At 36.1% G+C, this 70,624-nt stretch overlaps 5 protein-coding genes and 1 long non-coding RNA gene across 11 annotated transcripts; 5 read left to right on the top strand and 1 right to left on the bottom strand.

The window, feature by feature from the left end:
* Positions 1 to 36,416: 36,416 nt before the first annotated feature.
* LOC132205724 (uncharacterized) lies at positions 36,417 to 37,689 on the top strand. Its single transcript, XM_059634980.1, has 3 exons — positions 36,417 to 36,663; positions 36,728 to 37,273; positions 37,535 to 37,689. The coding sequence occupies exons 1-3, from the start codon at positions 36,642 to 36,644 to the stop codon at positions 37,687 to 37,689; spliced, it is 723 nt and encodes a 240-aa protein (XP_059490963.1). The 5' UTR covers positions 36,417 to 36,641.
* Positions 37,690 to 40,487: 2,798 nt separating this feature from the next.
* Positions 40,488 to 44,020, top strand: LOC132205629 (galactosylgalactosylxylosylprotein 3-beta-glucuronosyltransferase S). Its single transcript, XM_059634823.1, has 5 exons — positions 40,488 to 40,847; positions 41,402 to 41,603; positions 41,736 to 41,995; positions 42,054 to 42,260; positions 42,347 to 44,020. The coding sequence occupies exons 1-5, from the start codon at positions 40,674 to 40,676 to the stop codon at positions 42,557 to 42,559; spliced, it is 1,056 nt and encodes a 351-aa protein (XP_059490806.1). The 5' UTR covers positions 40,488 to 40,673; the 3' UTR covers positions 42,560 to 44,020.
* A 64-nt stretch (positions 44,021 to 44,084) lies between these two features.
* On the bottom strand, positions 44,085 to 47,079 carry LOC132205594 (eukaryotic translation initiation factor 2D). Of its 2 annotated transcripts, none has more exons than XM_059634735.1 (9): positions 46,899 to 47,079; positions 45,842 to 46,166; positions 45,423 to 45,788; positions 45,220 to 45,377; positions 44,891 to 45,172; positions 44,747 to 44,836; positions 44,479 to 44,695; positions 44,245 to 44,416; positions 44,085 to 44,188 (listed from the first exon to the last, which is right to left on the bottom strand). In XM_059634735.1, the coding sequence occupies exons 1-9, from the start codon at positions 46,952 to 46,954 to the stop codon at positions 44,112 to 44,114; spliced, it is 1,743 nt and encodes a 580-aa protein (XP_059490718.1). In that variant the 5' UTR covers positions 46,955 to 47,079; the 3' UTR covers positions 44,085 to 44,111. The 2 variants fall into 2 exon arrangements, with proteins under 2 accessions (XP_059490718.1, XP_059490719.1); XM_059634736.1 differs by having other exon boundaries at positions 46,553 to 47,042.
* LOC132205595 (N-fatty-acyl-amino acid synthase/hydrolase PM20D1-like) lies at positions 46,641 to 50,309 on the top strand. The gene is made up of 8 exons (XM_059634738.1): positions 46,641 to 46,976; positions 47,596 to 47,946; positions 48,003 to 48,238; positions 48,301 to 48,524; positions 48,582 to 48,777; positions 48,828 to 48,968; positions 49,194 to 49,431; positions 49,483 to 50,309. Exons 2-8 carry the CDS (start codon positions 47,622 to 47,624, stop codon positions 49,719 to 49,721), a joined length of 1,599 nt encoding a protein of 532 aa, XP_059490721.1. The 5' UTR covers positions 46,641 to 46,976; positions 47,596 to 47,621; the 3' UTR covers positions 49,722 to 50,309.
* A 2,181-nt stretch (positions 50,310 to 52,490) lies between these two features.
* Positions 52,491 to 53,551, top strand: LOC132192666 (uncharacterized). Its single transcript, XR_009441358.1, has 2 exons — positions 52,491 to 52,650; positions 53,137 to 53,551. It is a non-coding gene; the product is annotated as an uncharacterized LOC132192666 (long non-coding RNA).
* An 866-nt stretch (positions 53,552 to 54,417) lies between these two features.
* On the top strand, positions 54,418 to 70,377 carry LOC132205596 (probable sodium/potassium/calcium exchanger CG1090). Of its 5 annotated transcripts, none has more exons than XM_059634740.1 (11): positions 54,418 to 54,553; positions 54,859 to 55,824; positions 55,911 to 56,091; positions 64,384 to 64,735; positions 65,337 to 65,437; positions 65,542 to 65,729; positions 66,135 to 66,402; positions 66,455 to 66,680; positions 66,809 to 66,910; positions 67,123 to 67,254; positions 67,527 to 70,377. In XM_059634740.1, the coding sequence occupies exons 4-11, from the start codon at positions 64,390 to 64,392 to the stop codon at positions 67,724 to 67,726; spliced, it is 1,563 nt and encodes a 520-aa protein (XP_059490723.1). In that variant the 5' UTR covers positions 54,418 to 54,553; positions 54,859 to 55,824; positions 55,911 to 56,091; positions 64,384 to 64,389; the 3' UTR covers positions 67,727 to 70,377. The 5 variants fall into 5 exon arrangements, with proteins under 5 accessions (XP_059490723.1, XP_059490722.1, XP_059490725.1 ...); XM_059634739.1 differs by having other exon boundaries at positions 54,859 to 55,975; positions 56,031 to 56,091; XM_059634742.1 differs by lacking the exons at positions 54,418 to 54,553; positions 54,859 to 55,824; positions 55,911 to 56,091 and adding an exon at positions 57,143 to 57,257.
* Positions 70,378 to 70,624: the final 247 nt, after the last annotated feature.

Genomic DNA, 70,624 nt, shown 5'->3' with positions numbered 1-70,624 from the left:
AGGTGATAAAAACCAAATCAATAAAAGGTCTTGAACCAGTCTTAAAATCACATTCAAAGTAATAATGTGTGTAAGCAAATTAAAAACGTCGTTTTTTTTAGGACTCGTTATTGGCATATAATTTAATTACCTAATTAATCTTCACAACAAGATGTGCTTCAATTTCAAATTGTTAACTATTAATTGCCAAAAATTGCACTTATTGTTACAAACACTTGATATGAATATGCCAATAAGGATTTTTAGTCTCATGTATTTTTTAATATTTAAAAATAAAGAAGTATTTTGAACTTTTGTAACAGCTTTTTCAACAATTAATAAAGAAGGCTGGTTTAAGTTTTTTATTGTTTAAAAAAAGGCATAAAAATGAAAAAAAATTAAGCCTGTACTTACACTTCGTTGACGCGAATCTAACATCAGCAGTTTGAAGATCCATTCAAAGATAACCTGCAACAAAAGTAAAATACTTGGTTAATAAATTTCAAAATTTCTTATATTTTTATACATAAAATTTATTTCCAAATTAGGGTAGAATAAACAAAAATTTCCCCTCTCCCCGCACACTGCTAGGTCGATTTCCGCATACACGTGTGTGAATTATTAAGTCCGCTTCACAAGAGCCTGAACTACCTGCGCTCGTCCGTCCGTCCGACTCGGAGGCGGAATGCGAAGAAGAAAATCGATGTTGGCAAGAAGACAATTAATGATCCGTCGTGAAAGCCTTAATATATCTACCTGGCCGCCGTTGCCGCTGCCATTATCGAGGACAACAATGTTATTACAGAAGAAAAATTGTGCTGAATCACCCCGCGCCGCCGCCGCCGCAGCCAGTCAAATATTCATTCCTTTCAACTCTCTCGCGCAACATATATAATGTCTGCGCCGTGTGTGTGCAGAGAGAGGCAACTACACAATCACATCGAAACTCACGCTTTTCCTCTCTAATTTACTCCAAGGAACGGAGCCGCACGGAGCCCGAATTAAAAATTTAACTCGCCGAGCGAACAAGCGAGTAGAAAAGTTGCCGACGCAGAGATCGAAATTCATCAAAATTTCAGAGCCGAGCCGCTCTCGGGACACAATTTTTCGCTTGCAGGCCACGCAAATTCTTCCGAGAGCAGATTTTGCGACACGACGAATACACGGAAAGAGAGCACTTTGGAGAAATTGAATCATTCTGTGCGCGATCGGGACGCGTTGCAAAATTTATGACCGGGAAAATCACGAAAATTTTCCGGTACTGCCATAGTCAGCGAAATAAGGCCCGCGTCCTAAAGGCACACGTGGATTGAATCTCAAAAGACTGCGGAAAGTGGGAGAAAAATATTTTCTATACGAAAAGCTAGTGCTAAGATTTTTGTATCATGGAGAAAGTTTTGTAACATCCTCAAATTCGTTGTTCTGTTTTGAGTTTTTGAAAACATTTTTTTTTTTTTTTTAATTACCATTCATCGCATTAATAAATAATATATTTTGATAGAAACATAAGTTAAAATAATTGAATTATAGACGGTATATTTTATTTTTATTTTTTATGCCAAATAATCTTTATTTATTTTAAAAATAAAAAAATTTATATGATCATAAGCCTGCAAAGTTAAAAATTAAAATAGCAATCAGAATATTTGCTTTTGCTTCAATTTCATTTCACTTCAATTTCAATTAAACGACAAATGTTGCCCATCGAGAAATTTTCACCTGAATTAATTTTCATTTTGTACATTCAATTCAGCAGTATAATATAAAATGTTGTGAAACAATTATTTTCGAAATTGAATAATTTGAATTTAAATCATTCATTTCAAATTAGTCAAATTTTCAAATGTTTATAAAGGAATTTTCAATGATTTTATTATATAAAATATGCACTCTTAATTTTTCCAATGATTAAATTGGGTCTCAGCTCAAGAATTTCCTATTTAATTTTCAAAATCATTTCGTATAAAAATTACTTACAATTAAATTTAACGAGAGAGGGTTGTTTTCCTCATTCATTAAATTATAAGAATGATAAGGGATATAAGAAATTTTAACTGGCACCCTCTTCGAAGGAAAGGAATGGACCGACATCGATTTTCCAGGCATCCGACTTAAAATTCCTTGCGCGTTTGTTTTGGCCGCGATTGAAGGCCCAAACGCAATAAAAACGGCGATCAAGAGTGGGCTGGTTAATTATTGAGAAAGGGCGCCCATTAGGCCGCCGGAGAGAGCAAGTTGGGGGCCAATTAGCGGGGCATTTAATCCGAAGAGCGGCATTCGACTCCCAACAGCTGCTTTTCTTGTTATCTGCCCCGCTAATCCCCTAATGTGCGCGCCAAAAGACCCTCTTTCTCCTTTTCCGCCGCCATTGTTAGCCGGCGGCGGGCTCTGCTTTCGGGCGAGGAAAAATTAAGATGCCACGGCCAGAAGCCGCCCTAGCTTTTCCTCCCTTCGAGCAGCAGACAAAAAAACCCAGCAGACGTAAAGTTCTTTTGGGCTGGCGGTGGTTTTGCGTTTGGCCCTTTTGTTTTAATTAAAAACCCCTTCATGCGCGCACTAGTCAGCACATGTGCGACCGCAGTGCAGCTCTTTCTCTGTGATTCCATTTGAAGCGAAATTGCACCAGTTTTTCGGCACCGCGCGGTTTCGATTAATTAATAATTCGGTGCAGCCGGACCGGGTGGGCGGCCGGATAAACAGACACGTTATTAAATTAGGGACTGGGGTGACCACCGGCAATGCAAATGTTTACTTTGCAGTGGCGTTTTCAATGTGGCGAAAGCTTTTTTTAGAGATGTGCTTGATGCGGGAAAACTTCTGAGTGGATGAGGGTCGTTAGAAAAATAGCTTCCACAAGGGCTTAAAAGCACATTTTTTTTTAATTTTTGCAAAAAAGTAATGGAAAAAATGTAAATATTGAATTTCAAATCATTCCGAGAAATAAGATAATAAAAAAACTTAAACCTTGTATGACCTTAAATTTAACTAGAAAAAAATATTAACCTCCAACTTCTGCAGCGTAATTTTTTTAAATTTCTTTTAGTCTTGACAGTTAATTATTTCATAAATTTATCAATGGGGTCTTTTTTGCTCGCAGAAGTTTTAACAAAATTTTCGCTAGTGATGCCGCCGTTTTGTCCGTTTTCTGCAAACAAATTTTTTCTTAAAAATTGATTTGTATTAATTGCAAATATGAATGAAAAAAGATGACAAAAAAGCCTCAATTATAAAATTTTCTATTTATTTAAAAATTAATGATATTTTTCAATTTGTCAATTTATTCCACTTGTGTTTTGACCTAAAAAAATTACTAAATTTTAAATCACGTAAAACAACTGTTTGCTTGAAATAAGAAAAAATGGCGAGTTTCAACCAAACATGTTCGATTTTTGAGCATTTTCATCAAAATATCTACCACAGCTTTTTGTTATTATTTAAAACAAACAATTATTTGAAAGCACATTTCGTGTTGCTAAAATTGTATACAATTAAATATCAAATCCCGAGTCTACAGCCCCGGTCAAAAGTCATGTGCCGCCTATAAAACTAGGATGGTTTCCGTGCTGATACAATAATTATTAAATTTAATTTTCCGCCACAAACTGCTGCCAGCCATAAAAACGAGAGCGTGCCTCAATTAGCCGCGCCATAAATTTAGCACCATGAGCTTTTGGCGCCGAACTGAAGCACCGCAGAGATGATGGGGTACATCACCGCGGTGCGGCCGAAACGCTCCCAGATTTGCACCCGGATATAAAAATTTGGGCCGGAGTGCGCATGAATAATGAATAAAACGCGCAAACAACAAAGTGGCCGCAAAATAAAACCCGCGCATTTTGAATATAAATTTTGCATTTTGTTTATTATTCAAAAGATAGATATGCATAGCAGTGTGACGCACGCAAATTGAATCTCTGGTTGGGAATCTTGCCGAGTTTCCATTACACTACTTTAATTAAAAGAGTATCGATTCGTTGGCGAAGCGACGAAAAGCCATTATCGCCGCCGCCAACACCGCTCTCAGAGTTTGTAAATTTTCTGCTCGGTGTCGCCTGCTTGCGTGAGTTTTTGTTTTCTCTCTCGCACTTTCGCTCTCAACAGCCCTTGTATGCTCGACCGGAAAATGCCCTGTGAGCAACCAACCAACCCTTCTCTCTTTTGGCACACGTGAAAAAGTTGTTGCCGAGCGCAAGCCTGCTGCTCACTCTCTTTTCGCACCATTTGCAATTTGCTCATAAGTAATTACCCGACGGTTTTTAACCCCACTGCTCTGCTTCCAGCGGCCTTTCAATTTGCCATCGCGCGACGCTAATGGAAACAAACTGCCTCCCTGGCTGCTGAACTGGTGAATTTTTAGCGCTTCCCCCTCTCGATTTTCGCTTAAATATTTGCACCTTGTGTATAATGTGGACAGGAATTTCTAGTTTCACAAGTAAAAGAAAATATTAAAAAATGATAAATAAATAATACGTTAATTGATTGCATAGAAAAAAATTCTCAGTCGAGTTCAGGTTGAGGAAAGGATTGTGATGATGATTCAAAACTTGAAATGATTAAAGACTTTTTAAGTTTATAATTTGATAAACTTTCTAAATTTTTTGTTTTTATATTATTTTCAATAGCTACATTAAAAAATTTAATAATTTTTTTTTTTAATTAAAATCTTATCATTCGATAGGCGGAATTTAGCCAAGGTCAATTTAAAATTAATTTCATATAACCATTTACTCTGAATGATCTATTAATCATTATAAATGTAATGGAAATTATAATATAATTTTTTCCTTTATATTTTTTTTTATCATGTTGCTATGCACATTAAGAACAAGACACAAGTCGGCTAAAATTGCATAATATCATTTTTAATATTCCATTTCCTAACTCCATTGTCCTAAAAAATTACGAAAATTGCCGGAAACAAATTAAATTTTCTTATCTGTCAGCTCAGCCAGTCTGCGTCTCATTAAATTTTCCGGCGCGACGACGAGCCGCTTTTCATCCCCCGGCCCGTGGAATGAGTTTATCGTATTATTTTTCACGAAATTGACACACGCCGAGTGCTGGGCGGCGCGCACCCTTATCTTAATTAAACGGCGGTGGCGGCAAAACTTCATATTCGGGGACGGAGGTCGAGAGCAATAAATATACACGTGCGCGCAAAAGCCGCACACCGCAGCACAAAAGCACCCTGCAGAGGGATGATTGCGAATTTCAAAAGTTGGGTTGGCCCAGCGCATATAGCACCTGGGCTAATCCATAAAAATAACAGAGCCGCGTGAGCCGCAACAATAACGCACCGGCCTTTTTAATATTTCACCTCGCAACGAATTTTCCGGCGTCGGATCGATTTCGCTCCTGAGAGAGACGATTCTGCTGTTTTAACCGCCCCGGTTTATTTTCGCCCTCGGCCCCACCGGTCGCTTTAATGGATAGAAAACAAAGGAGAATTATATAATACATAACTCCCGGTTGGCCCTTTTTGTTGTGCACGATTCGAGATTAATTAACGGTGACACGAGAGCAATTAACGCAGCCTCCGGAGAGTTGGCGGATCGTTATTTTTTTTTCCAGCAGCTTGATTGCTTTCCGATATGAAGACGGATTGTGTTTGTCCAAGGGAAAGTCCATCTTGTTGAAATTTTGATACTCCCTCCGGCCGATGGCTCAAGTGGACTTTTCTTTGTCGACTTAAAAGGTAAGGAACCTGATACTTGGAGTGGCGAAAAGCACTTTGACTGCTTTTGCTCTTGAGGACGGAGGCGTTTTTCGACAAGAAAGTGCTTTGTCAGTCTTGGAATTGCCTTTTCGGCAGGCAAGATTAATCGAATCAGGGGAAAAAGGAACTGCTGGTTGCCGGCGATGGGGCAAATGCATTCGGCTTAATTTATTTTCCGTTTTTTGCCATCCGCAGCTGGAGAGAAGCAAAAGGGGGAAATCGAGCTTCAACTTGGTAAATTCGCAAAAAAAAGTCTTATTGGTGCTTCGGGGACAACTTTGGCCATTAGGGTCAGTTATTGCCATGGCAACCTTTCATGTTGGACGAAAATTTAATGAAATGGTTCAAAATGAGAAGAGATAAGAAAACGAAAAGGTGCATTGAATTTAATCTGCTCTGCCATGAAGTCAATTTTTGTTTAGGAAAAAATATCCTAATCTTTTGACTGCAAACAGTGAATTATCAATTAATTCCGTAAAAATTATATACTATCTAAAAAATTTTATTTTTTAGAACAAAATTATTTCTTCAAAAAATAAGCTATTAATTCTCGAGTCACACTCAAAATCATGATGGAGAAAATTCGCTGCCAGAAAAAGAGAGAACGGGATTTAATTTTTCATATGAAATAATAAAAGACTCGCAGAAATGCCACCTTTAAATTGCGTAAATTAAGGCTGAAAATCAATAATTAAATAGTTGAACTCTTTTTATTTTTAATGTTTCCACGATAAGAATATTTTTAGAAAAATGACTTGTGGATCTAGATTTTCCATATTCTCTAAAAACACAATTTCTCCGAAGCAATTCGCGTCTCTCCGTTCACTTTTATGTATTCAAGAGACTTCGATTGCGCTCTCTCAGATTGAATAAAAAGCAGAATAAAGGAGGAGCAGAACCGAGAAAACTGCTCATTCCCAACTTTATTAGTTTTCTGCTCCTTTTCTCGAGAGATCAATTCGTATCCACATTCACACTGCGCTATGCCATGTTTTTATTGATCATTTAAGTTTACAGAGCTGCAAAAACCAAGTTTGCAACGCTATCACAACATCATCCCCGATGGTTCCAGAGAGCATTGGTAGCAGAGCGCCGCTGGCGCGAGATTGACACTTTTTGCCTGCGCTACAATTCCGCGCCAACTCGCAAAAGAGAGATAAAGTGAGAGCTTCTCTTATACATGGTATTTGTTGAGCATGTCGAGTTGCGTCTTTCGCTCTCGGCGTTGTGTTTTTGCCCAGCAGTGTTTCTCGTTTTCGGCTCACACTCTCGGGAATTGAAAATGCCGCGTTTGTGAGAGTTGCAAATTAATTAATAAATGCCGTCAACAACCGGCAAACTCGTCTTGACAAGCACAAAGAGCGGAATTCCAACGATTGTCCTCTCTCGTTTTACGCTTGCATGCAAAAGAGACTTTGGGGATGTTTTATGTTTGTGATGCTCTCCTGGGGCTGCACAAAGGAAACGCATCGGATGGGGCTTAAAACCTCCAGAAATTTATTTCATACTTCACTACGATCCTGCAAATGAAACGTCAACGCATAATCATTGGAATTCTCTTTTTGTCCTTAAAGATATAAAAAAATTGTCCATAATTATTTTTAAATTACCTGCTAATTAAATGAATAATCCTGTACTTTCTGCAGCAACATAAATTATGCAAAACTTTAAAAATTAGGTGTTTCTAATTATATAATAAAATGCAAATGTCTAGCGTATAAAAATTTGAATTTTTTTTAAATAACTGTTGAGCTGGAAACTAAAACCATTTCCTCAGCATAAAATGTACAAAAATTTAAATTTTTAAGTAAAATAAGTTGAAATAATATTTTTCACTTTTAATTTTGTACTTGTTCAATTTTGATGATAAACCAAAGTTATTTTTTTTTATTTCTTGGCTCTGATGAAACTTTAATTTGTTTTACTAATCCACATAATTTCTCATTTATTTTTTTTCTCAACGCTGCAGTGTTGAATTTCGGAGCTTCAATCAATTCTCATTAAAAGTGATTAAAAGTTTTCCAGAAAATTCGTTACCTCCGTCATTAATGATTAATATCAAAAAGGAATTCCCCCACGGTATTTTTTATTCTTTCCTCGTGCAGCAGCAGCAGGATTGATAAAAAAGCGTACGGCCGCAGGGGGTTTTATCAAAGTGAATAGAATTCAATATCATTGTGAAACGAATTACTCGCGGCAGCGCAGATGTTTCGCTTGATTACGGCAAGCGGAGCTCTCGGATTGCGCGAAATTCCTCAAATTTCACCGGCAGAAAGAAAGAATGAAAATCGAAACAAACGCGAAAATGATTAGAAAAAATTGATCGAATGGAAATGAATTCAATTTGCATCGGACTGGCAAGTTCCATTAATCATTCCGAGCACAAAAACATCTCTGACAAAAAGAAAAGAAAGAACTACTTTCGACTCGGCACATATATAGAGAATTTTTTTGGTATATATTCAAATGGCATTATTTGGTACACGCAAGAGGGAGCGAAAGTATAACCGGCGACGAGAAATACAAATCGAGCAAGCAGGAAAATCGAATGCGAGGCCGCCGAAGACAAATTGGCCGCACCGCCATCATCATCATCATCATCATCGCCGCACGGTTTCTTTTGATATGATTACCTTTTGTGTGCTGCTTGCTTGCTTGCCGGCGAAATATACGCGCGGAGACGGTGGCTAATTTTTCTTTTGCATGCTACGCTACACACATCCATCAAGGCGCACAACTCACAACAACACACCTGCTCTCCATTATCCGCCGGTGAATAATGGTGCAGCTTTTTCTTGCCAGCAGCTCCCAGGACGAACCGACTGCACTGCAGCGAGCGAGCAAGGTGACTGACTAAAACTATAAGCAACTGACTGCAGCCTGAACAGCCCTCCTACCTGCCTGCAGCCTTTCCCTCTACCTGCGCCGCCGACTTCCACCGCAACCTTCACCAGAGAGACGCAATCATTCCATTCAGCCCCTTCCGACGACCGATTTTACCGTGAACGCGGGTCCAATCGATTTGGTTCCAGGAAATCTTGACGAGGAAGACGCCATTGGCTTTTTTAATAATAGAGAGTGAAATAAAGGTTTCATAGCAAGAATTGGCGGTGGGAACAATTAAAAAAAGGTAACGATGAAATTAAATTTGCAAACAAAAGAACTCTAAAATATTCAAACGTTATAATAAAAATGAAATAATGTAAAACAATTTAATTACAAAAATATAATATCATTTCTTACAATCTTTGTGTTTAGTGGAGCAAAATGAAAGAAAATAATTTTTAAAGAAATACCATTGGGCATTAATATTATCTTATTATATTTTATAATTATGTATGCACCATATTTAAAAAAAATTATTTAATAACCTTTAAAGACTTTAATAAATATATTTGTAATTGTTTTAAATAATTTTCTATTTTTTTCTTGCAGCTTGAAAATTGAATTATGAATTCCTCAAAGATAAATTCAGCAACTATTCTTATTGAATGTAAACTTCTTATTCGTGTAAACTTCTGAACACTGCAATATCTGTGATGCAATCTCCCTCGATCTACCTTAAAGGCGCCGCACATCACTTCTACGGCCCCTCACTGTCGGATCGAAATTCGTTCCAACACATGTACCCTCATTTTTCCAGCACATGGCCCTCGCTTTCATTCTTTTTCCGCGCGTTCGGTAATCTTTGTGTGTGTGTGTGTTAGATATGGCTGCCTCCCCTCCGTCTTGAATTTTTTATTGTACTTTATATCTGCTGCGGCTTGAAAGCGAATAAAGCAGCGACCGTGCTGGGATGGGAATCGTCATTATCTCGTCTCGAGGTTGTTGGCGATACCGGCTAATGATAGCAGAAAAAGAGAGACGGAGAAAGAAATGCAGGCAACCAGCGGAGCGCGAGGAGTTTTCCAAACCTCAAAAGTCGATAGAGTGTGTGGGACTTTTTGTGTGTGTGTGCCTTATTATTAAATAATCCACACAGAGAGGAAATTTAATGAGAGAGTTGGCCGAGCCAGCCTCAAGAGTCATCAACGGACACACAGGATTCCTGCGGAGGGCGGAAAAATATATATAAAATAAAAGAGGCAGCCGGTGGCGCGGATGATATTTATCCAAATTACCCGAGAGCGCTCTTTCAGAAAAAAATAACATACGAGAGTTGAAACTGCGGCGCAGCCAAGTGACAAATGAAACTTTCTGCTTGATAAATAGTTGAGCGGCGGTGGCGGCGGCGGGAAAAAATTTAATGATGACTGCGCACAAATTTTCTAGACAGCCCGTCACGAATAAAAAATCGTAATGAGCGTCCGGGACTAGAGAGCAAAAGCAAACAAATGTAGCATTTCTTGGAAACTTTTAGAGGAAAGTCTAAAAATATAATAATATATTTTCGTATACCTCTATATTCATAATTTTGTGTGCAAAAAACGTTTTGCTACTTCAAAATGGAAAAATAAATGAAGATTAATCTTTTAGAAAACCCAATTAAAATTTCAATGAAGTCCCTTGATGTTTAAATAGAAATAAAATAAAGTTATTTTTCTAAACTACTTCAATTCTTGAAATGTTTCCTAACAAAACTAAAGGTTAATCAAAAAAATAATAATAACAAAAATATTTAAAAAAGAGGACAAAACAAGCTTGAAAATACAATTTTCTTTGAAACAACGTTTAAAGTTATTTGTATATATATGAAATTTTTGTATTCAAACAGGGGTTTCCTTTCAAATAATTAATGCTCCGTCATCAAAAGCTACAGATTCCTAATTAAAAAGTTTAATTTATTATATATGAAAGAGAAATTTAATTAGCGTAGTAGCAATTTGTTTGACAGTTTCTCTGTGCACCCGGAACTTGATTGTTGTTTGTTAATTGTTCTTCAGGTGTTGCTATAATTTTTATCTTTTACTATTAATAAAATTTTTTTATAAAGTTATACACACATGATTCAATTATGTTACTAAATTGGTTTTAATTACTCTAATTTAATTGTTTCAAATAATAAACAATTAATGCTTTTATCGGTTTTCATTTCATTTAAAATTTACTCACATTAATCATAAAAAATAGAAATAAGATAATCCAACCCAAAATTTAAAATTCCCAAACTAGACCTTTGTTTTCATGCAGCGAATAATTTCATTAATGTTCGATTAAGTCGTCTGCCAGTCGGAGTTGTTTTCAAGATCGATTACTTCTTCGTTTGCGTCTACGTCCATCTCTCAAGACAGAACTTTGTCCTGAGGAGAGCCACTTTGAAATTCGAGAGCCCTACACTGTTTTTCCCCAAAATACCCAGCATCTTCTCTTCTCTGCGAATGTCGTTCGCAAATCCCCACAGAATCGCCGCTTGCCGGCATTTATTTCGCCGCCGCAAGTTGTACCAAGTTTGAGTTACTGATTGCTGGCTTTGCCGACGACTCGAAACTTTTTCAGGGAGAAGAACGATCGTCCTCGCTCTCCGGCAAATCCCGCGCCCATTTTTCCATTTCCAGCATCCCGGTGAGACAAGGAGGCTCTCGTCTCGTGAAATGTGAAGTGCGCGACGGTCCCTGAAGACGGTGGGTCTCTGATAAAATTGATATATCGCCGCCGCAACCCGCCGCCCCCTTGGCTGCTACAAATTATTTCCACCACCCACGCCCGGATTCGAACGTCTTTTCCGAGCTTAGAATATGCAGATAGAAGGACGCACTCTTCTCTCTCTCCCTACCTGCACCCTAGCTCGTTTTGCAAACTAATTTCGCTGAGAAAGCAAAGTGAGCGGAAGAGAGTCCGCCGCTTTTCGGCAATAAATTAATCATGGCGTTGCCGAGAAACGCGCGTTTCTCAACAAATTTAATTTAATGAGAGATGCCTTTGAAGTGAACGAAAGAGGCAGGAAAATGGCACTTAATTTATGAAATGCAACTTTACTTGAGAGCCCTAAAAGGCATTTCTTGAGATGGTATTGTTGCAACATTAAGTACAAAAAATAAATCAAATTTAAAAATTTTATTTTATCCGCTTATTCTTTCTTATCTTATTTTTTGTAAATGGATCTCCTTAACTTTTCAAGATATAATTTTGATCTTTTGTGCTAAAAGTGGCCAATTTGTCTAATTTTACTGATCCTTTGACGAGATAAATGCAAGCAAAATATTCACATAAGGCGCTGATATTTACTTCATTGCCATTATTATTCTTCTATTTAAAATTATAAATAAATTTCACTTATTTCCCCATAAATTGATCTCAACTTAAAGTATGTTCCCTGTTCCCTGCCTTAAATTTACTTGAATTTATAATAAATAAATCTGGGGTAAATTCAGACAAGTTAATCTCTTAATTTTGTTTTGGCCTTTATTAAATGTAAAATATATTTTTAGTTTGTTTCTTAATAAATTTTTAACTTCATAGGAAAATTTGTTTTCAGCTAGAAATTGTTTGAAATTAAAGTAAATATAACGTAGCACATTTAGATAATTTAGCCACCCTTATGTTGAAACTAATTTTTAAGTTTAAATAAAATTATGCTGCTTGCTTGGCTTAATTTAAAATTAATTATATTTAATGCAAATTCAAGCAAGTGGATGAAAAAGGCAAAATATTTATCAAATAGTAATATAAATATTTAACCTATAATTGAGAAATAAATTTTATTTTATTAAAACTTTATAGTGCCACTAATTACATTAAAATTATAAGTTTAAATAAACAATCGCATAAAATAATAGGTTATATAAAATAAAATAAATTTGGTATGAATAAAAAAACAGTGTCTCCGCAGAATATTATTCTTACTATTCCCTTTAGTCACCGGTGTTAAATCATCATCATGTCTTCGTCGCATAACTTTCGCGTCCTTTCTCGTATTCGTGGCCATAAATACGCACCCGCCCTGCTGGATTTGCCTGTTTTTCCAGCACGTGGGGCGCGTGACGCACGTTCATAAAAAAGAGCAGAGCGAAATGCAAACGAATTGCTGCCCATCAAAAGAAAGCCCCACGCGTCTTTTCACCGGTCGTGGCTTTTTCCCCGCGTGTTTGTGTTTATTCAAACCAACTTCTGCCAGTTTTTGTTTATATTCTCGCCAGTGGCTGTTGCTATAGAGAAATTAGCTTTTCCGCATGCGATGAAGAAGGAATTATAATCCAGCATCCATATTCAACAGAGGGCGCAAAATTTTCGGGCGCTGCACGTCAAGCGGGCCGAAAAGCCGCCGCGCCGCCGAGGCTTAACTTGTCTCTTTTGTGGCTCGGAATTTTCGTCGGGCTACATGAATTTTCAATCAAGCCGCCGCTTTTACTATACATATCCATCTCGATACATACAATTTCAGCGCCCCGGCAACGTGCAGATTTATGGCGAAAGTGAAAGCTGCTTTTCAACCCCCCTCACTTTATATTATATGCGTTGCTTTTCATCAAACTCGAATCAAGTCAAAGTAGATAAAGGACTCACGCTGGAGTTTGGCTGCCGGAAGCCTGAATTGAAATTGGAAGTAGATCATTAGGACAGAGTCAATATCTTTTGATGCACAAAAGTTTCGATGCAATTTAAATGATTAAAATGAACATTTTAAATCAATTGGTGAACCTTTACACCAAAACTTAAATTGCAAAATTTTAAAATAAATTTTAATATTTAAAAAAATTAATGTAACCAAACGTGGTCTTTGAAATGTACCTGATTACTTTTACAAATCTTTCATAATTACTGAAATCCTCTGAATAAAAGTGAATTTACTTAAATTTGTTTTAATTAAAATCATTTTTCTCTTTCTTCTCATTTTTAATATTAAATTTACTTTTCTCTAAATCACTCCAATGGATCTATGCTAAAAGACCCATATGTTTTTTGCCCATTTCCAAGCTTGCCTTTTGTGCGTTTTACTTTACGAGTAAACAAGTGCTCGTAAATTTCTCCCTCTGTATATTCGCATTTATGCATTGTGCGTATATCTCTCACGCTTTGGCGAGTTCTCAAAAATTCTGCCGGCGTGTTGTGCCTGCTCGCTGCTGACGAGAGAGTGCTCGTGTTTTTCGCGTACATGGTACATATAAATCTACGCACTCACTCAGCGGAAGGACCCGCTGCAGAGAGAGATGAAACAAAAACCGCCACCGACCGACCGGGGGTGGCCAGCACCTCCTCCTCTCCACCTACCTTTTGTCAGGCCGAGCTGCTGCTGCTGGTTGCGGCTGACAATGCTTTTCTCATTTTGCGAAATGCTGCTGGTGCTGTCGACATGAAGAAGAGGATCCAAGTCTGCCCAACTGTCTCCCTGCGAACAGATATGAGCAGAAAGGGCATTATTAGTTTGTGTCTCCTTTGGATGCAGATATGAAATTTCCACTCTCGTCCCTCACCAAATATACAAAATAACATTACGTTCTGGACAGGAGTAAAATATTATACTGTAAAATGAATTTTTTTTTTATGAAACCCAATCATTGTTTTGGAGAATTTATGTAATTCTTTTTACAGAAAAAAAATGGGAATTATATTCGCTGAAGTATTATTAGGAAGTTGATTAAAAATTATGGATTATGGCACAATTAAGAGGAAATGAAAAATTAAGTAAATAAAAACGGTAAAAAAAATAAAATTTTTGACTGAAGGATTTTTATTTAAAAAGGCCTTTATTATTTTGAAAATCGGTGCTGAATAATTTCAAAATGAAACTACTATTTGATATTCAATAATCAAGTTTATAAGTATATTGCAGAGGTTAAAAATTTATAGTTTTTTGTTTCAGATATTTCATCAAGATTTTTCCTTCCACTCATTTACCAGAGTAAGAAGGAACATAAAAAGAAAATCCACCCAGGAAATTTTAGCTCTTTTGATCTGGAGCTGAAATTGTCAGCCTGCAAAGGTATTCGAGCTCTCTCGCTAAAATTTTATGAGTGCCGCACGTCGAATTTCCCTTTAAAATGTAATCCGACAAAAAGCAGCTTCCGACCTTATTCGTTTCGTTTTGCATAAGCGGCTCTCTCGCTCAATCAGTCCTTTTCACTTTGCACGCTGAATTTATGGGCAGTGATCAAGACGCCGGGTCTTGAGTCGTAGAGTAATGGGCGGAGAAAAGTGTTGAAATTTGATCCGAGCAGCAGGAGGCCTGCCACCGCGCTATCAGGTTGTAAAAACGCTGCGATTTTTCATTGACACCCGAGAGTAAGAGAAGAAAAAGAAGCAAAGGGAGAAAAACTACAGGGATTTGGCGGCGAATTTCTTCCTTTATTACTGCTACGGACCAAAGGCATTTGCAAAATGGCACAAAATATATATCTAAAAGCTGCGGAGAAGAAATTTATGAAATGTATGAGCACGCAGAAGGCGGAGTTGAGAAACGGACGTCAAAGAAAAAAAGCAGGGAGAAAGAGGTTCTGCAAATGGCAGGGCTATTTGCCGCGCTAGCTCGCGTTTTTCCTGAGTGAGTGAATTCGTCATAAGACAAATGGCACTTCATTTTCCCTCGTCGTCGTCGCTCGCTTCCTCCTTCCCTCCCTCGAGGAAGCTCTTTTTTTCCATAAAAAATTGTGTGTGTATGATGAGCCGTTACATGACAAGGAGAACATGCGAGCAGCGCTCACCTAAAACGATCAGACATGGGAATAGAAAAAGTAGCAGAGCGGAACTCTGCGCTCGCTGCCTTACAAACATTACATTCCGTCAGGGCGTGAAATAAATTTTCTTTCTTTCGCACGGCCCGTGAGCGAGGCATTATCTCGTGTCGTCGGCCGCCATCCTAATTCAATCGGCATCTATCAACCTCGTTCATGAATCAAACTCACAATCTTTTTCGATTTTCCTCGGGGGGCATTTCAATTTAGATAAACTCGCAAATAGTCGTGCCGATAGATTCTTGCTTGGTGAACAGTGAGATGGGAATAATATCGGTTTGCAAAAACGGTGGTGGGTACGAATGGCAGCAGGATGGAGAAGGACTAACAACTGAATAATTTACGAGTAGGCAACCCTCCTGCACAGATGTTGCAAGGGTTGTATAACTTTTCAAGTGGCGTTCCGAAATCAACAAACTTTGTCATGGGAAAGGAACTTTGTACAAATTATTTGTATAGGATTTCGTATGGAGAAAATGTTTAGTTTGCAACATAATTAAATTTATTACATTCTAGTGGAAATTGCTGCAAATATAATTTCCGGATGCAATTTAATTTTGGTCACATCTGCAGGACCGATTTGAAGACACAGTTAAGGAGTTCTAAACATATAGACAAATTAAAATCTTACAACAAGGGAAGATTATTTTTTTCCAATTCACAGATTGTTGTAATGTAAAAACTTGTTTGTCTATGATGCCAGCAAGAAATCTTAAAAAAGCATCAAATTTATTTGTGTTTTGAAAAGTATTAATTACAAGAGTTGTTATAATATTTTGTCTGAAATTTTTAATAATGATAACCTGTATAAATAAAATATAAAATAATATAAATTTTTATCCTAAATAGATGCAGAAAAACCAAAAATTTTTGTGTTTATTTCACCAATTGTAGCAAAATATTTTTTATCATATCTTTAATGGATTTACGTTCATTAAAAAATATTTTGAAATTTTGAGATGATTACAGAATAATTAAAAGTGAAAAACGATCCATTAGTATCTCTATTCAAATCTGGGGTTGTGGCGGTCCTGATTTGACTTGTAATTAGTCCAACCGTGCGAGTACTTTCCAGAACAACCCTCGAGCGCCTCTTCAACAAAAGAGCAGCTAGACGAAAATCGCATTTTCGAAACGAGTCTCGTTCCTAATATTGTTATAACGCCTCGTCAGTTTGAGAGAAAGAGCGCGTTTTCAAAGCCCACTTTGTGCGAGAGGCACGCACAATGCGTGCTCTGTTATGCCCCTGACTATGTAACTTGGACGAGTGCAGTAATGTGTGTGTGGGCGCACTCGAACTCTCTCTCTCTCTTGCCGACTCTCGCTCGAAGCCAAAATTGAAGCACTTTGCACAACACAAGAAGCTGCCGCCGCGATTTCTGCTTTGAAGTTGGCTGCAAAGCAAGACACACAAGTCCCGCGAGCTACAAGAGAGGGCGGGGAAATATCCGAAGGGCTCGCAAAAAGGCGGCTCGCGAAGAATGCCGCTGCGCGAAATTCTTCGCCTCCGATGAAAATGAGCACTTTACAGCCACTTGCCCTCCTAGCAGCCAACTTTTGTTACTTTTCCACCGAGAGCAAGATCGATGTCATCACACAAGTCGGAGAGAGTGGCTGGAGCGAAAATAAGAACAAACTGCAGCCTTTTCACTTGAGTGACGAATAAGCAAGACTTGTGGCAGAAAATTGGTGCTTTTGGCAAAGGGGCTGCTCGTTTTGAGAGAAAACAGAGGCTGATGATGACAAGAATGATTCTATATTTTTCCTGTATTTTGCTCCGGGCAAAAATGGAGATGAAAATCCCTTGACAAATATATATGGGAAGGAATTTTTGGGCATTGAATTATTGCCAGTGCAGGTATATTGGAGATTTTGGATAGATGTTTCCCGTTATATAATTTTAATTTATAATTATCCTTTAACTCTCAGAATTTTTGAATAATTATAGGGCTAAAATTATTTATCTCAAAAAAGCGTTTTAATGTTAATAATTATCAATAATCAAAGTATTAATAATCTGTCAAATGCTAAATTTGTGGATTAAAATAATAAAAATTTAATGAATGGCTGAACAAACGACTTCCAGACAAATCAGGCTAATAAAGATAGACGTTAAAATTTTTAATGAGGATCGGCACGAGTAAGTTAATTAACGAAGCGATTAAAGGATTCAAACCGTCAAATGAGAAAAGAAAGTGGCAAATCCTCTTTTAAAGGCTTATTCTCCAGGGCGGGCGAAATCCTGCACGCGAAATGAAAATTACCACCCACAATTGTCGGGGGTTGGGGAGGCGAGCAAGATTTAATAACTCGTCGCCCACAGCAGGTCGGCGGACGCACCGAAACCCAATTCCACACCCTAAATTAACTTTTCGCACCATTCACACCCGTTAACAATAACCGGCATGCCAGGGCCATTATCTCTGTCGAGGAACTTTTTTCGCCCCATAAATATCGCTCGAAAGAGCTTTGGCAGCTAAAAAGAAAGAAGGAAAGAACTTTTATCCCTTCATATATGAGAGAGAGAAGCAACAATGGCTGCAGCAAGAAAGGCCGAGGGGTTAATTTCTGGACCAACCACCGGGCGGCGGCGGCGTTTTTGCCTCCAAGATTTACACAATGAAGGGCGCGGGATTAAGAGTGGTGCCGGATTACGGTGGTGCTGAGGGCTCAGCAGTTTCGGGGCTGTATGTAGTGCGTGCGACGGACAAGGATTGATTGTCTCAATTTACAAGGAGCTCTGCACGTGTGCGGCCGCCCAATACTACTCTCTTTCTCGGTGACACTTCTGCTTCTCGCTCTCACCGTTGTTTGCCCGATTCGGCCCCGAGGTGGAAAATGGATCGCTCGGGCGAATATAACAAAGGGCGAATTTCGGTGACAGTGACAAATTCGGCAAAAAACCGACACGCGGGCGTGCGTTCATTTTTTAGCAAGGCAAATCGGGAGAAGGCGCCGCTTAATGACCGCGCCGGTTCACTCCCGGTGCACTTTTCTTCCTTTCTTTCTGCCCCTGCGCTGCTGGATAAATAGATTCGGGACGGAATTAATGAACGCCTCTCCCCATGAATGATTCAGAGGCTTTTAGCAGCGTTGCCCTTATGGATTTATGGAATCTATCTCGTCCTTCCGAGCCGGCAAAATAAGAGATACTCATTTGAAATTCTAAAATGGATCAGCATACGAAATATGCAAAAATAAGTAAGGGAAATTTATGAATACTTGAAATAAAATTTAGTATAGATTTAGCAAAAATTTTAAATTATTTGCTAAAATTAAAAAAAAAATTAAAACAAAATTTGGCCTTTAAAACTTTGAGCTAATCCAATTGCTTATCAAATTTTATAATTGATCTTATATTCGTTTATTATGAGACAGATAAATTAAATAAGCCAATTTTCGGCAGAATTCTATTAAAAATTTCACCTGTGAACTTTGCAACAATCTACTTTCACTTGCTGCTCTAAAGGTCGAATTCCAGTGGAAGCAAACGCAACAAAACTAATAAAATTTCGGCACGCCAAAACTTTTCCGCGTTCTACGACGGCATTTCGCTTCCAGGCAACCGCGCGCCCCTCTGTTTAAACTTTCCAAAGCGTTATACATACCGCTGCTCTTTCGAAAATTAAAAAGTTTTTCGCTTCCTCCCTTTTGTGCATTTGCAGAGAGACTTCCCTCGCAGATTTTAGGGCTGCGGCCATGTCATACAAGAATATTACTTTCTCTCCTGCGACCACTTAAAAGAGGGTTTGATATTTCCAATGCAACACAAAAATAAAGCTTAACAAGGTACATATAATTTATTTTTAAATATTTCCAAACCTAAATTAAATACAAAATATAGCATATCATTGCATTTTTATTTTTTTGGAAAACAAGAGAAGCTTGAAGATAACGTGAGGGGCATTTTCAAAATTATGTAAATTATTGCTTGAATAAACTTTAAAATAACTTTAAATTTATATTAAAATTAAATTTCATAAATCTGTAAATATATTATTAATATAAACAAAATTCCAAATGTTACATATAATAAATATATTAATATTTTAAGATATATACTTATTTGTTTTTAAATCATAAACTGTTTGAAGATAATTATTTGTGTTGCTAGTCAACGCATGCAGTACATAATTTTTGAAACCAAGGATATACCTTCAAATTCCAAAGCGCAGGTCCACTGGTGTTGAAACCAGATCATCAAAGCAGGTGATTAGGAAGCACCGGTCTAACGTTTCTCCAGGCTCGTCAGCCCTAAGCGTCCAGTTGCAAATTTCAATTATTATTCGGCGCAAATCACCTCTTTTCATAATTACAGACCAATGCGAATTATTAACCCTCGAGAGTGCATGTCCGTCCGGCGTAGTCAAACACAAAAGCGCGTGAATTTTTTTATATTTTGAATAAAAACGAGTGTGGCGAGGAAAACTCACAGCTTCCGGCACCATTAATAACCGAGTGTGGCGAAAAAAAAAATGAAAAAGTGACCGGCGGTGGCGGCGTTGCCGGACGAGGGCGAGCTTTTGAATAAATAAATGAGTGGCCGCGCTGAGTTTGAGAATTATTTTGTAATTATGGCGTAATTGCCTGCTGGTCGGCCATGTTGGTCGAGTGAGCGACCAGAGCTGAAAAGCAGCTGACAGATCCGTGCGTTCATCATTGTGGCACCTTTTATTTGGCTGCCATCAAATAAACTGATTTACAATGTATAAATATAATAATCACAAATTTGAAAACATTTGGATTTGATTTATCTGAAATATATGAAATAATCATTAAATAAATACCTTTGATTTTTTTTTATCTTCCTAACTTTCTTAAATAAATACAAGATATGATAAATACTTGTATAGTCCCGTAAGTCTTTGCTCTGGAATATTTTAATAGAAAATAACTTTTTTTACCTTCAGCGCTTTTCAGCATTTATAAATTTTTATTATAATAGACGTAGGCTTCTTCAAAATTATGAAATTTTTGTTTTAAAAACCATCATCATCAAAAAAAATTGCAGAGAACATAAAAATTCAAAAGTAAGAAGGACTTTTTCTAACTTTTGCTAGGCCCCTAATCATAATTTCAGTTTGTTTCAAGCACGAAATTTACAAATATTTTTTAATTCATTCAATCAAGACTAACACCATCTGATAATCTAAATTAACCATTTTCGATTGTTCAAATTCACGAATAATTTTTTTTTCATTTCTGGATTGAAATAATTTTAAATTTCCAAATTAAGGTGGCGCGGGAAAATTGCTGACCGGCCGAACAAATGGCCCGGACCTGGCTGGTGCTTGATTATGAGCTGTGACTCATCACTTTCGGGGTTTGAAAAAGAGTGGAGCCGCGGCTGGGAAGAGCTGGCTGGAGAAGTGAGCGTGTAATCACCGTCATGCAAGAAGCGTTCGTTTTTGTGGCCTTCAACCTGCTTTTGTTGTACCTTTTTGGACACACAAAGGCTGATGATGATGATGGCGACCGACTCTCGCGGCTGCAACACACATCCGCCTGTTTTCTCTCAGTCGGCAAAATCACGCGCTTTGTTTTTTTCGAACGCGCACCCCCGGCCAGATTAATTCCGCCGCACTTGCTTCTGCTTCTTCTTACTCTGCTGGTGCGGTTTTATTATGAAAATGTGCGCTGGCTGCTCGGGATATAAAACAATGGCAGCGCTCGGAAAATCGGGAAACTGCATGCTGAAATTCTCCCCATTGTGTTCGCCACCGAGCTGGTGTCAGCTGCCGTCGCCAACGTGCACTTGGGCTTTTCTTTTTCTCTTACTTTTTTACATACTCTTTTAGATTTATCGTCGCGGCTGCTGCCTCGGAAGATTTTATGCGCTGCCAGCCAGAAATATATATCTACGAACGGTCGCGCTGCTCATTGGGACGTTATGTACCCACCGAATGTCTTGGTTGCGGCCGCGTGCTCCGATGACTTTGTGATTTAGTCCACCGCCGTCGTTCTCAGGCGAAATTCAATTTTCCTAATGCTGGTTCGGAGAGACGTTATTTGAAATATGGATGCTTATGTGCCTATATAAAGGACACGACTTGAATTTTTAAAAGAAATGCAGTTTGGTTATGAATAAAAAGAATCCAATTGAGATCGTAAATCTTATTTTGCAGCCGGGTATCCTTATATTCAGGTCAGCTGAATTTTTATTTGTTTCAACTCTCTTGTGATTTTTTTATTTAAAAAAAATGCAATACAGTCACATTTGATGAGATTGAAAATTGAGGACAGAGTTGTTTTAATGAAATATTTAAGGTTACTGAATTTTTAAAATTAAATAATTTTAAAACAGTGATTTGTCTAAAAAATTATATTATTTTTAGATCTAGGCTTTTATGCAATGTATTAAAGTCCAAAATAGAAACAGTATTAAATACAATTTTTTTTTTTAATTAATTGTTGTGTTTTACAATTATTTCAAATAAAAAAATTTTACAATCTTTGATTTTACGGGGTGTACGTTTAAAAAATCATGTATTAGAAATTTACTTCAATTATTGGGCCTGGTATTAATTTCTTATAACACTCCCGCCCCACATTATCTTGATTTAAATTTTATTATGCAAATTTTCTCCGTTTCCAGAATTTATAGAATATTGTTCTCCTGCAGACATATATAAGTCCTAACGTTTGGAATTTTCAATTAAGCAAATAGCTCTCGTTTTGAACAGTCGAAAAGAGCACTTCTTGTCAATCGGCACATTCCCTTTTTATTATATAATTCGTCGTGGCTGCTGCCGACTGCCGTGGAATTCCATAAATCTGCGCACACACATACACAGCCGTGCTGCGGTTTTGCTCTTGTGGCACCCTCGTACCGAGGGAGAGGAGATAAATTTGCCAACCCATCGATCGACGGTCCTAAGCCAGGAAATTAATTTCATCTCAAAGAGCACCCAAAGGAATATCAATTACCCTTCTTGCAGTGATAAAAAATATATAAATAAGACCTGATAAGGTGGAAAATCTCTCTGAATTGATATACAGAATTAATATAGAAAATTGAAAGCTCCGACCGACCAAAATGGACTGGCATGAAAGTGACAATAAGGCCGGAAAATTCCGGCTGAGGGTTTATGAAAAGAGTCCGGCACCCTTTTCACCGCAGAAAATGTATCAAAACTCATATTTTCTCCAGTGTGAGGATATATATTTTCGTGGTTTATTTCTCCTTCCATCTCTCGGTCTATACGTAAGAAAAGCTTTGAGCGGCGCAAAAGGGATTTCGCAAAACGCCTGCTCTTTTTTTTCCAGCCGTTCCGTACTGCCAACAGAAAAAAGAGCGAGCGAGTCCATTTATATGAAATATCTGGAGGATTCAAAGAAAATGCAGTGTGTGTTGTGACGTGGATGGAGATCAAGAGCGCGCTGGCTGGGTGCAAAGCGAGAGAGACCCGGGTCGATATTCCCAGCCCGGACTGCATTATTAATGAAATAAGGATTTGCCCAACCGTACATGCAGCTGATCTACGACCGCATTTGCATTCCGTGTGTAATTCAGTGCCTGCGCTGAAATGCACCGAGTATGGCTTGCTCTGTACTCTGTACCTTTACAACGCTGCACTCTGTGAATTTGCAATTGAAATTCCCACCGTGTCTCTCGGCAAACAAATTTATGTTGTTCCGGAGGAATGCCAGCAGATTTCAGTTCGACTTTTAACACGTTGGACGCGCAAATCAAATTGCTCAATGTTACACGAACGCTCCAATTATGGCAACGCCTGCGAAATTTGAATCTGCAAATGCACAGCGTGGTACATGCGCTTCGCTCCACTTCCGCTCGTTTGCAACGCTCTCGGACAATGCCAGCGCCCAAGGGGAAAATCGATTTTGCGCTCTTTTCCTTCGGGATGGAAGTTGCCTCAAATCAGAAAATGCATGAATGTTTAAAAAATTCCTTCGTCAAAATTTCTTTGCACTTCAAAATCACTTAAATTTTCACCTAAATATAATTTTTATTTTCATAAATATCTCAGTTGACTTTTGAATTAAAAAGAAAGTTTTTAAATATCTGTCAACTTTTTTCATTTACAAAGAATTAGTTAAACCATTAAAAATGCGCTCATATCAATTGCAAAAATGTTAGATTAAAACTGGCTTCAATTCCCTCAACACAAATTTCTGATTTATAGTGAGATCAGGTTGTGTTTCATCATTTGTCCTGTGGGAATTTCAGTCTACATGATTGATATGGCAATCCTGTACCTCCATTTGCAATACTTAAATTGTGGTAACTCACAATACATTACATATTATAAGAATTAGAAAAAAAATCGAAAAAAATCAAGGGCTTAATTTTAAAATTACAGAGAAAAATTGCCAAATCAGCTACAATCACAATTAATAAAAAAAAAATGAAAATAAAATTATCTTTTTACGTTTATTCTTGATTAGTTTGATTTCATTTTATTGTATTGGGATTTTTATGTGAAACAAAGTGTTCGTTGGCACCGGACGCATCAAACACTATAATTTTCCAAGTCCAGCTACTGCTTGAGAGTGAAATTCCACGGAAAAAATTACGAGCTGCTAATAGAGGCAATTTCAGGTAAATTCCTCCGTGAGATTTCCAGGCGGATAGCGCGAGGTATGGCCACAGCTCTTTCTCTCTCGCAGGTGCCAGAGAGCGCGGGCACTTTACGCGAAGAAGGAGCAGGGCCATAAATATATTTCGAACCCACACGCGGCTCAGCGGCGGCGTGTGTGTTTGTTCGAATGAGTTATGTGCTGAGATAGGCATCACATGTCAAATTAGTGTGGAAAATTGCACGCGTCTTGTGTGTCTGTGTCATTAGAACTGGTTGAAAAAGAAGGCGGTGGATGCGGCTCACCAACAAACTGTTTTATATAGCAAAAGAGCTTTTCCAATAATCTAATTTTAAGGCGTAAACAATGGGTTTTTAAAGCATGAACAGTATACTTGGTTTAAAATTTGTAATCTAACAATAAGAAAAAAAAATATAACAGGAATTCTAATTGTAAGTAAAATTACAAAAAATACAAAATGCATTTCCACTAGAAAAAAACGACAAAAAAAATTAAAGACTATTTCAATGGCTTTATTTTTCTGTTTTTGTGATTAAATTAAAATAACTTGTTGGAAAATAAAATATGAGTGCCGCATATTCTCCATTAATTTTTCACTGCAAAGGCCCAGTTAATAATTTAACTTGTTTTATCATAATTATAATCAGTCAAAGAAATAACTATCATTTTCTCTAATCTTATTTATATTTCTCTTCCTACTCCAAATCGACAATTCTGGGTAGGCATGGATCTGTGTGAAGGAATTTTCTGCGAAAGCCTATGACGAGGTGTTAACTGGCAAATAAAACAAAGAGGATCTCTTCGTTGTAAGTGTGTATAAAGAGGCTCGAATGGTAAACGCAACAAAGGGTGATGAAAAGAAAAGAGAATTCCACTTGAGACAAAGGCGTATAAAATGTTTTCGGTGCGCGTCTCAAAAATTATGCAAAAAGCGCGCCAACTTATTTCGTCTGCCCAAAATGATATCTTCGGCCGCCCGCAAGTACACTTCTGGCCTTTTAGAGCTCATCCCCGCAAATTTCGTGTGGTAAAATAAAAAGAGGGAAGAGAAGGCAACTCCGACGCACATTCAACCCCTTGTTCAAGAACTGTGTGTTTTGTTATTCGCTCGGGGCGGTTCAACGAAAATTGTGTGTTTTTTTCAGTCATTTATTTTTGGTCCAAAACTTTTGTGAATTTTATATGTTTGCACAGTCATGGTACCGATGTTGAATAATAATTATCCAGCCTTATATGCCAACATATCTTGCATTTATTTTCGCGATGCTCCGTCCGAGATAACGAGCTCTTTGCAAATCCAGGCAAAGTTAATCTTTTGAACCTCGTCGGGTCTAGACGAACACCGCCTTCATGCTTTTCCATAATGTTTCATGCTGTTTGTTTGAAGTGGTAGGATTAAAAAGGACAGAAGGGCGAAAATGTTCCGAATAATGAAAGAAACGAGAATTCTGCTTAATTAGTCGTGACGTTGCGTTGCTAGGTGGACGAATAAATATTCAAACGTGCAGGCACACACGAGTTTCTTCTTTCACGCATATGTACAAACATATACATATGGCATGAGCAAGAGAGAGAAATAAATAAAGGAGGGAAGAAGTGCAGAGTCATCCAATTTGGGTTTATGGCTTTTTTTGTTTGTGGTGCAGTTAGTTATATCTCATGTGTGCTTTGTCCGCGTTATAGGAATAAAATTCTCTCGGATTTTTTCACGGGAATAAAATTCAAAAATAAAAAATTTCAATAATATATCTTTCAAGAAAATCAATACTTTAACTCATAATCCCTGTTAAATATTTTCTAAAAATATAAAAATTAAAATGGTATTAATAGGAAATTTTTTGCAGGACGCGGTGGAAGCGGGAAATTTGAATTTAATATTTCTTTTCCTACCTGCAAAATGCTGTTGAGAGTGGAGGAAGTCCGTTCGTGGAGGCGGTGGTGCGCGGCCCCCGACGGCCAACCGAGCAATGCCGGTCGGCGGGCGTCGGAGGCAGCCGGAGTGGCGCTGACTGCGCCGCCGCCGACCTTCCCTTCGTAATGGAGAACACCTTCCTTTTTGCCAGCGTAATCCGCCGCTTCTGCTGCCGCAAGCGCCGCGCGTCTGCAACAACGGAGAACTATAATGTGATGAGGAAAAGGAGCGAAATAAGGCCCGGGCAGGTCCACCCATTATCAGAGATCTAACCTGTTGGTTATGACGGGTTATGAGAAGTTATGGTTTTCATATAACCATGGAGTCGCCAAGATCCACTTAGGTGGTGCACAAAATTTTATCTGTCTGTTCTTTTGATATTGAAAAAAAATTTAATTTTATACTGAACATAATATTATGATAATTTTATACTATATTAATCAACTTTTTGTTTATCAAGTAATTACAACGTTATTCATAAATAAGTTCAATAACTTCTACAATCCACAAAAAATTTCTTGATGTATATTCGGTATATTAAGATTTGAGCATGACATTCTGAGAGAAGCATAATTATATCTTCAGAAAATTTTGAAATATAATAAGAGATTGAAATTATTTACGCTAAAATTTTTAGCATTGCCATTTTAATAAATACTTTTATTAATTTTTATAAAATATATTCATAAAATAACAAAAATAATTTAAAACTTTATTTACATAAATTTTATTTGTTTTACTAAAAAATCAGTAACATAAATACAAAAATAACCTAAATTATAATATTAATAAATCTATTTTCATGATGATTCTATTTCCATGTCACCGATTCATTACACAGGTCATTCAGATTCGATGGAATACCTTATTCAAAATTAATGTCCATTTCTATGCTACCCACCACTCGATTGGGCCACGCGGGTTGCATATTTCTGATATTTTGGAGAGCTGCGAAACGCAATTTTCCGAATCAGCCCATGAATTTCAAGCTACGCCAGCAGCTGCGCGGACTCGCCCTTACCCTCTTTCATACTCCTCCGTGTTCAATTCGGTGGTGTGTCTCTTTTTATGTATGTATGTGGGGCAAAACGTGCTCACACTCGGGTGGTGCGAGATCACTGCATGCACCGTCGATGTGTCTGGCTGTCTGGGTAATGGCGAATATGCATAATTCCGCTCTGCCAGCGATCACGATCGGTCCCCGCGGGGCCGTCTCGACCGAGGGGGCCCACAAGTGTGCGCAATGACACTTCAAACTGTTTCATATTAATTAAATTGGCCCGAGAAGTTTGTCGAAAGTGGCCAACTTTGAAACTGTTTTGCAAGCCTGAGGGTGAAATTTGCACACATAATACAATTTCAGACTTTCACTTGGTATTCGGTTAACTTTTATCTTAAGTTAGTTGAAACATCAAAATGCTATATAAATAGTTTTTTTTTTTAATTAAAAATTTTTACAAAAAAAGTTATTCCTTTTATTTTTTATTGGCCTTTCATTTTAATGAAATGGAACTTCTCTATAGGAATCAATGAATGTGATGATTTTTGAGGAAACTAATTAAGCTTTTGTTGAAGTTGACAGAGTCTGTTAATTGAATGTATGGTCGGTTCTGCAGGGAATCGGGCCTAGCTAGAGGCGGCTCTATTCGCAATGTATATAGAGATGACGCTGAACTTTGCAAAAGCACAGCCCCGACGCATCCATAAGCCCGGCCGATATTGAATGGAAGCAATTTGGTCCGAAAGGTAAATAAGCTCGGGGGTATTGGGGTTTGGATTAGGACGCCTCGTTTGTTCCTAGAAATGGAGATCCCTACGAGCAAAATACCTGGCTAATTTGCCGCAGAATGGCCAGCACCGAACCAAATACAAATTATCTGCCAAAGTTCTGATTTCAATTACTGGTTGAGAAGGATTCTCTGCTTGACTTCTGGATTCCAATTTAGAGCTTAATTTGGCCTCCCTAAATTAGGGGATTGATGCATCAAAAGGGAAAGTGCTTCAGTATAATCGCAGATTCTTCACTAAAACAGATTGAAAATTTAAAAATACTGATACCATAAAAATTTTTAACTAAAGACGAACCCATATTTAACTTACTTTTGAAACTAAAAGTGTAGCAAATTTTTTTGGAAGAAAAAATCTGCTAGTTTTGAGATCTCTTTCAACTTAAAAATTTAGCCTGGTTGAGAGAAGAAGAATTATCAGTTCAAAAAAGTTATGTAAGTGAAACGTCTGGGCCGAAATGTTTTTCTTTTTCTTTTCGCGTTTATTTAATTTTAAATTGCATATTTCGTGCGTTAAATTTAAACTCCAAATCTGTGGCCACTAATCGCAATCAAAGCAAAAACTACTTTGAAATACAAAAAATCCACAAGCCACTTTGTAAACCTACCTTTGTGTATTATTTAATTAACAAACTATCTCTCTTTTTCAGAGAAGCTAAAAAGCAAAAGCGTTTCACTTTTTTCCTCGTTAACGCAACAGCGTTAGATATTTCGCTTGTAAAATGAGAGGATAATGGTGGCGGAAATTTGCAAAAAGCAAATGGGCAGATTTTGCACGAAAAAATCAGCCCGTGAAGAGAAAAAAAGAACAGCATCGTCAGCAGCTAATAGAAGGCGAAAAACGCCGACAATGTCGCCTCGCGCACGTACATAATGGAACCGCACATACGCACACACACACAAATTTTATACACAGTCGTTCGTTGGCAAGGTAAGAAAAGGCAAAAAAAAGCAGAGAGTGGCGCAGATGGAGGAATATAATGTGCCATAACGAGACGACGAGAAACACCACTCGCGCTCGATAAAAAAAATGTACATAAAAAGGGGAAATATTCATGGTGCGAGCTTTTCATGCGCGTTAAGTGAATGTGTATGCGTGCTTTTTTTGTTGACGAAAGAGAGCGCGGCAAAAATTTAATATTATTGCTCTGGCGCGTCACATTGATTAATGCTCACGAGAGAGGGAGGAAGAGCGAAAAGCGGCAGGTAAACGAAGCAGCACGGAGGAAATGAGCTTTGTCAGTCGAGCTTTAAGCACACGCATTTACATAATGCACAACTTCAGAGCAGCACAGAAGTAATTAAGGGCGATCCGCGATACAATTTCGGTAGAAATAATTATGTTTGAGCTCACTCCGAACGAATAAAACTGTGTTGTATGATGTTTATTTTTTGCAAATTGTGGTTTTAACCACTGGTTGGAACGAATTTTTTTTATAGGTACTTCAATTAATTTTAGATGTATGTTTTCTTTTCTTAGGCATAGTTGGAAAATGGGTGGAGAGGTCACATAAATTTTATAAGCGATCAATTTACTCACTTGTTACAACTGGTTGTAACTAACTGTGCTGGAACTCTAAGGTTGAATTTTAAGAAAGGTTGGAAGTGTATAATTTATGATTAGCAGTATTAGAATTTTGGAAAATAATTCTTTTTGAAAATGTAGCTTGCAATCATATTTAGTTCTGAGAACGATAGAGTTTATTAGAAATTTGGCAAAAATGACTCCAAGTAATTCCGTGTTTTTTATTTATTTTAATTTTTTGTCCTGATGTATAATAAGTGATTATGTAACAAAGAATGAACTCAGAATAAATAAATTAAAACAGATAACCGTGTATTTAATATTTTTAAATACATGTCCAAAATATATTGCTTTGAAGGTACAATTTTTTTTAGCGTTGAAATCACTCAAATTCTCATGCTTTAATTTAGATTTGCCCTGAGGTTATTTTAAACATGTGCACTTCCCTTTCATTCTGATGTATTTTCACGTTCACGTATTATTGTTTTATATTACAGGCACTCTTGGTTTTCACCACAGGCATTGGAATTCTTCTGTGGACGAACATTTTTCCGCTTGATCAAACCAAATTATAGCACGTTTGCGACGCAATGAAAACAAATTGTTAATTAAAAGTATACTTTATGATCTCTAAAATAAACAGCAAAACCGAATTTCCAAAAATGAATACAGGAAAAATGTGAAGTTTGAAAAATTCCTCAACACAAATTCTACACTTAGTTTTAAAAATCCGAAATTTTTTGCATGACTTCCATTTAAATTTTCATTTTTCATTTAACCTCAATTCAATTTGAATCGTTATTATAATTTAGAGAAATCAGAGAAAAATTGTCATTTTTTTCAATAACAATAAATATTGAAAATTAGCATATCCGCTGTGCCTATAAGTAAACATCTATCGGCAAAATATTCACAGTTAATTCACGGAGATATTTTGCTGATGTTGCAATATTGTTCCGCATGAATTAGTAAAAAAATAAAAATCTGCTCCTGGTGTGGCTGTTTTGCATTTTACACAAGCACTTTGTTCATTTCAAATCCACTCAGCGAAAATATGTCATGGTGAACAAAAAGAGCGCAGCAACCCTCAACGCACGCGTATAATGTTTTGCGCAAACAGAAAATGATATCAACGCGAACTTTACAAAGGCCATTGTGCAGCGATTTTATAATGTGTACGCTCTCGGCTTTATGATTGCTGTAATGAGCATTATGCGAGTACGGTAGCGCAGAGGAGTTGGTTGTCCGCTAGAAATGATTTTATTCCAAGCTGTTGCGGGAATCCCCGCATTGTGGGCAGCGTCAGTGACGCAAATCAGCCTTTTGTGCGAATCATAATTACATCTGCGCAATGGCCTCTTTCTTTCCAACAACGGCGTGCACGGATTCGGCTCCGACTTGCGTCTCAAAAGGCGGATTTTGCTCGCAGTATTTCTCCCCGCTGCGAAAATGGGAAGCTACAAAATTGCAAGTCATTTTGACATAATCTCCACTCAACGCTCAAGAATTTTTCTTATTAATCATTCCAAGTTTAATTGTTTATTTAACTTATTTCTTGAATTATTGCCTTTTGAAAATTCATCTAATAGTAAGTTGCATGAGGAATTGAAACTATTTAAAGTATTTATTTTGCATCTTTCATTCAATTACTCTGGATATTTTAAATTGCATCAGAAGAAGGTCAAAACACATTGAATGTTTATTTACAAGTAAGTAATCTAAAGGTCATTACATAATTATAATTTATTTATTAAGACTGAAAAAATTAGTTGCACAGTTAATTTTTTAGTTGCAAAATTAAGGAAATGGCAAAATTTAAAGCTGTAATATGATGACCGTTACTGGAGGATTATAATTTATAATAATAATTAAAAAAAAGATATAAATTAAATAAATAATAATAATAAAATAAATAAAATGAAATTATTTTTTAAAATGAATGACCTATCAGGAAGGCAATTAGATTTTGTTTTTAATAATATAAATTATAATAATATCTATTTCACATCACAATTTATTAAATTTTTACCTCTTCAGCAGTTTTTAAGATAAAAATTTAAAATTATGACAGAAAACAGAGCGATAATAATGACCGAAAATTTCATTTTGGCATTTTCCTCGGGAGAAGCAAATAAATATTTTCATTGCCATATTTCATCATTAAAAATTGCATAATAATCCCCTCATTTTTTTAAACTCTCGAGTTGGAAAAACGCGCCTAACAGGGGAGAGAGCAAAGCGCAGGTGTTCGCAGCGTGCTTTACACTCTGCTGAAAATTCGAAAAGATTGATGTCTGCGCCGAGCTCTCGCAACTGAAGAGCCCGTCGCTTAATCAAGATTAGCGTCAGCTGGGAAAAAATTGATGTAATATACATTAATAGGTAGTGAGTGCAACGGCAGAGCGGCGCACAGTAGCACTTCCCGCTAATTACAGTCTTCTTAATTCTGCCTTTGAATGGGCGGAAGTTGAGGTCCGAAACGCGGAGCACAAAAAGAAACGAGAATTCGACTGCACAAAAGCCACAACGTGAAAAGAATTGGGTGAAAAGAATATTATATTATACGTTGAGCGTCAATTTGGGGCTTTTCTTTCGTTGTAATTATGTGTCTCTGCATGCTTTCGTGTCCGTAAAAGCGAAAGGAATGGATCGTGTTTTTTTTTGTGCGTTTGATCCCAGAGGGTTGCCAGCGTGAAGGCAGATGTTTTTCTATTGTATATAATATAAGGTTTAAAATTATAATTATTGCAATGCCTGCGAGGAAAACTTATCATAAAAATCAAAGGATTTGTTTAATTTTTATTAATTTTATTAAAAATCTTTTTTTTTAGTCAATATTTTTTTAAGCATTAATTTTGAATTTTTATGGTTCAATTCCAGCAGAGATATTTGAGCTAATAAAAGAAACTTGAGCAGAAAAGCAAGAGGAAATATTCTCATTTTACCAATTTGAAAAAAAAAAGGATACAAAACGCTTCTGGCTCTGCAGATGTAAATGTAAATCAATCCGAGGCGAACAGCTCATTTTTTCGATGCGGTTGCAAGTAATCTCTACGGCCTAATTGAAAATGAGCCACACCGTCGGGAAATGGAAATTTCAAACACACATGAATGTTTTTTTTTTTAAGACAAATCAATATTACGATTGGAATCGACGCGTTCAAATAAGCTTTGCTCGCGTCTCTGTTTCATTAATTAGGTGTAGTGAAAAGCAGCAACGACAAAGCCAACCGATTGGAAAGCAATGGCGTCGCATTATTTAAGCTCAATTGGTCGGCCGCGTCTGCCGATCAACGCGCAAAAAGCGGTATGGCGTCACTTTTTTAGTCTATGGTCAAAATTAAATTTTTAACTCAATTCATCAATTCCAATAAAAAAATAAATATAACAATCAAATAAATTAAATGAGAAAAAATTAAATTACTTTGCTTGATTTTTTTAGAGGCGGTAAAATTAAACCAGTTAAAAATTATAGATCAATTTGTGCACTGAAATTTTGGATTTCGCATTGAACTTCTTTAAAACTTAAAAATTCGTTGTTTATAATTAACAAATTATGTATTTTAAAGCAACTTTATCTAATATCTTGGCACAAATTGTTTAACCATTAATTTTTAAGAATTATTTATTTAAGACATTTCTTTTGTAAAAATTGTTGGAGAAATTCAGAACTAAAAATTTTCACTTCCACCATTTGTTAAGTTTTAAAAACTTTCATAGCACAAAAAAGTCGGTGTAAATGATTTTGAGACATTCGGAAATTTAATTTCAGCCTTTCTTAATATTCTGAGAAGCACTCACCTCTTTTTCCAGTGACCCATAAAAGCATGCCAAGTGTCAAACGCAGGCCGAGGCAAAGCCAAGCCAAGAGCAACGCGCGCTCGAGATAACCGAACTTTTTCCGCAGCTGTTGCAGACTAGTTTGATTCAAACTTGCACATTCGCTTTTTTACCCTAAACAATCCCTCCACTTTTTAAACGCGCACCCTTCACCCCTTTGCGTCGCGGAAAGGGGGTTGATGTTGTTGACTGGGTTGGGTGAGAGCGAGCGAGCGTCGAGCGGCGGGGCTTTTGTGCACATAATGTATACCATCGAAATCGCTGCTGTGCGATTTATTCAGGTCTTTCAACTCTCAAGAGCGGCATTAAAAAATGACAAAAAATTCGAGAAAATTTTCTACTTCATCTGCTGCTTTTCTCCCACCGAGTTGCAACACAAAAGGGGCGCATCCCTCTCTCTCGCTTTGAGGCCAGCAACTTGCACGGCCTGATGCAGACGCTCTGTAATTATGCTGACGAGGTGCTAGGTACACACGCTCTCCGTACATTATAATTCACAAAGAGCACTTTACTTTGCTCAGCTCACTCACACACACGTACTCGCTCTTTGGATATACATACGTCGCTCTGGCTTTGCGACGTTCTCTACTCACTCGCCAATGCATATCATCACCTGAATACACAAACTAGAGTCCGCAAGATATAAAATTAAAATGAACTAAACAAAACAAAAACAAATTCACAATTTATCAATTTGGGAAAAAAATTATGCCAAAATTTTTATTCTGTAAAAAACTTAACGCCATTAAAGAAATAAGAAATGATCCTTTTTGTAAAACTTTTTTGTGTACAAATACAAAAAAAAATTGAAGTTCATCAAAAAAATAATAAAATTTAGGAAATTTATTAAGAATAAGATATCATTGTAATTTTTTTATCAATATTATAAAATATTCTGTTATTACAATGGAAATAATTTGTGCATAAGTAAAAAAAATATGAAATGCTTTCTCACATTTTACAATTATTAAAATAGGAAATTGTTTTTCACCCTCCATTGATCACCCTCAGCTGGCTTTATGTTTCAAACATTGATTTTTACTATTATATATTTAAACCTCCCACAGTACACTGCCATATTTAATACTCTTATTAAAGGTCGGATGCGCACGTCAGCCAGAATTATGGTTTGCGAATTTAGCATCACAAGCCAAATCCCTAATTCACATGGTCCACGTGGGAGTACTAACACTTTTTAGGATTTTCAGCACTCTCTGTTCATCGACTCCTGCGTGGTTCTGTGGCTACACACAAACCAAATCAAATTCAAACTAAAACCAACCGGCTGACTTGCTCTACCTAAATTGACAACATAAAAATTGATGAATTGTTATTTTACTTACAAAAATGAATAAATGCAAAAAGCTAAGATAATAATTTTGAAAATCAATTTTTTGACCAGATTTCTAAATAAACAGGAGGATAGAAATTAGAATTTTTAAAAGACCCAAAAAAAGGTTGTTATTAAAAAAAATTATTTATGTTTAAGAAAACTTTCAGACAACGTGTGTCCTATCAGTAAAGCCAGCTTGAGTTATTCAGACAAATAATTAATAAACTTTATTATATTAATTTTGAATTTATTTTTTATTAATTACTTCCAAGCAGCAGATTTAAACTATTACAAAAAAGTATTTATATACGAAAGGTATGAAAGATGTAAATTCCTCCAAAATTTTGGAAAATCTTTCTTTAAAATATTTTTTTTTTTTTTCACTGGATTGGGATTTTACTCGTTTGCTATTTCTTTTGATAAAAAAATCTCTACGGGCAACCAGATCTCTGGTACTGCCGAGGCCAAATTTCTGAACGCGTTGTTTTTTCCACTTAACACGATCAAAACGCCAGAGCAGAGAACGCACACTCGGTGCTGCTAACAGAGATAGTGCTCCGAAAAGTGTGACACGCCACTGCGAGAGTTCAAAAGTGCGGCAATCTGTATAAATCACACCTCGAGGGCTGTCAGCAACAAAGCCGTGAGAATTTCGATCGCGCAATTTCCGCCGCAAACACAGCGAAAGGGCGAAACAGAGCGAGCAGCACATTTTTTTTTTCATCCGCACAGATCTGGAGCGAATTCGGCGCGCTCATGATGTTTCATCTGAAAAAGCGGCCGCCTGCTGGATGGGTGAAACCCCCTTTTGTTGTTGCCGTTCTTAAAAAAAAGGGAAAAAAATGCTCACTCGGTCGCGATCGCGAGTCCCCCTTTTTGCAGCGAGTGCTGCTTGTGATGGGAAATCAATGAGTCTCGCTGATTTTTGTTATTTCAATGTGGGGCGCATTTTTATTTTCCATCCTCCACCCGTTCTGCGGGAGAGAATGTGACGATGACGATAATGCCTGCCAGCAGCCGCCATCGATCTGCTTTATCAAATTTTGTTATACCGCACGCGCGTTGCAAACGAAATGATGCGAGCAAAAAGAAAAAAAAAAGCATGAGTTGAGCGAAATACAAGCACCGATGAAGCATTTTTAATAACATTTCAACGAAAACATAAAAAAAAAAACAAGATAAAAAGATTTAAATTCCGTTGCAAATAAAAAAAGTATTTAAATCGAAACACAAAAATATTTTTTTAAGGGAATTTTTAAATGAATACTGTTCTAGTTATTACCAAAATTAAAATTGAAACATTTAAAATGGGATCCTGTTTTTTTTTTAGTTAGATATGTAAAAAAAATTCAAATTTCAATGTCAACCATAAAAATCTAAATATAAAAATTCGCACCCCTAAACTTAGAACCAGGGGCTCATCAGAGTCTCATCTTTTTAATAGCCAAACAAATTTGTATTACAAAGGAAGTTGTTCATGATTGCAAAATATTTGAATTATAGGTTAAAACGGCCAATATTTATATTCTGGGTACTATACTAATATGGACTAATCACTACAAGCTTCTAATTTTTAGCGCGAAAACGTGATACTTGGTTAAAATTATGAAGAGATCAAATGTTTCAATCACCAGGATTGACTTTGGTGATGAAATTTGGAATTCTATCAAATTCATAGGAATAAAAAAAATGACCGTTGTTCCCTCTTTAAAAAAAGTTATTTTCCTCAAATATACTCTTGATGTTTATTGAAAAGACTAAACAATTGCAAAAATATATTTTAAACTTACAGATCAATAGTAAATTCAATAAAGTTGGTGTAAATATAATAAACGATTTTAAAATAATTTTACTTTAAATTCTCTTTCAGCAAATATCTGAATAATAAATATATAAAAATTTCACTGGTGTTGTCCTGTTTGAAGTTTGTCTTTTGGTTTGCGTTGAGTGTAGCTTTTGGTCGGAAACGCCTAATATTTGCTGTAGTGGGTCAACTATTGGGTGAAACGCATCGCTCCTTATCTATCTATACAGATGAGCTTATACAATAAACACGGCGTGTGTGTACTTAAAAGGCGTCTATATAGGCAGCTAGCGATAATTCAGACCCTATGGGCAGTCGATAGGGCCGAATTCAGTCGAGCGGCAGAGCAGAAAGGTGACGCTTCACAATCAAGTGCAACGATTTAGAAATAAAAAATAGGAAAGGTATGTCAGAACCTTCAGTGCGTAAACACTCCATCAAAAACTTTTGGTCTCATTAATTATAATACTTTACCGGAGAACGTCCATCTTACGTTAGTCATCAGAAAAAAACAATGCACTGCAGGCATAAGGATTGGAACATTTCAAATTGCTACAGTTTAAGTATTTGAACCAGAAATGCTCAGAAAAACTGCAGATGGTGAGTTGAAAATAAAAAATTTTCAATCAAAAATAAAAGATTTAATGAATTTTTCATTTTTCAGTAGAGTGCCAATACATGATTGAGGGTGACAAAATGCCAGACAAAAAGCCACCCCTCCTGATTTACTACCTCATTTTAATCATCCTCGTCACAGCATTGCTGTTGCTTAGTCTACCTTATGAAATAATAACAATTCCAATTGAAATTTCTAAAGAAGAGGAATTCGAATCCTGCGATCAAATGCTCTTTGCTGCAAAAATGATCAACCTTTCGGACGCATTGGAAATTTTGAGCGAGAGAAATGAGAGCCGGCGTTCCTATTTCATGATTGAATCTTCCCACACCGGAATGGTGGGCTCAAGACAAGCGTGCGCCGTCGAGTCGGTGGCCAAGAACAACCCGGACGCGGACGTTTATCTGCTCGTTGTCCGTCCGCCTCGAGAGATGAGCGCGGTGACCAACGAGCAGCTGCACATGGTCATGCGCCACTATCAAAACGTTCGAGTGCTCTCTTTGGACTTGGACGCTTTTTTGAAAGGGTCTTTTCTGGAGCGATGGTACCAGTCAGAAAAATATGAACCCTTTCAATTTTGGGAAGATCTTTTGGGTTTGTTGAGTGTCTTTAAATACGGTGGGACCTATTTAGATCTAGATATTGTGATTGCAAAAGATCTCAGTGAACTTGGTGAAAACTTTTTAAGCAAATCTACTAACAAATCTTTAGTAGTGTTTAGTTCTTCTAAAAGAAACTCAATAATTGAGACTATTATTACTTCAATGGTGAAAGAAAAATATTTTGTTTGGAAATCGAATTTCAGTGAATTTAATATCTTGCCAGATGATTTCTTCTACCCTTTAAAAAATTCAGGGAAAATAATTGAAGATTTACCAAGTGGAATTTACGGCTTTTATGTGCACGACATCAAGGATCAAATTGTTATTGTTGGTTCTGATCAAATAATGAGCAAAATTGCAAAAATACATTGTCCTAGAGCTTACTGGAGTTCATACAGAACGTTTTGAATTTAATTATTTGTAGACGTTAATTGAAGTATTTAATCATAGCGCGCAATGAACGAGAGAATATATATTTTGTATAAAAAAAAATTAATTTTTCGACAATAAAATTTATCGCTTTCACTTTCATACATAAACCTGTTTTTTATTTCAAAATACCACAAGATTTAGTCATTTTTAGAGAATTAGCAAAATTATTAATTTTAAATTAAATTCACTGCAAAAGTTTGTAACGAGTGTGTTTTGCAAGTGGTTGTGATGAACAAAATTTATTAAAAAGGCCCACAAAGAGAGAAATAATCAACTCCCACGTTTAAAAAAAGTTTGTTAAACGATTAAAAAGCATTGGTTTGTTGAAAAAAAAGATAAGGCTTCCAAGGCAAGCACTGTCCCCCTTCATTCCTTTGCTTGATTTGTGTGCGAAAGCAGGTGAGTTCATGTTTGTCTTTGTTACAAAAGAGCGTTTCAAATTTATTTTGATTTTATGTATCAATTTTTGCAATGATTCAAATTGATTTTTTTCCTCTTAATTAATACATTTATGTTTGATTTTTTTTTCTTAATTTTTTAGAGAAACTTTGCCCAGCAGAAATAGAATCTGGACGAATGATGGAATTGTTTAAATACAAAATGAACTTCGCATTCAGCTCACAAGCAGAAGTCATAGTTTTCATTTTATTAATCCTGGCGATCTTTTCGTACATGACTTTGTATTTCATCTATATTGGCGACTTTTCGTATTTGATGACTGACCCGCTAGGGCTCTCTTGGGTTTCAGATTCTTTACCCAACATACATTTGAAATGACTCCACAGAAAATTTATTTTATATGAACATGCATAGATTAGGAAGAAAAATTCAATCAGAGTCCAGTTTTGTAATTAAAATTAATTTGAATAGCTGGTTTGCCCTATAAAATTGAAGCCTAATATTCGTCATTTTTTTTGGTGGGGGTGGGGGTACTTACGTTCACCGACCATCTTACAAAAAGGTGTAAACTTTTGGAGATAATGTTAAAATTTGAAATTAAAATTTTTATTCTTTATCGATAAGAAAATTTGTATTTCCTGATACTCTGATCAATTTCCATAAAAAAATTTCATAAATCATGTGTGTTGCTTGTAATATATTTTTTTTAGTATTGTATTTGTGCATAACGCGTTCAATAAAAAAAAACTGCAGAAAATGCTTTTTATACCTCATTTCATCCAATCTAATTTGTATAGCAACTCTTAAAACAAACCGTTTTTACGGCCGGTTATGCTGCCGGAAAAATTGACCAGTTTCCCATGGTCTGATTTGAATAATATAGTACCTATAACACAGGACGCGTCGATTGCAAACTGGCTGCAGAGGAATTTTTCACGCTCGTTTATTTTTAAAAATCCGCCGATGTAATAAATGATTGTGCGCAGAGCTTGTCGCAAAAAATGACCCATGCGGAAACCTGATTTCGCAGCGCAGAGCTCGTCTCTCTGCACTCGCTCAATGCTCATTTATTTATATTTTACTCTTTTTGCAAATTGTGTATTGGCAGTTTGTGCTTGCAGGGTCTCTATATGCGTCCGTCCGGGGTGAGCTTAGCGGGTCTGCAACTGACAAATCCCACAATTCATTGCACCCGAATCTCATTTATTTGCTAAATGGAGAGAGGAGACGGCTCTCGTTCAGCCACCAATCTCTCTTTCAAACAGTTTAATTTTGTAATTTGAAATGTAAGTCACGTTGATTTATCATTTATGTAGGCATTAAATTAATATATTATATAATATATCATATCCAACTCATGAATCTTTCACAGAAACAATTGAAATTGAAAGTAAATAAAAAATTGTTAAATTTACCTTTGTTAAATGCAGTTAAATGCTAAATATATATTCTGATATTGGTTTTGTCAAATTTTTATATAATATTAATTTGATGACACGTGCAGTTTTATTAATTGAATGAATTAATGTTTAAGTTTTTCTTCTTTATTTCTCGTCATAAATATTAAATTGTATAGCGTATTTTGTTTCTTTTGCTCCAAATAAGTAGGATCTTTTAAAGAAATTAATTTTAATTTATGTTAAATTGCCAAAAAACATTACAATAAATTAAAATATATAAAACCTCTTACCATCAAGCGGTAAAAATGAAACTATGACGGCATAATTCAGAAGCAAGAAAAGGGTTGAAATAATATCATTTATAAGGGGTATCCCTAAAAATATTTCAACAATAGGACTTTTGACTTTTACGAGTTTGCTGTTTACATTGAATTGACTGCATTATTACCACCGATTACCACAGACTGTGATTATTACCATTCCATTTAAGTAGATACTTATAAAGACCGAGTTTCAGGTATGGACGACGGGACATCTCTTGGTGAAATTCAAAATCAAAAGCGAGATACACAATAAATAAGTATATTATAAGAAATAAGATTTGTGTTGAATAAGTCCAACTGATTTCTACGTCATTTTAGTTTTAGCAGTGAAATCTAACTCTTGTAAATAATATATCAATTTTTCTTATATTACATTTTAAATTGAAAAAAATAGAAGAAAATTTTCAATAATTTTCAAGCTAAATTAATATAATTATGAATGGAAAATTTTCTCATAAGTTTAAATTTTATAATTCATTCTAATTATTTTCAATTGGTGCAAAATAGAAAAGCGTGACAGATTGAGTTCTTTGTGAAATATACCGAATGGAATGAACAAAGTTCGTATTATGTACTTACCGAGGTGGATTCGAACACGTTCTGCTCTGCGAAGCGAGCGGCGAGGCGAGAAACTAGCAGCTTCAGGAGGGGGGCGTGGCCGGCAGATTTTTGGTGAACTCGGTGCTGGGTTGGTGTGCAGGGGTTGCAGGCCGAGGTCTTGAGTTGTCGCGTGCCGTGCCGTGAGTGCCGCAGTCATGCGACCCTAAGGCGACGCCCTTTGATCTCGGCGAAACATGCAAGAGGGTTGAGGGAGAAAGCGCAGATTTAGGCCGGGGCAATGCGGCGTCTGCAGAACGTCTGTCTCACCGTGGTGGTGACCGCCCTGGTCGTCTCGTACGCCGCCTGGAGCTCGCTGACCGCCTCCACGGCGTTCAATGTGGCCTCCACCGCCTCCAGGCCGCACGCCGACGACCTCCGCGAGCACTCAACCGTCTGCAGCGTCTCTAAACAGGTGAATTTTGATTCCGTACCTGAACGTGCCAGACAAAAGAAACATGTCCACCTGTAAGGGAAAACCAGGGAGGAAAGGGGAATATTTATCCCTGCGGAGGTGGAAGGGAGGGTTAATGTGCTCAAATTCATGTGGGAGAGGAGGGCAAAGGTTATTTAATTTAAGACTTTAATTTTAATTATACAAACTTTAAAATGGGGTCACTTCTCCTTTAAAAATTTATTTTCAGGGAGAATTAATTTAGAATTTAACTATATAATTGAAATTTTATTTACATTTTTTTCTAGATTAGATTGCATAATATAAATTAATTTAAATTTAATAAAACATTCACAATACATAACAGGCAAGAATTAAAATTAATTTTAAAGTTAAAATATGTAAAAAAAATAAAAAAATAATTAACAGGGAAATACTAATAATCAGTCAATTTGTTCAGCGCTGAGCTATTTTTAGTCTTATTGAGGGAACTTAATTTTATCTCTCCTTATTATTTTTAAAGGCATGCAATTTTTCTTCACCAACCAGATAATTAATTGCTTCCTCATTTATAGGACCAGAGATCATTCATAACCAGCAACAATGACTCGGCACCGACTATTTTCTTCATTACGCCTACATACCCTAGGAGAGAGCAATTTGCCGAGCTCACAAGACTTGGCCAAACTCTGATGCATGTTCCCAATCTACATTGGATTGTGGCCGACGACTATGCAGAGTGCAACCCTCACCTCACCCAAATCTTCCAGAAATTTGGTAAAAAGAATATAATTTTTTGAATCTACAATAAACTGGAATTTGTTTATTTTTTTATTGATTATTAAATTCTAAATAAGTTTATTAAAAAAAATCAAAATAATTAATTTTACTCTTTTTTTTCTTATTCAGGGCTGCCGTTTACGCACATTTCCAGCCCAATGCCCAGCATTTACCGCAAACGACATTTTGTCCCTCGAGGAGTATCGAACAGACGAGCTGCCCTCAAGTGGATCAAGGCCAACGCCAACAGCGGCGTCTTTTACTTTGGGGACGATGACAACACTTTTGATTTAAGACTCTTCTCCGAAATTCGCAACACTAAGATTGTATCCATGTTTCCTGTTGGATTGATTGGCGAATTCGGAGTCAGTGCACCAATCATCGACGATGTAATTTAATTTTTAATTTTTATGATATCTTAAAATCACACTAATTAATAAAAAATAGGGCAAAGTGGTCGGCTTTTTTGATTCGTGGCCTGCAGACAGAAAGTTCCCTGTTGACATGGCAGGTTTTGCAGTCTCTGTCGAGTACCTTCTGCAACACCCGAACGCAACCATGCCTTACAAGGCCGGCCACGAGGAAGACCAGTTTCTCAAGAGTTTAGACCTGAAGATGGATGATATTGAGCCAAAGGCCAATAATTGTACAGAGGTATGAACGAAAAATTGTAATTAACAAAATCTATTTTTGACTAATGAGGCTATTTTTGTGACCTTTCACTATTTTGTGTTTTCCAGTTGCTTGTCTGGCACACGCAAACAGTTAAGAAGGCGAAGCACAACCTGAAGGTCCCCAGCAGCATTTTCTCTAATCTGCATACCTTACTGGAAAAACTAGTTTCCATTGGAGTGGTCCAGATGGGTGGCGAGATTTCTGGTAAGGAGGTTTACATGGTGGTCGACGGACACAAGAACCAGGTCACCAAACGACATGTCGCTGGTCTTTCGTAGTTAATTAAGATACTCCAGGCTGTGATTAACGAGATATTATGTAGAAGGGAAATCTGAACGTTCTTAAAATTTTTATTACAAGCATAACTAAATACGCTTTTAGTTCCATTTTTATTGGAATGACCGACAATTTTTGCAGCTAAAACGAGCCTTGGTTGTGCTTTAGTATTTTTAACTTCATTCTGGCACAAATAAATTTTCATGTACATTTTTAAACTTATTGGAAAGAAATGGAACGGTGGCCAAGGGGTGCTCTTTAGAAGTACAGTACAATTACTATTCAAGATGAGATTAGGGTTAGTGATATTAACATGATATTAAAAACCAATTTGCGTAAGCATAGTGAGAATCGGTGGAGTGCTTAAATTTTTGAAGGAAATTTTAGCTTAACATTGTCGGTTCTATTTAAGCAGAACTGTTGAAAAGATTTAAATAGTCTGTTTGATTAAATTAACACGAGATAGTAATATGATTTGAATATTATTTCTAGCGATAGTATTAACGAAGCTCAGCTCAATCTTCTATATAAGAAAAATGATAGGTCATAATAACTGTAGATGTACCTGGTAGTCTTTATTTATCAACCAACTGTATTTAAATGCCGATCTATATTTAGAGAAATCCACCGCACAAATTAATTATTATAATGGGTACATCCTATGTTACAATCGAAACCAATCAATAATTACTTATGGATATTAACCTTTTGCATAATTCTATTGTTTTTGTTAAAGATTTGAAATTTTTAAAAATTTTAACCATATTAACGGTATCTCTTTTGCTTTTGCTTAAATGTCGATGTAATATCAACAATTCACAATAATTATACCCTGACATTGCCAATTCATTTTGCCAAAGAGGTGTCAAAACCAACTACATTGACGAAAACTGCAAATATTTATAGGAGAATTAAAGGTAAAAGAACTTGACATTAATATTCTATTGAATTTTAGGAATGCAACGATTTTTTGTTTAATCAGCCAAGATTATTTAATAGGGTGAAATTGCTTGCGGCAGTCTGAAATGAATCTCATTTAATCCAAAGCTGCTGTCATGAAACCCAATTTTTTTGCTGAATAGCATCTTGCCAAAACGACTTTTTCTTTATTGCAAAATGATTTGCACAATTTAATTTATTAAAAAACAAAAAATATAAGATCTGTTTTTATTACACAGCAGTATAGCTTTTAGGCAGTAGACGATGCTTAAAAAAAACCTTGTCCACAAAATATGTGATTGAGAAAATTAATTATACTGGTGGAAAAATTTCTTGTAACAAAATCATATTATCGATTATAATTGTGCATAGAACATTCAAAATTCATTACACAATGAAACACGAATTCCAAAATATTTGAACAAGAAAATTTTCATCCAGGGTAACTTCCAAAAAACTTTTTACTGTTAAAAAATATATTTCTCCCCATTTGTAGCCGTGCAATCAATAAATCTCACGAAAAATCCAAAAAATTGCAAATATTTGATTGTTTTCAATAAACCCCTACAACAAATGAAAAACTTATGATTCTTTTTTTATAAAGAGAAGTTTTATTTATTTTTTGTTTTTCTTCTTCTTGGCAGCTGCGGCTTCCAGTCCTCGTAGGTAGCGCAAAGGAATCTTGTATTCCTCTGTGTTAAAACATTTTGATGAAGATAAGAACTGTAAATTAACCAAAAAATTTTACCTTGCAGTAATTTTGCCACAAAGTCCACTTGGTTTCCTTGAACAAGCAATTCTCGGCTCTTCTTTCCAGGCACTTCACTAATACTTGTGCTTGCTGCCACTCCATGTTGGCATTTCCTAGCAAAGTCTTGAATATCAATTCCAAAAAGCTCCAAGTTGTTGATTAGGGTGACCTTTGGAAAGAATTTTTTGTATTCTAAGACGGATTGAAAAATTAAATTACAAATAATCACACCTTTTTGTTCCCTGATCTTGTGCTAACCCGCATGTCAATTGGTTCGAGTTTCACTGGTTTCGGTTGCGTAAGAGGCCCTGTTGCTGTTAGGTGATAAGTCTGGGTCATCCTTGAAAGGCACTTTTGCATCACTTCTTCCCATGTTATATTCACAGTATCTGATCCACCTGCAGCTCCTAACAAAGCGTCATGCAGCGTTGCATTCAAAGTGACAAATCTGCAAAAAAAATAATAATTATATTGTTGAAAGTAATTGCAATATTCAAACCTAGGGTTGTCAGGATTTTGTAAATTATTTTGTTTGACATATTCCGTAACATTATTCCTAACAGTCTGGGCAGTCAGCATGTCACCTTTTCTGAAATTTGTTTATTTAGAATTTTGTTTTTGCTTTCAATAATTTTTTCCTTACTTGCAGTTACAGTTTTTAAAGATTGGAGCAACATTTGCTGTGATTTTGTAGAGCTCCTGAATATGCGGAGATTCCTTTTCCTTCTTCTCTTCCACTTTGGGCTCTTCGAAATCATCTTCGCGCAGGTGAAATTTTTTCAAAGCTTCGTGCTCCAAATTTACCTCAACAATTGACTCAACTCCTTTGACTTGCTCCTTAATCGTGACCAAACCCTCTTGCGTCATGGCTTTGAGGAAAGCTCCCAGTTTTTTGTAAGAAGACTTTTTTACGTCTAGAGTGTACCTGGAGGAAATTTTTAATATATATTTAAATGCGTCTCAATTTCTTACCTCGAAGGGCACGCAGGAATCATATGCACTCGGAAAAAGTTGCTTGTGAGCAAAGGCAGGGGCGTTTTTTTGGCAGAGTTTTTCCACGATTTTAGGAAGCAATAGCGAAGAAGCTCATCCATGAACTCTGGCCCGGCTTGGGCGTCCTCATCTGAAATCTGATTCCGTCAAAAAATATAGACAGCAGCAGAAAAAATATTTACTTTCGTCTCTTCCAATTTTTCCTCTAGAACATTGAGATTTTCAGTCTCTTCAACAGGGTCCTCAATGTTTACTTCCGCACCATTTTCCTCTGCTTTAATCTCATCGGGAACCTCAATCTCATCATTTTCTCCCTCTTTTTCATCAGTCGGAGGCCCCAAGGAAGGTGCAGTCGGTCGAGCTCCTGGCCCAAACCAAAGGTGGTCTCCTTCGACGTGCAAAATAAAAACTCCCTTTCCTTGACTGGGAAATTGCCTCATGTCCTGACTACTTCTGGCCGCCTTTCCAACAGCTATGGCCGCCCTGTTAGAGTTGGTGTTGACGGCCACCGGTTGGCCTAATTGCAAATTTTGGCCAAAGTCGCTTTCCTATTGAAAATAATTCAGTAAAATAATTTATTTTGAGAATTTTTTTTAAATACTTTGTGATTAACAACACCAGCCAACATGAGGTCAGCTCCTTTTCGCAGAAAGTCGATGACCGGGTCCCAAACCGTGAAGTGATACAATAGGCTGGGGTGCTTCCAAAGCAGAAATACAGTCGGATAATGGGCTTTTTCCACCTCGAAGAAGAGGGGCACGGGGGCCGGGTCGGATTCGTTTTGCACGCAGAAGACATTGGCGTAGGTGCTGCTGTGTGTCAGCAATTTCACTGCACTGACGGACGCTTTGCTCGGCAAAAGGGTCTGAAGGTGTTCTTCAGTTAGCTGAGGAAAGCACTTGAGGACATCAGCTTTTAATTTTTTCCTGTAATAATCAAGTTTTTAATAATAGGCAAATATATTTAAAAACAAATTAATCCAAATTGCAATAAAAAAAATAATAAATGGGGTTTTTCAAATTTGCAACTAAAATTTATCCTTACAAAATTTTTAATAATAACAAAAAACCTTTTGAAAAACATAAAATTTATAATTATTTTAAATATATTTTATTTTTTAACAATAATTTTATAAATATATAATGGAAACTACAGTTTATTAAAAAGAAAAAATATTTTTATGAAAAAAATAATCAGCTATTTAAAAAAAATTTATAATTGACTTCGACAGAGATTTTATATTTACAATAGTTTCAAATTTTCAAAACTGTGTACGTCTTGAAAAAAAACCTGGATTATTATTTTACGCAACCCTCGGTTGTATATTCGCCTGCACATTAGACTACCCGCCACGCGCACGGGGACTCGAGCTGAGGACGAGTCGCGGTAGGGGTACCCGCGATCAATATCGGTCAATCGGCCGGAGTCATCGTTGTTTCAGTCGACCCAGCGCATTCCTCCTCGTCCTCAGCTCGCGCCCGAATGGCCGACCTCGCTGGTCCGCGGTCGGCGGCCGAGTGGCCCTCAGGTTCGGCATCAGCCGTCAGGAGCCGCCGGTGAGGCGGGTCATTGAACTCCGGACCGCGGTCCGGACAGATAAGCGCGAAGAAGATAGGACAGAGTTCTCCCCAGAGCCGATCACCTCTCTTTCAACACACCTGTCCGAGCCCTTGAGCGCCGAGTTGGATTTAACTTTGAACGGCTTGAGGAACATCTTGGTCTGCACTGGCCCGACGGTGAGTCCTCAAGACGCAGGGTCTGCACGCCCGAAAGCCGGTGTCCAAAACAAAAACACTGGGTCCGTCAATGAAGGATAGGAATAGGATAGCTCGGTTTCTTTGCCGGTTTTTACCGTTCGCGGTTAACAATCGGTTTTATTTTAGAATAACCTCCCCTTTTGCCAGAAAGCTCGATAATATTTTTTGCAAAAATTTTGTGTAAATATATAAATAATTATGAAAGATAAATGTGGCGCGTAAGTTAATTTTTTTTTATAAACCCCAAAAAGTAAGGTAAACAGATCCCCCGACTCTTTTGATTTTTATCTTATTTTTACTGCTCTCATCTGCATGCATGTCATTGTATGTATTGTAAAATTTTTAACAAAACACATACATACATGTATGACCAATTTATCAGTATTTTTTGTATCTGTACTAGAGAAGAAGATCAATACTGAAAGACAAGATAAAAATGTAAAAATTTCTTTTTTTTGAGGGAGTTCAATTTTATCTTGGTGCTTTTTGACGTAAGTGAAAAAAGCAATTTAGTACAAAAGGCAGGCAAAAATTTTAACTCTCTATTTTCTTGATTTATACAATAATAATTTATAAATAATGTCTATCATTTATCCAGAAAGACGAGGAAGTAAGGAAAGGAAAATGGCCCAGTCGAAGAACCCCAAGTGGCAGTTCCGATGGCGCTGTGGCCGCTGGTGGTGGAAGGTCTTCAAGCTGATGCTGAAGATCCCTCTGGCCATCAGCCTTCTGTTGGCCGTGGTGGTCATCTTCAGGGCCATCAACGCCTCCACGCCTGCCTCGACCCTGGAAATTCTGAACAACGCAGTCACTGACGGGGTCGAGGATGGAAAAAAGATGGAACGGGCGCACAGGCTGGCCGGCGCTCTAAGACTGTCCACCATCTCATACGAGCCGGGAAAACAAGAGGTGGAAGAACTTCTGAAGCTCCATAAATACCTTGAAAAAGGTAATTAATTTTTTAATTCTTGATTTATTTACTTACGAATTTTTTTCTTTGATTAGAATTCCCTGCAGTGCACAACTGTTCCTTTGTGAAGAAAGAGGTCATCAATCTCTACAGTCTGCTTTACACCGTCACAGGCACAAATCCTAATAAAATGCCTTATATGCTGGCCTCCCACCTGGACGTGGTGCCAGCCGACCCTGAAAACTGGCAGGTTGACCCTTTCAGTGGCCAAATCATAAACGACACCTACATTTACGGCAGAGGCACAATTGATGACAAGGGTGGAGTTTTGGTAATTTTTTTTTTTATTTTTAAATTTCTTTATAAAATAATGATTTGAATTTTTAAAATTAGGGAATTCTTGAAGCTTTGGAGTTCTTGATTAAAAAAGGTGAGAGACCTCAAAGAAGCTTCTTTGTGGCTTTCGGACACGACGAAGAGGTCAGTGGCAAGCAAGGCGCTCAGGAAATCGCTCGGACCCTTCTGAAGCGGGGCGTCAACAGGCTGGACTTTGTTTTAGATGAAGGATACACGGTCACCAGGCACATTCTACCAGGCACAAGCAAACATGTTGCTTTGTAAGAATTTACTCACTCGAATAAATTATTGAAACTAATAAAATTTTTAATTTGCAGAGTTGGAGTTTCCGAAAAGGGCCATCTTACTCTTGAACTGAGCGTAAATGGAAATCCTGGCCACTCGAGTTTCCCACCTTGGGAGTCGGCTATTGGAATTTTGTCAGATGCCATTACGAAATTGGAAAAGAACAAGCTGCCCTCTCTCTTTGGTACGGGCCCTGAACGTTCTACATTTGAATACCTAGCCCCTCATGTAAGAAAATATATTTATACTCAAATTGTGATTGACTTTTTGTAATTCAGGTTGGTTTTCTGCACCGAATTCTTTACTCAAATATGTGGCTTTTTGCCGGTATCATGTCCAGAGTGATGGAGCGAGAAGCTTTGAGCAACGCTATGGTCAGGACTACTAGCGCTATCACTGTGTTCCATGGAGGCATCAAGGTCAGAAAGAAAAGAATTATCTGAAAAAAAATTATAATAATAATAATAGGAGCACCTAAATAATTAAATTTTGTTTTAACTATTTTTGCCATAAAATTTTAATTTAATAAATTATTAATTACAAACAACTTTACAGGATTATCAAAATTGAAAAAAATTTATATCACACAACAATTTATTTATAATTTGCCTTCCATTGAAATTTAAATTAATGTTACATTTCAGGATAATGTGGTGCCAGCTCATGCCAGGGCAATTATAAACCACCGTGTTCACCCGTCACAAACCATATCTCAGGTCATCGAATTCGACAAACGCACCATCGATGACCCAAGAGTGGAAATCAAAGTCAAGACCTCCAAAGAGGCACACCCTGTGTCTCCTTACAGCCCTGACGACGTGCAGTACAATGTTATTGCACGCAGCATTTATCAGACATTTGATGACGTTGTTGTTATTCCTGGTAATTTTTGTGTAATTTTTTTTATTTGCTTCTAATTTTGTCTCATTCAAGGTGTGCTGATTGCCAACACAGATACTAGGTGGTATTTGGGCCTTTCGAGTCACCTGTATAGATTTTTCCCCACTGTAATTTATCCCGAGGACACCAACAGGTATCACGGAATTGACGAACGAATTTCGATTGACGACTATCAGCGAGCAGTCAGTTTTTACTACAGGGTGATGAAAAACGCCGACCTCATTATCGGCCACGTCCCCTCTACCACTGCCAACCAGCAAAGGGAGCTGTGAAGCTGAATTGTTTTTTGTTCCTTTACTTAGTTTTGAATTTTCGATTTTACCGGACTTTAGAAAGTTGTTGGAGGTTTTTAAGGTTGCATGTGGTAAGATTATTTAAAAGTAACTTTAGTTGCGAACCAGAGTAAAGTGTGACTAAAAAAATTGTTTGGATCGCACCCATTAGCAGAAATGAAAAGCTCACTTTAGAAAAATAACACAAACGATTTACGAAGCCTTTTTAGTGTGTAATAATTTTAATCACAACCTGTTACCTTGTATTTGTCTCACTTGTGTATGTTACTTAATGTTGAGCTTTGGAAAACACGAAAAGTGATATAAAAATGGAAGTGTCGAGGGGATCGGGTTTTATATAAAAAGAGGAATAAGAAATTTAAACAATATTGCTGTAAGTAATCAGATTTAAATTATATGTGTAAAAGCAGAAATAATGCTTGATTGCATTCAATTCCCTAATTTGAAAGACTTTGAAAAAGTGCGTACATTTAATAATGAAGGAAAGGAGAGGGTTTGAATTTGTGATAAGTTGTTATAACCTTGTTAAGGATTGACTAAATACAAGTTGCTGTTATTTTCCTTGTGCTTTTATGAAATTTGATTTATGCCATATCACAATAATTAATATACTTTATAATTATTATTAAAAATTAAAATGTGCTGCAGAATAATTTAATGTTGTAGTTGGTAGCTGGACTGGAATTATTATTACTATTATCTTGAGATGACAGCTAAGCCAAATAAATATTTTCCATTATCAAAAAAGATAAAAACTGCGCATTTTTCTTGTAAATTAGCTCGGCAAATATACATTGCGCAAACCTTTCTTCTCCGTTTGAACATGTATGAAAATTGTGGCACATAACAGAGAATAGCATTTAGCACTGGGAGCATATAATGCGAGGTTTTTGTTAAAAGCGAAGGTGAAAGTGGAATTCGGCAGGACGCGCCCAGAATCTTCTTCCCAGCGTGCCGTCGAAAGCGAAAATAAAAACAATCGCCGCCGCGTCCTTTGCATAATCTAGTACCATACAATCATCTCTCTCGCGTAACACATGCAGACACTCTTTTTGTAAGTGAGTCGATTTACATGCATACTATTAAGAGCAAGCCAAGCGTATTTCCGGCTCGCAAAAACGCGACCTTTTTCTTACAAAAAGTGCTCCTTCAAGGAAAGAGCGGACTCTCAGCTTATTATGCATTACGCTGGCTTATTTGCATGCGCGTATTGGCAAATAAATTTTGTTCTTTAGCATGCATTCAAAAATTTGGACACATTTGCAATTCCCATTCCTAGATTACAATTGCTTGAATCTAATTGAATGCTTTAATTCTCATTAAATTAAAATTTTAAACTAGTGCTAAAAATTGTAAAAAATTATAAATTATTCTGTATAGGTTCTTGAAGTTGTTGTTGTGGAACCTTTTGGCACTCGAGGTGGTCATATTTGTTGAAATAAAATCCGGCTTCCTCCGTGGAGATGAGCAACTTTATTGTTTCTGCGCAGAAACAATAAAGTTGCTCATCTCCACCGAGGAAGCCGGATTTTATTTCAACAAATATAAATTATTCGTTAATACCGATTTTTATTGAAAGAAAAACATTTTTAAATGCTCTTTATAAATACATAAAATATTTTTGGTGCCTAATTAGAATCGTGCTAAATAATTGAGTAGAAATCAGATATTCCAAGATCCCTAGATTTCCTTTTAAATTAAAACCCTCTTTATGTTTACAACAGTTAATTTTATATACTCTCTGTGCGGATAATTTTGTAGTTAAACTTGTATTGGAGTTTGATGTTTAAATATTATTTTTTACTTATATTATTAACATCATAATCAAATGTTTTTTTTTATAATATATAATTTTCATCGTTGCTCCCTCTAAAAAGGCATAATTTTGTCTAGCTCAAGGTAAGCAATTTTTTTCTGAGAAGTAGTTATTGTTCAAACCGCGGATATAAATAGAGTCGACAAAAGCAAACTAATAATACAACACGACAATTAAACCATTTCCCGCGTACTTGAACTCTCAGCCTTCCTCAAAAAAGATGCCCCCATGATATTGAGCAGTTTCATAACGAGGCACGCACTGTGATGTTTGTGTGCGAAAAACAAAAGCAACGCATGCTGGAATTTGCTAATTATGTCGCACCATACAACTCGCACATATTGCAATAAACACGGTAGGAACTAGGAACAAGCAATTTTCTGCGTTGCATTCCCACTAATTAGCTAAATAATGCTAAACGGCGGTGCTCTCAGAAGTGCTAATTTGCACGCTTCGTGATCAGATTCATTATCAAAATCAGTGTCTGGAACTTTTTTTTAATTTTGTCCTTTGTCATTGGATTGGCTCGCACACAAATGACATCAATTATAAAATTGTTTAATTATCATAAAAATCTGGCCTTCCGAGAATAGAATTTCATATGATTAAGCAAATAATTTAATCTTTGAATTTAATTGATTTGTAAACATTTTGAATTTTTCTACTTTATTAAACATTTCTTGTAGTTTCCGTATTAATTTTTTATTTTACTCTTCTTCCTGAATGTAAAATTAAGTATTTTTAGGCAATTGAATTTAACAATAAATCAATCCGACGACGAATTAAAAAAAAAAAATAATATCCTCGCAGATAAAAAAGTGCTTGCATTAATTTTACGCAACGGCGCACCGAAGGTAGGGAAGACAAATTCTCACGCATATGCACCGCGAGTTAACAACGGCGTGTTTTTGTTTTCGTGTGCAACGGCCTCGAGGTCAGTCCTGAGGAGGATACCTGTCGGCGGTGGGGCCGGAGGCGCTGGCCCGCGCATATAAATTGGGACCCTGCGTCTCGGATATTCGCAGTTTTGCAGAGACTCGCCTCTAAAAGCTATCGGATTACCTTTTTTCGAGCACAATGCGCGCAGCTCTGGTAAGTCGATCTACGCGTCTAATTAATTTTCCATGTCTCTTTTGTTTCTCCGTAAAGTCTAGCAGGGATTGTTTTGCAGGAGGAAATAAACAGCCTCCAGACATGACTTTTATTCGGTTAAAATTTCTCTAATTATTCCCAAATTTTCAAGATACAAAATATCTTATGCTTCAGATTGAAAATATATAATATAAAATTTAATTTTAACTCTAGAATAAGGTGTGAAAATTGTACTAAAATTAACTCTTTTCAAAAATACATGTCATACTTCAAGCAGATATTCTAATCATGCGATATTGTTTGATTTTTTAATATGAATAGCTTACTCTGTTTCACTTCTCTTTATAATTATACTTTTTTTTTATTTTGTCTTTAGTTTTTATAGAAACTTAAAATTTTAAACTTAATTTTATCTAGTAAATAATTTACTATGACAACCTTGCCGGGCACAATCGCAATTTGTGGATTTAATAATTTTCATTTCAGATCATTTTCACCGTCTTGGTGGCCGTGTGCACCCTATCAGAAGCCGGTTATCTCGGAGGCTACGGCTATGGCTACGGATACGGCGGCTACCCTGGTGGCTACTACGCCCGACCCTACTACAGCGGCGGCTACTATAGACCGTCCTATGGAGGCTACTATGGCGGCTACAGCCCGTACTTCACTCGCTACTATGGAGGCTACTGGTAAATCATGACGAGGACGGCTTGACTGGATTGGAACTCTCCATAAAAACTTTCAATTGATCTTTTGTTTGAGGATCCTCTCAATAAAAACCATTTTTATACAGCACGAAATCACCAAAGACACATCAGATTGAGCTCTTTCTTTTCGATAAAATTTTTGTATGAAAAAAATCAAAAATAAAATTTACAAAAAGCAAATGAGGCAATCTTAATCTATTGAAATTTTTGTTCTTCCACTTTTCCCTAAAAATGCAGTTTTTTTTTAACTTGAAAAAATTAATAAAAAACCATCTTTGCCGATAGATGGACTCATATGGCTTCGGACTATAAATTGATGTGTTGAGGTCCTTTTTCATAAAAAATATGGTTTCTGATATGCAAATGAAACCGCGTGGTGCGGTTAGTTTTTGGTCATCGCTTCGATGCATTTACTTCAGCCAAAGTTTGCCCTCTCTTTTTTGCCATTTTGCGGTCGTCCTTTTGTTCGCCGATGCGCAGCTAATTTTACTCCAATCTCTTTGCCTTTGCCGGTCTCTTTCGATTTGTTGGAGTATGTGAATATGGGAAAACAAAAAATCTTATTTTACGTTCAATTTTTTGCAATAGTTAAGGTTTGATTTCAAACTCTTTATTTAAAAAAAAAAGCCGCAAAGGATTCCAATGAATTCTAACGATCTGGTAGCGAAAAACGAGAAGACGTGATTTTTCTTCTTGTAAGAATATTTGTTAGTTAAAATGGGCCAAGTTATTTTTTTAAATAGCATTTGAATATTTCATTTATAGGCCGGGTTAAAAAAGTTGCTAATGTCTTCAGCCTACTGGATATTTATAAGATCACATGAGAGAACAAGGATGTACAAGATGAAATTTTATTTCATGTTCCCAACAAACCCTGAGGACAATAATGCACATTGCCAAATTATAATAATAATAAAAAGATCCGATATAGCTCTATTCAAGAGCACTGAGAGCGTCGATGCGCGAGCCGGGTATGATGTTATTCACTTTTCAACACGCGATTGACCTTTGGCTTTACACTCACTGCTCTGGTCAAATATTCAAACAGCGCAGCTGAATCAGACGCTCGACATCATAATCAGTTTGCGTCCAACATGTGCTAGTGACAGCACACAAGCATATGAGAAAGACAAACTGGACATTTTTGCTCAGAGATAAATTATGTGAACGCGCTGTTCAAAATGTTCGTGATAAACGTAAGTAGTAATGGATAATTTTAAATATTCTAGTGAAGGTAAAAGAAATTCTACATTCATATAAAAGATATTGAAGTGAAAATCTTTAAAAAGTTTCATATAATTTTACATTTAATCAATGCTCTGAAAAATATTTATACCAAAGATAAAAAAAAAATAGAAACTTCAAAAATTCTTGATTGAAAAAATCCTTTCAATTTTGTTATTATAAAGTGACAGAGAGAATAATGATTTTTTTCGCATATTTATGAATCAATAAAAAAAGCCAATTTTTCATTTAACCCATTCTCTGCCCTCATTTTCAGACACAGGTGATCACCGGCGGCAAGATGGACCTTTTCCACGGTCACATCAACTCGACCACCAAGCCGAGTCCGTCAGGCAACTCGGAAGGACTGGCCGCCCTTTTGCTGCCGGCGTGCGCCACTCTGATGCTGGCCGCCCTCGCTCTCTTGCTGGCCATGTCGGAGCGGTGGCCGCGGGCCGTGGCCACCGCCATGATGGCCGCCTTTCTTTTGCTCACCGCCTTCATCCTCGCCTACGGCCTGCAGGACGAACCGCCCATCACGTTTGCTTGAGACTGCTGAAGAAACCGATGAACAATTTTGACTAAAAGCGCAAAAGTTATTTATGCGGAACTTCTTTCAGATGATTTTCTTAACAATTACACTCACTGTGTATTAATTTTTTTTAATTACAATGATCGACGAAGAATTTTAATTTTAATAAATGAAGTGTATTAAGTGAAATGAAAAATAAAATATTAAAACGTACAAGTTGTTAAAAAAAATTGACCTTCAATATTCATCATCATGCTCGTTTTAAATTCATTCTTAATGCGTGTTAATTTCACTTTAAAAATTTAATTAAATCAAAGGGCTTTTAAGTGCTTTGCTGCTCTTAAAAAACTGGTCCTCGTTAAGACAAGCAGCATTTAAAAAAAAAAATACTAATAATATGCAAGCCACAGCCCCCTCTCTGTCTTGAGAAAATGTGTATTAATAAAATGCTGGACAGAGGGTCACATGATTGTAATATGCATGCCATTTTCAAGTAAAATTTAACACACAAGTTTTTTTTCAAGCAGCCTAACCCACTATCCCAAAGAAGATCTCTCACTCACACGTTCTCCTCAGGAACAGAATATCTGTGGAGCACGTGACGGCCAAGGTGATTTCACCTGTGCATAGCTGTGGTGCTTTCAGTCAAGTGCGCGAGCCTGTTTGGAATTGAAAAATCGTGTGTGACGGTGGATTAAAGGAGCTTACACGGTTAGTGAATGCCAATCGCAGCCGCGAAGAAAAAACCCCGAAAAAAATGTATATTGGGCGAGCGTCTCTATAAAGTTTGTCTTCAGCCTTGACAGTGTGCGCCAAAGATCGGGAGAGACCGGCTGCGAGTGCAACTCGATCGCCTCAAGATGTAAGGGAGACCAGTGAATATTATATGTAAAAATAACATATTTTGAATCTCCAAGATTAAACACTCGTTTCTGGAAAAGAGTAACGGATTATTTTCCCTCTGCCTAAAACTAAAAGGTTAGTTCATTATGGTTCATTAATCTTACTTTATATTTAAATAATTTGATTTTGACATTCAAATTATTTTAATATAATTATTGTGGAAATAATGTTAAAATCATAAGAGATCGTGAGAGGTCAATGGTTAGGGTTTTTCTGGAAATAAATATTTGTTCCACCTTGTAAAAAATAAGGTGGTGATTTAGACATAAAAAGATTTTATCTTCTTTATCTGTGATATTAAAGATTTTTACAAAAAAACAGAATACATATAAAATATTAATATTTCATTAAAAGATCGACGATTTAAAATTAAAGCTGATTTAAAAAAAGAAGCATAATTTCATTTGCAACTAATTTCCCTGAGAATTCAATTTTGAATTGTAACATTTTTGCCTGTGCTATTTTATTGTTCATTTTAACATTTTGTAAAATAATCCCAATTTATCATCAAATTGGCTATTAAATATTAAAGCTCATTTTACCAAAAGATAAGCAGAGAATTTGCCGGTGATCTTGATTCTCTTTTGAATTTTTCCTGATATCTTCACGTGTAATTTTGATTTGAAATTCAATACAAAGATGAAATGAAAAACAGAGCTTAAAATTCAGTTTCTTAGAAAAATAAGTGTACAGCATTGGCTTTGCTAAAAAGTTTCAAGTAAATTTTAAGCTACATCTTAATTGAATATTGATTATTCATATCTATTTATCCAACATTTTTCTCAAAATCCTTGCTCTAACAGGATAACTCCAGATGTATACAAAAAATTGATTTTACCCTTCAAAAATGTTGAAATTAATTTACAAATTAATTAATTTTTCTGGAGAAAGTGAGGTGAATTTAATTTTTATGTGCAATAACCGTCGACTCAATTGAGCTGGAAGTTTGTATGCGACTTAAAAAGACCAACGATAATTTTGTGCTTGCGTCCCATGCCCAAAAAGTTATTTCGTTTGTACAAAAGGGCAGACGGTGTGCGATTAATTATGCCGACACACACGTTTATTACAGAGCAAACTTTGCGAAATCAGAGCTGGCATTGCGTTATTTTCAGGGCGCTGGCAACGAGTGTGCGCAGCTCTGGGGGTGGCAGGCGCGGGGGTGGTTGGGGAGCACCCCCGCCAACCTCGCGCAGGGCTCAGTCAGTTTGTGATCGCGGGGCCGACTTGATAGCACCGAGGTGAGTGTCTCTGCCAATGTGGGTTACTATGGCTCCGTTCTCTGCCTCACATATTGATTCGCTCTCTCTTGAAACTCCGCCACCGTTTTCGGCCCGAGTTTGTTGCCGGATTCCACGAATTTTCCCGGCTGCTTTTCACCCAGGATTTTCTCAGTCAAGCCAGGATGAGCAACCCCCCGTTCAGACTTATCTTTGAACAAAAACGATCAATATCAAGAGAGAAATGAAATTTTTATAGAAAACACTGATTAATGCTGATTTGACCAAAATATTTAAAACGAAAATAATTTTGATAAGGAAGTGAATATTTTTATTTTTTTATTCTATGAGATAATTTTATGGGGGATAAATTTAAGTTCATAAAGTTTTTGACGCATAAATTCATGAAAGGTTAATATTTTTCAAAATTTGAACTACTAATGCCAAAATGATAAATTTCCTTCTTCGGATTGAAAACAATTGAGGGAAAATCAGCAAGCTGCAGCTGCAAATTTTCATTGGTTTAGTTTAACTTGAGTAAATCTGCCTCGAGGTTTGTCTAAATTTTCTAAATTCTGTGAACTATTAAATATATTTATTGAGTAATTTTATAAATATAAAATTTAAGCCATTAAAACGACTGATAATTTTCAGACTGAATTATTTTTATAATCATACAATACATTTCGGGTTCTGGTTTATATCATAAACTCCAAATTTGCTGGAACGCGAGGAATTTCTATTAAAATCAACCAAACAACTTCATTAGTTCCACCCTGATGCAGCGATTTTACACGCGGTCGCATTCTTCCATGCTTGTGACGATTATTAAATGAAATTCCGCAAGGGTGGGGAATAAAAATTTTGCCGGAAATTTCAGCAACTCACCCTTTTCAAAACACTCGCGTGGTAGGAAAGGAGCAGGAATCCCCCTCGAAGAGAGTTTTCCCATCTTTGTGCGCTAAATGCCAATTCAAACTGACGTCAAGTGGTGCTTCGCCTTCTCCTTATATTCTGGTGCGCTGAGGACGCGAAAATGCAGCGACTAATATTTCCGGCAAATGAATGAGCAGAGAGGATGGATATGTAAAAAAGAGGAGTGGCGAATTAATCCCTCGAGAGATGGCAAGACCAAATTGTTTCTTTTCCGGCGGCCTCTCTCTTAACTTAAGTTGGTTTGGTTTAAAGAAAAGTTACAATTAAAATTCTTCATCCTTGAGATATATCATCAAAAAAGTAGGTTAATTTTATTTTGCTGTTGATGCTTTTTTTAATTTACTTCCAGATTGAATTTTTAAAAACTTTGGTTCTAAAATTTATAAGTAAATTATTTTATTAATTTATCTTCCAAATTTGATGCCTTTAGGTTAAAAAATCCCACAAGTTTTCAGTTTTCTTTTCTATCTGGAAAAGTATCCAGCACTTTCTAGTTTTCCATGGCATCGTTGTGTCACAATATAAACTTCTCGTCTTCAGCGCACCCACACGCTCAAATTTCCTCGCTGTTTGCCGAGAAGACGCTCCCAACAGATTTTATTTTGCTCCACTCGCGTCGACGTCAATCGCCGACGGTGGAACAATTTACAGCCCCATCACATCTCACTCTCCTGTCTAGCCCGACTCAATACAAATCAATATGTGGCGAGGGAAACTGAAGAGCTCTTCCACAGGTGTATCGAGTGAAAATTAATTTCAATTATATACCCAAGCGCGTCGCACGACCGACAATGTGTATGAAAATACACACAAGGCACCCCAAAGTGATCGAGCTCCGGTGCTTCGGGTGGTCAGTCAATTATGCAAATGGACCGTGGTCAGTGGTGGGTACGACCAAAGCAGGCACGAGCAGGGAAAATGATCAAAATTTTTACCCTCAGTCAGTATGATACTCTGAAAAGTAGATTATTACTTTTATCGGGATATTGAAGCAATTTTCCGCAGAAAACTCCCTTCAATCAAGATAGAAAGAAAACCCATATATAATGATGATAAAAAACAATAAAAATAAATCTTCAAATTGTAATTATACAATAATAGAATACAATAAATTTAACAAAAGATTTTTAACCACACAAAAGATTGTTTAAATTTTTTTTTATATAAATTAATAACTGCTATTGTGCAGCTAACAATGAGGTTTATTTAAAAAAAAAGTATTACTCCTTACAAAAATATGTACAACAATAGTAAACTCTTTTTCAGATTGTTGTAAATAATAATTTGCTTGAATTTTCCTTCCTTTGAGGTATCATTCTTTATAAAATGACAATAGCCCGACTGATTTCAATTATTAAACTTTCACGCCCACAAGAAAATAAATGCAAGCATAATTTTCGTCTCATTAAATTCCTTTAAAGGAGTAATTTAGACCTCAGAGCACAAGAGTGAGCAATAATCAAACAATGGAACAATTTGCCTTTGTCAAGAATTAGTCCTTAAGAAGGGTTCGCTGCTTGATAAATTACCAATATTCAATACTGTTGCTGCGAAAACTTGCAAAATCTGCAGAAAAAATACAAAAACAATCATGGCATGTAGCGGAACGATAATTTTTTTTTAGCTATTAGAAACTATATAGAGATTTGATTCGAGTGTAAAAATGAAAAAGATAAAAAATGTTCAATGACCTGATTTTTTATGTTAATTCAAATTTGTATGAGATTTACAGACAATTTCCCAACTTTTTAATTGATTATTTGTTTGGTCATTTTTGAATGAACAATATGGATAGAAAAGTTATATGTATAAAGAGGAGTTTTTTTGCGTTTTGAGAATTTAAAAGTTTGGTTGTTTAATATGCAATTAAAATCGTAGCCAACAATCAGATTTCTCTACCTTGAATGGTCTAAGAGTACATCAAAGCTGAATATTTTGATAAATTCCGCAACAATGTATTCAGAGTTTCAAGTAAGAACCCATTTTTTTTATTAACATTTTTAATAAGTAATAAAAAAAATTAGCCGAATTTTTTTTTTTTTTACAAAAATGATTGGCACCTTTTTCTTTCTCCTCTCTATTGATCTCAAAATAGATTTGCTCGCCCCAAGAGAAAGCATCTTCTCCATGTATTGTGATGACGTCCCTTTTTTTACTTCGTCAACGTCTCATTGACTCCGTTCGATCGTCGCGCGCGTGCAGAGCAGAGTCGAGACGGTATCATATTTGGCAGAAGCGAGCAAGGAGCAAGCGTGCAGCCCTGCAGCCGCGGCTGCGAGTCAAAAAGAGCCCGGCATCGATCGCTTTTGGCCAACTCAGCATCCGCGATCGCCCCTGGCGCCCTCTCCAAATCTTTTCGCCCTCTAACCAGACCCTCCGACGCGTTTCCACGTTTTTCCCTATGTGCGGTTCGCGGAAAAAAGCAGCCGTGCGGCTCAATGCTAATGAGAGCTAAGAGGCGGCTACTTTTGTAAACCGCAAATTTCAACGTTTCAAAACGTAGAGTTTCATTTTGTTTAATGCATCACGTCATAGTTCATTAAGTATTAAGTTTGAACTTATACTTACAATTAATTGGAATGGAAGGTTACAATCACCATTAACTTGAACAAAATTAATTAATGAAAATGATAATTTCTTTTTTAGTTTAAAAGAACCCATCTCATTGTAAATCGCGTTTAAAACATTAAAGATTTCAAATAATTTCAAGGAAATATTTTCTTTCACCATAAAATTAAATGACCACACTGAGTTTCCAAATCAATATTTTTTATTTTTTAACATCCATTTAATTCCAATGAAGTTGTTAAAAAAAGTACTGAGAGTGATACACAATGCTAAAAAATTATCAGTTATCTTTTCTTATGAAAATCTCCAGAAAAATCGTTTTCACAATATATTTTGACACTGCACTACCAAAGATCCATGTCAGAATGAATTCCAGATGGAATTTAAAATCCTTTTTCACTAGAAGCTGTTGAGGCCTTGTATATTTTTAAATTCATAAACTAATGCCAAACTTTGGTTCATCAATTTGTGAGGAGAGAAGTGCTTTTGAAAATTTTCCAACCTTCCTAATTTTTAGCAAAATCCAACTAATTAAGGAGATCGAAAAATTCTTGCAAAGCCGCAGACGAAGTGTCACATTCATCGTGCCATTTCACCCGCATGCCTTTGAACTCAATCACTTTAATGCCGGCGGGAGCTGAATTATGCATATTATTTGCGAGTGTGCCTGCCTCACAGGGAGAGCTTTGCTTTTTACGTATGCAAGAGAGTGTAAAGCAGCGTGGCGTGTGTGCTATGCTCGTACTCTGTTCGTTGCACAGCAATTTGCGCTGATTGAGCCGTGTGTGTCGCTCGCTCACACATATTACACACAGACTCGCATGCAACGTGACAAAATTCAAATGAGCCGCGCTTTGCGATTTAATCACCGAGCTTTTATGTAGATGCACGGAAAGCTTTCCTGTCAATCAAAACATACGTCAAATAAATTGTAAAATAAATATTATATTTCTCCTAACAAAAAGTATAAAAGTATTCACTTGCAACGATTATATGATTGCGTGCGTTTTTTTTATATAATAAAGGAAGATAAATATTTAAAAATCCCAGATTCTATCAACAAAATTAATCTTTAAATTATTTTTTACATAACGAACCAACTTATTTGTAAGACTGCTATTTATATTATTTTAAGAACCGCAACAGAAAATTTATATAAATCAAGGATTCATTATTTAATAATAGCATAAAACTAAATAAATATATAAAATGCAAAATTTAATATTTTTATTTGAATAAAAATTTTAAAACAGAAGATTAAAATTTAATTTAAAAATAATCTAAATTCACTTTTTACATATTTAATTTTGGGACAAAAGAATTTTTTTGTATTAAGTTTTAAATTTAATTTGAATTATTTTGGATTTTTCAAATTTTATTTTTACTTTTTTATTAGCTGTTTTCTGTGCCAAAATGACGAGACGTGGCGTATAAACGTTAAGAATTTGTGTCCCTTCTTTTGATAAAGAACGCGTACACAAATGAGGTGACGTTTTTTGTTATATTATAAAGTTGTGCACAGTATAAACTTTTCCACTCGCCCATGTTAACGGCCGTGTGTGAGGTGAGGAGTCATTATCAGTACCGCCGCAGCAGACAAGTAAAAGTGTGTCTTCCAGACGCTCTGGAAACCGCGAAAAAGCAGGCAACGCAAAAGGTATCAATTTTCCTCAACATTCATGCAGCGAGTAATACTCGAGAAAAGAAGTGGGCCTCAGGGTTCATAAAGTGAAAATAACTCGGGCATTGTCCTCTCGTTCTATAAATTTTTAATATTAATCAAAAACAATTACGGCTTTGCCAGTTTAATTTGCGGTGTGTACCCATTTGCAAAAGCTAAGAAATCAGAAAATTCGGATGAAAAAAATAGCAAACTTTTAACGGATGGCGTTATTCCTGAATCATTTAATTTTTTTTTCTCAAAAGAAATAGGGTTGCCAAATGTGTCCGAAACTAAAAAGAGCAATCTTTTGCTCTTTTAGAATAAAAAATATTTTCTTTTACTTGCTGTGGTTACGAAAAAGATGCAGTAAACTGGTTTAAAAATCATTGTTGTTTTTTTAACGCCTCCAAAATTATTTGGCAAGGTCGCAGGATGGCTTGTGTTCTAAATTTAGAAGATCGATGCGAATGACAAGGTTTTTATTTTGGGACTGGTTTAGATGTATAATTCTTTCATAACATTGTCATCTATTTTTACCCACACAAAGTAAAATTCTAAACAAATAAATAAATAGTTTTTTTTTAATATTAAAAACTATGAAAAGTTAACATCTTCAAAAAAGGGCATTAAATATTAAAAAATCTAAAAATTTTATTTTTATTTTTCAATAAAATAATAAGTACTGTCATCTCATTTTCAGTTAAGTTTATTTAATTACAATAGATTGAAAAACGAAATTTTCAATAGATGTTTTATATATTTATCAAAACCCACAAGCGTAGGACCATCTTGATTATAAAAATTCAAAATATTAAAATTCATTATTATTGGTAAAAAATTTCATTGAAGAAATAATCATACAACAAGGAATTTAACTTAGAGATGCATGTACTAATTTTAAAAGCATTAAATCGTCAAAGTCACGTGCAAAAAGTGGAGCCTCGCCACAGAACTTGTTTTTCCGCTTCAATAAAAAAAAAATTAACTCGGCTGATTTTAAACCCTACCTTTCTTGTTGCAAAAAAAATGGAAAGATCTGGCTGCCTCGGTCAATCGGCGAGAGTGTTTCAAAGCGATAGGAGCTGCCGGTGACAAAAAGGGTTCGACGTCAGTGGTTCATAATGGAAAAGCATTAGAATGTACGTATATTCATGAGTCGCAGTGCACGCGGGAGTGTTTTATCGATTAGTGAGGGAGCGACGTACGCACCCCGTTTTATATTCACATCATTATGCCATCAGCAACAATTGGATTTGAATTCGCCCGGCCGTGGATGGCGCGTTCAATATCGACTGCTTCTGGCAGCCTAATTTAACCACTTTTAAGACGTCACAGGACTAACCCGAAGGTTTTTAAATTTGATAAGAGCAAATGAGATAAAGTGAGATGTAAATTCAGTCTGCAGAAGGAAATTACTCGCTTGATTCAATCACCCTTCAATAAGGTCTTGAGACTTGAGACTCCGTACATACTTTTTGCTCTCTCTGACTTTCATTTATATACATTTTTTTTTAAATTTAAACCCTAGGCTGGCGAATTTTACTTTTTCCACAACTTCATTAATACACAAGGGGGTAATAATTATTAGGCCTTTCAGTAATTAATTTTTACAAAATCAATTAGTAATTGGATTTAAAATTCGGTTCCCCCTTTTTTTGGTTTAATTTGATTAAAACATTGATTCAAATTTCATCTCAAAATGTATTAATTAAAATAAAATGATAATAACTAAAATAATAAATGAAAATAAATTAAACGAAAAAAAATAATAAGTTTTATAATCTGAGTGTATACATAATTAAATTTTTTAATGAAATTACCATGTTTTTTTATATCCTGTTGGAGAGTTTAAATTCAAGGAAGATAGTTAAAATGTTTTTTGAATTATAATTTTAATTGTAAATGATATTTTTTTTCTCAAATATTCAAATTAACTCAACAAAAATGTTATATATTAACCCTTTATTGATTTTTTTGCAGCTCGTAATGAGGCAACGAGCCGTGAGAGCCGCGTGGCGCTTCGCGTTCGGCATGTGCCTCTTCCTGGCCTCGTCGACGGTCAATTCGGCGACCACCCGTCCGCCGCCGCACGCCAAACCTCTGCACACGACGAAATTGGCGCCGATAACGCCAAACGCCACAGTCGCGCCCATCATCAGGGACAACTGCACCCCGCCGGCGATCGAGCAGTTTCCGCGGCCCATGATGAGTCCCGAGACGCGGCGCTCCGGCGGCCTCATCATCCACGTGCTCGTCGCCATCTACACCTTTGTTGGACTGGCCATTGTCTGTGACGACTACTTTGTGGCCTCCCTTGACAGAATTTGCGAAGGTAAATAAAACATTTAGAGTTATTTGAATTTGTTAAAGCAATATTTAAAAAAAAATATAAGTTAATTAGTTAAAACTTTTTGAATTTATATATAAAGTTGCAAATTTTTATAATTAGTTTTGATTAAATATGTTGACAAATGAGTTAAATCTTTCAGCTTTAGCTCACTTTGCCCAAATTTAAAATAAAATTGTCTAGCTGTATGAATTATTTAATTTTTTTTAAGAAATTTTAGAAAAATTTGTAGATATTTTTTATTATATAATCGCGCATCACAATTTTATCTGCAAGCTCAAACATAAAACTTAATTATTTTGGCATGATAATTTTTACTTTTGTAATTTTGCTTTTTGGTGCAATAAATTTTAGTTATAGTTATAAGCAAACCATCAATTTTGTATTAAATTATCAAATATAAATATTGGTTACATAACAGACGCCAAGTTAAACCGGTTTGCGAATGTTTAAAAATCTCATCACTTTAAGTCAAGTAAATATTTTGCGTATAAAAATACACAAAACCAGTTTGCTATATTAAAACTTTTTCTTTTTTATGTTTAGCACTCGCGACACGTTATATTGAATATTTGGCTATTTTTAGAGTTGAAACTTTCACCCGATGTGGCTGGAGCGACGTTCATGGCAGCGGGGTCCTCTGCACCGGAATTGGCGACCGTCATAATCGGCGTTTTTTTCGCAAAGGTAACTCTAGCTTGAATGTTTAACTTTAATACTATCTAAATTTAGAAAATAGAAATTCCAGCAACTCGTGGTTCGCGTTTAATAAAATAATACCAAATTTATAGGACGACATCGGAGTGAGCGGCGTGATAGGCTCGGCCGTGTTTAACATAATGTTCGTGATCAGCGTGTGCGCCTTGTGCTCCGGCACGGTTTCCTACCTCAATTGGTGGCCTCTGGTCAGGGACTGCTTTTTCTACATGGTCAGCATTTTGGTCATGCTGCTCACCATTTACGACGAGACCATCACTTGGTGAGAAAATCAATAAATAAATAGTCAAACATGTGATGATACACAAAACCAGCCAGGCCTTTATCCTTTAAAACTTGGTGATAAGAGAAAAATAGTTATAATTCTATTTTTTTTTAGTTATAAAAAAATGCAATTTCTAAAAAAATCAACTTTCCAAAGCCCTTGTTACTTAGATACTGTTCCGCTGCACTTCAGAGTTTGACCAGTTGCATAAGATAGATTGGAAATATTTTTTTAATAAGAGTGGAAGCAAAAAAATATTACTACCTTCTTTATTTAATGACTTTTTTTAATTATATCGGAAAATTTCATTTCAACAATAATATGAGATTTGTCTGATCTACAACCATTTAATTAGAATTTCACAATTATTAGAAAAATAAATTCAATAATTTTCCTTTTCAGGAGTGAATCTCTGTTCATGCTCTTTATGTATGGCGTGTACTGCGTGGCTCTGAGATTCAACAAACAATTGGAGCAGTGGGCACAGACCCTTCCCATTCCCTGCAAGTCCGAAGTGGCCCATCAGGGACCTCCAAAGGTTCTTGGTGAGTCATCCGGCCTGGCGGAAGGTCAGCGACCAAACAGTTACACCGAGGAAAAGGAAACAGAATTTGGAAACACGGAGCAGCAGCTCGAGGGTGCCGAAGGACAGCCCGAATACTACCACAAGGTATAAATTTAAAAAAAAAAACTTTTCCTCGAAGTCTATAAAATCGTTTCAGGCGCCTCGACCTGAAATGGAGGAGACGGACCCTTTTGTCATTCCCGAAGGAACGGTCAACCGCTGCCTTTGGGCGATCACGCTGCCCATCCACGCCCTGTGCAAAGCGACCACCCCTGACTGCAGGAAGGAGAAGCACAGGGACAAATACGCCGTCACCTTTTTTATGTCCATGGTGTGGATCTCGTTTTTCTCGTACATCATGGTTTGGATGATCACTGTAATAGGTAAGTAAAATTTATGCAAAAAGATAAACTTAAAAACAACTTATGAAGCCAAAAAAATAAGAATTTAATTTAAATTTTATTTTTTGTAATTCCAAAAGAGCAATGAACTTTTAAACCAAAAATTACAGGAAGTACTTTGGGCATTCCTGACACAGTCATGGGCCTGACCTTTGTGGCAGCTGGAGTCAGCGTGCCGGATGCACTTTCCAGCTTGGCCGTTGTTAAAGAAGGTATGGAATTTGTTCTTAAATTAGAGGGATATTTAAAAATTAATTTTATTTATTTTAAAAGGGGTAATATTTTTTCAATTCATAATCATAGATTTTTTTTGTAAATTTTGTCCTTAACGCATTCAAATAATTTTTCAAATATTTTAAACAATTAACTTTTTAATTTGAAAAAACTAAAAATCATTTTAATCATGTTTCATTTTAATTTTCAGGTTATGGTGACATGGCTGTTTCCAACGCTGTGGGCAGCAACGTGTTTGACATTTTGATCTGCCTGGGGCTACCCTGGTTTTTGCAAACTGCCATTATCAGCCCCGGCAGCACGGTTACGGTAATAAGCAAAGGTAATGCCAAATTTTATAACCAATCAAAAAGGGACGATATATTTTACGCGCCACTTGAGACACGTTATATTGGCCCTTAATATTGAGCTGTCATTATTATCGTCTCGCATAAAATTCTGCCAAAACTCAAATTGACTGCCATCTCTCGAGAGAGGCAGAAACAAAACCCAAAATCGATAAAAAGCCTTTTTTTTTACTTTTTTAAATGAATTCTCTCTTTATGAATTTACATCAGAAAGAATGTCAAATGATCAGATTTGATTTAATCGCAGGTTTGACGTACTCGACCCTGTCTCTTTTGTCCACGGTGGCCTTCCTGATAATCGCGACGCACATGAACGGCTGGAAGTTGGACCGCAAGTACGGCTGGATCCTAATGGCGTGGTACCTGTTCTTCATCATATTCGCCAGTCTGTACGAGCTCAACGTCTTCGGCTACATGAACCCCCCGGAATGTCCAAGCATCTACTAAGGGGCTCATCATATCAGCAAAGTCACGTCATAATCAATCGCCGTATTTATATAAAACATTGCTTATACACGTTGCAAAACTGCCGGAAAGAGTGAAAGAGATGTGGAAATTTCCATAAAAGTTTTGAAAAGAGGAATTTGGGTTGGATGAATTTATATTAACCACAGATTTTTTTAGGAAAAAATTATTTAAGAAACGTAAAAGCGTAACTGTGATTTTTTGAAAGAGGATGAGAGGAAAATTGTTAAAAAAAAGTTGGACGAGGAATTTACACTAAAAAGCAGGTCTTTGATTGAACTGCCTGGCGCAGGCTTTATATTGACTGGTTTATTTTTATTATTTTTTCTGATCCCAACAAATTGGCGGCAAAAACGTGTATACAATGCACCCTTGACATGTTTATCCAACGACTGTTGATTATATTACTCCCTGTTCGGAGCCGTGTTGGTGTTCAGATATGTTCAGCACACAAAAGTGTCAAAAGTGTCTCGGTGGTTGTACAAAATTGTTAACAAAAAATGAAAAAAACTGCTGTTAAATGTGAGTAAAAGGGAGAGCAACGAAAATTGTATGATTTCTTTAAGGTTATGCAACCGGTGTTGCCGATGTGTTCGGCGAGTTGCGTAAGTTTCTTTTTTTAATTAATTGTGTAAATTTATTATTCTAGTCTATGAATGACATTAAAGAACTTAAATCTGTCTAAAAAAAATCAGCTCTGAAAATTTCCTCGTTCACTGTCCTCTTGTACTAAAATGTATTGTATTTGGAGAAAGTATACATTTTGTTTTGCTGGAATTTAAATAGCAAAAATAACCCACTAAAAACATTTTATCGGCATGTATTTGGGCCATATATAATATTATACATTTACAACTGTTTGTATATGATGTTATAAGCGTTTATGTGATCAGAAGCAGACACGTTTCAGTGGATAATTGTAAAAATTGTCTTGGAGGGAAAGAATTGATTTCAATTAATCAAACACAGCAAACACGGTACTTTTAAAACATGTTCAATCCATCGCGTCCGGCGAAACAATTCTGATGCAAAAGATAAATAAGCGTATTGTGATTCCTTAAAACGTACATTCCATATTTTTTAAAGTGTTCCAACGTGGCAAATTTATTCCCTTCACTCAAATGAACATCATTCTGAACATAAAATTAAAAAATTGACAATATTTTACTGTAGATTGAGTTTATTGATTATACTTTTATCTCAATCATTAATGTATGGTTGACAAAAATTGGATGAATATTCTAGATTAATTATACAATAGGTATTGCAGAACTTATATACAAATTATTAATTAGTGCATCTTTATCAATTTTGATTGAATTGCGGATTGAAACGCGTGACAATAATTAAAAGAGCCTTATACATACACATTACTGTATATTATACAAGATTAACATTACTATATATGTAGAGAAAATAATTTAATTTAATTTTAGCCCCTAGAAATGAAATTTACAATTAAAACCACTAGAATTCAATTAAAATGCAATGGTGCAATTAAAATACAAACTATTTAAGGTAAAAAGGAGCTAAATACATTTAAACTATAAGATTAACATGAAAAAATTTAAAAATCAAATGGCTCCTTTTTATCAAAAGATCAATTCAAACCATTTTAGGCAACATAGATCGAATTCAATTAGAAAAGTCAAATTAACTGAAAAAGCGTTGGTGTGTTACTAAAATTAAATCTCTTTTCATTAAAAAAAAATAACACATATTAATGGTACTTAAATAAATATAGCCGTAAACGTGTTTTATAGGGATAAAACAAAAAGAAAATCAGGAAGCTTATGAGGAGTATGTTAATATTCACAATCGGTATGAATGAATTCAAATCATAATGTGTAATAATATTTGAATATTATGGTAATAAATATACCGTTTAATTCGTGAGTGTAAGTTACATAAAAAGCAAAAAGCTTATAAAAGCGTTTGGCTGTTCAGTACAGAGGAAAACAATTAACTTGTTTTAGGAAAGACACAAACACACATCAACTACATACAAACTCGTGAGTTTTAAGAGAATAATATTATAGTTAGTCTGGTTATAAGACGAATGTAGATGTTACTGACAAATTAACAAAACCCAATTATTAAATAATGTAAAATGCATAAGTATGGGATTGAATGTAAAATCAGCATGTAAATATAATACATTCCAGTTGGTTATAAACTGAGAGAATGATGTATATTTTAAGTGCAAATTAATTATTAAGATGTTAATTCGATTGTACTGATATAGTTGCAAAAAAGCTTTGCAATCTAAGGCTATTTAATGTACCAAAAATTAAGAGAACGTTTCATTTTTGGTAAAATTATTATTTGGATAATGCTCTTGTAGAAAAGACAATTGTACTACTCAGTAAAATGTCATCATCAATCAATTTATTCTATCAGTTGAATCACTGTTAAATACCGATATATTAAGAAATTATTATTAATATCAAAATGTAATAACTGCCAAGATACATAGGAAAACGAGGGAAAACCAGTAATTAGCTACTGATACTGTATAAAACCGTAGAATATACTCAAAGTTGTTGAAACGTAATCAAAAATATATACTGTGTACTTATCGGACCGACAAAAAAATGCAATTGTGTCTCTCACAATTAACCCAAATAAAATTACTGCACAAAAAATATTCTTAGGCATTTAATTAAATTAGCATAATTATGACTATTATGAGTAAAAATGTCCTCAAATTCTAAAAAAAAGGGAATTCTTTTGTCCTGATGTTTTTATTATGTTAAGGAAAGTGGCACTCCGGAGGCAAATCATAAAACCTGCAGATCAATCCTCGTTCAGAATTTTTGATTTTTGATTTTTTGAAATCGAAACAATTTCTTTGTGGCGAGGAAAAGCCTGGATTATCAT

This window comes from Neocloeon triangulifer, unplaced genomic scaffold (assembly GCF_031216515.1).
Source record: "Neocloeon triangulifer isolate White Clay Creek 2 clone unplaced genomic scaffold, ASM3121651v1 ptg000003l, whole genome shotgun sequence".
NCBI lineage: Eukaryota > Metazoa > Arthropoda > Insecta > Ephemeroptera > Baetidae > Neocloeon > Neocloeon triangulifer.
This window is presented reverse-complemented; position numbering and strand designations above follow the sequence as displayed.

Bases quoted from the DNA above. Each gene is read 5' to 3' on its own strand.
- LOC132205724 (XM_059634980.1), top strand. From the start codon at position 36,642: ATGCTCAGAAAAACTGCAGATG. The intron at 36,664-36,727 runs GTGAGTTGAAAA...TTCATTTTTCAG, and splicing joins GCTCAGAAAAACTGCAGATG to TAGAGTGCCAATACATGATT. The intron at 37,274-37,534 runs GTTTGTTGAGTG...TAAAAAATTCAG, and splicing joins ATTTTGGGAAGATCTTTTGG to GGAAAATAATTGAAGATTTA.
- LOC132205629 (XM_059634823.1), top strand. From the start codon at position 40,674: ATGCGGCGTCTGCAGAACGTCTGTCTCACCGTGGTGGTGACCGCCCTG. The intron at 41,604-41,735 runs GTAAAAAGAATA...TTTCTTATTCAG, and splicing joins CCAAATCTTCCAGAAATTTG to GGCTGCCGTTTACGCACATT. The intron at 41,996-42,053 runs GTAATTTAATTT...AATAAAAAATAG, and splicing joins GTGCACCAATCATCGACGAT to GGCAAAGTGGTCGGCTTTTT.
- LOC132205594 (XM_059634735.1), bottom strand. From the start codon at position 46,954: ATGTTCCTCAAGCCGTTCAAAGTTAAATCCAACTCGGCGCTCAAGGGC. The intron at 46,167-46,898 runs GTGTGTTGAAAG...TGATTATTACAG, and splicing joins GCGCTCAAGGGCTCGGACAG to GAAAAAATTAAAAGCTGATG. The intron at 44,189-44,244 runs GTAAAATTTTTT...GTTTTAACACAG, and splicing joins TGTGGCAAAATTACTGCAAG to AGGAATACAAGATTCCTTTG.
- LOC132205595 (XM_059634738.1), top strand. From the start codon at position 47,622: ATGGCCCAGTCGAAGAACCCCAAGTGGCAGTTCCGATGGCGCTGTGGC. The intron at 47,947-48,002 runs GTAATTAATTTT...TTCTTTGATTAG, and splicing joins CCATAAATACCTTGAAAAAG to AATTCCCTGCAGTGCACAAC. The intron at 48,969-49,193 runs GTCAGAAAGAAA...GTTACATTTCAG, and splicing joins TGTTCCATGGAGGCATCAAG to GATAATGTGGTGCCAGCTCA.
- LOC132205596 (XM_059634740.1), top strand. From the start codon at position 64,390: ATGAGGCAACGAGCCGTGAGAGCCGCGTGGCGCTTCGCGTTCGGCATG. The intron at 66,681-66,808 runs GTAAGTAAAATT...CAAAAATTACAG, and splicing joins TTGGATGATCACTGTAATAG to GAAGTACTTTGGGCATTCCT. The intron at 67,255-67,526 runs GTAATGCCAAAT...ATTTAATCGCAG, and splicing joins GGTTACGGTAATAAGCAAAG to GTTTGACGTACTCGACCCTG.